The sequence below is a fragment of the Gymnoscopelus braueri genome (assembly GCF_963280865.1).
Source record: "Gymnoscopelus braueri genome assembly, chromosome: 3".
NCBI classification, from domain to species: domain Eukaryota; kingdom Metazoa; phylum Chordata; class Actinopteri; order Myctophiformes; family Myctophidae; genus Gymnoscopelus; species Gymnoscopelus braueri.
The window spans coordinates 44,897,419-44,967,418 of record NC_137612.1 but is presented as its reverse complement, the minus strand read 5'-3'; the positions used below and the strand labels follow the sequence as shown (position 1 = coordinate 44,967,418).

General features: G+C 42.3%; 3 protein-coding genes across 7 annotated transcripts in view; 1 reads left to right on the top strand and 2 right to left on the bottom strand.

Moving 5' to 3' along the window:
- Positions 1–6,533, bottom strand: part of LOC308083013 (nuclear GTPase SLIP-GC-like) — a 69,243-nt gene extending 62,710 nt beyond the window's left edge. Inside the window, exons 1-7 of one of the 2 annotated variants that reach the window (XM_080425106.1) lie at positions 6,475–6,514; positions 6,253–6,306; positions 5,948–6,032; positions 4,997–5,213; positions 4,668–4,880; positions 3,288–3,491; positions 2,923–3,098 (exon numbers count right to left, since the gene is read on the bottom strand). In XM_080425106.1, coding sequence (XP_080281232.1) covers positions 2,923–3,098; positions 3,288–3,491; positions 4,668–4,880; positions 4,997–5,213; positions 5,948–6,032; positions 6,253–6,306; positions 6,475–6,490 — 965 coding nt within the window. In that variant the 5' untranslated portion in view covers positions 6,491–6,514. Of the gene's footprint in view, positions 1–2,922; positions 3,099–3,287; positions 3,492–4,667; positions 4,881–4,996; positions 5,214–5,947; positions 6,033–6,252; positions 6,307–6,474 lie in introns of both variants that reach the window. The other variant, XM_080425107.1, reaches the window with a different exon arrangement.
- A 15,244-nt stretch (positions 6,534–21,777) lies between these two features.
- On the top strand, positions 21,778–42,353 carry LOC308082706 (brain aromatase-like). Of its 3 annotated transcripts, none has more exons than XM_080424670.1 (8): positions 21,778–21,908; positions 33,377–33,527; positions 34,815–34,972; positions 37,314–37,422; positions 37,716–37,884; positions 37,965–38,101; positions 39,230–39,334; positions 39,862–42,353. In XM_080424670.1, exons 5-8 carry the CDS (start codon positions 37,764–37,766, stop codon positions 40,123–40,125), a joined length of 627 nt encoding a protein of 208 aa, XP_080280796.1. In that variant the 5' UTR covers positions 21,778–21,908; positions 33,377–33,527; positions 34,815–34,972; positions 37,314–37,422; positions 37,716–37,763; the 3' UTR covers positions 40,126–42,353. The 3 variants fall into 3 exon arrangements, with proteins under 3 accessions (XP_080280796.1, XP_080280794.1, XP_080280795.1); XM_080424668.1 differs by having other exon boundaries at positions 37,962–38,101; XM_080424669.1 differs by lacking the exons at positions 21,778–21,908; positions 33,377–33,527 and having other exon boundaries at positions 34,374–34,972; positions 37,962–38,101.
- Positions 42,354–62,222: 19,869 nt separating this feature from the next.
- Positions 62,223–66,234, bottom strand: LOC308082497 (piggyBac transposable element-derived protein 4-like). Of its 2 annotated transcripts, XM_080424259.1 has the most exons (4): positions 66,135–66,234; positions 64,435–64,503; positions 63,975–64,058; positions 62,223–63,478 (listed from the first exon to the last, which is right to left on the bottom strand). In XM_080424259.1, the coding sequence occupies exons 3-4, from the start codon at positions 63,997–63,999 to the stop codon at positions 62,847–62,849; spliced, it is 657 nt and encodes a 218-aa protein (XP_080280385.1). In that variant the 5' UTR covers positions 64,000–64,058; positions 64,435–64,503; positions 66,135–66,234; the 3' UTR covers positions 62,223–62,846. The 2 variants fall into 2 exon arrangements, with proteins under 2 accessions (XP_080280385.1, XP_080280386.1); XM_080424260.1 differs by lacking the exon at positions 66,135–66,234 and having other exon boundaries at positions 63,975–64,607.
- Positions 66,235–70,000: the final 3,766 nt, after the last annotated feature.

The window sequence follows — 70,000 nt, the reverse complement described above, 5'->3', positions numbered from 1 at the left end:
TGTGTGTGTGTGTGTGTGTGTGTGTGTGTGTGTGTGTGTGTGTGTGTGTGTGTGTGTGTGTGTGTGTGCGTGCGTGTGTGTCTTGTACTGTACATCTTTTACTTCAAACTGAGCTGTAATTTTACCTCTGTCTTCAGAAATGTCATTTGCAATGCAAAGTTGTGCTTGTCACTGAAGCTGACTGTATCAAGAGTGAATTTATTGATGGCCTCTTTGATGGGTCCAGGTCTTCCTTCATTCCTGAAATATATGATCTGAGTTAAAGAAGCCCTTTTAGACATGTCCTCCCTCTCCCCGTTCATTTCAATATGCTGGAAGAAATTATTTGATGTCTGCTGACAGTAGGTACCAGAGATGGGGACTCGAGTTAGGGACTCGGACTCGAGTCGCACTCGAGTGGCCAAAAACGAGACTCTCGACTCGACTCTGACTCGCCCCTCAAAGACTTGAGACTTGACTCGACTCGAGCCTCAAAGACTTGAGACTTGACTCGGACTCGACTCGACTCAACCCTCAAAGACTTGAGACTCGACTCGACTCGAGCCTCAAAGACCCGAGACTTGACTCGGACTCGACTCGACTCAACCCTCAAAGACTTGAGACTTGACTCGACTCGAGCCTCAAAGACTTGAGACTTGACTCGGACTCGAGCTCAGAGACTCGTGGACATCTCTGGTAGGTACTCACGGGAAGGTCTTGCTGAACTCTTGATCAATAGATTCTCTCATGTGTTTAGATAATCTCTCATTGAGATTCACTTCAGTCTTTTCTTTTTTTTCTTTTTTTTTGTAAATGCCATTGTTCTGAACAAAAGACTTCAAACTTTTTGGATGATTGGCCATTTTTTCATTCTGAGAAAATTGATTTTACAAGGCAGTCATATTTAGGTACAGATATTATTCACATATGGTTATTTTCATAACATGAGTCTCCCTGTCACTCCAGAGAGCTCTGTCGTAAACAGAAAATAAAGTTTCATGGCGGGATATCAATTTGATCCTATCAAGAGAGAGAACTCACACAGGATAAACAAGTGAAATTGAAAGTAACGACGACACAAAGAAAGGAGCAGACACAATTTGAATTGGAACTCCATACATTTTAAACTGATAAATGCACTCTCTCCTGATTGGCTGAAATTGGCAACCCACCTTTAAATGTATTTTCTGTTTATTAAAGAGCTGGAGAGACGGGGAGACCCCTGTTACTCAACAAACACTTTTCAGGTTATGGAAGGTCCTGGGTTAAGGTATCTGCATACTGAATATACCTAACGAATGCAGAAACAATGCAGAATGCAGCCAAACTATATTCGGGTAGTTATAACATCTCGGAGCCGAATTTAGTTCTGCTCCCATCCACCCGAACCTCAGAATGACGTCATATTGTAGTCTGGACTGAGCCGAACCGAACTTTTTTCGGCAGTCCTAGTCAGTGGAGGTATGCATTGGGCTTTACCCTTCTTAGTCGAAAATACAGCCAATACTGTACTCACCATGACATCCGTCAAGATGCTCTCACATGATTCCTGTGACCGTTGAACCCCTTTATGAAGGCAACTTTCAAAAGCCTCTTTACACTTCATCATGGTTTGATCGACATCATCAATGCATTGCTGAAGTCTTGTTTTCAGGACTTTGCACACGTCTTCTTTGTGCGAACCCTGAAATAAAAATGTAGCACACAATTACCAAAATGTAGTACAATATCACCTATACAGTGTGTGTGTGTGTGTGTGTGTGTGTGTGTGTGTGTGTGTGTGTGTGTGTGTGTGTGTGTGCGTGTGCGTGCGTGTGTACTGTACTTCCAGGTTATGGAAGGTTCTGGGTTTATTTATTTTACCCTTCGTAGAAAATTGCACGGTAAAATGGAATTCATAATATTGCCGTCCTACAATGTTGATGTCCTCACAAGTATATTAATACAAGCGGATGCGTGTGCGTGTCTGCGCATGTACGCGTGTGATGTGTGTGTTCATATGTTCATACCGTTTCTGGTGTATTCGCTGCTTTCATCAGAGAAAGTATTCCAAAGGCCCCAGAGACATAATTGTTGGTCTTTGATTGATGATCATTGAGATTTTTCAGGAATTTCTGAAGTTGGGGTATTTCTGGAAAGAGATTTGTGAGATGTTTTGTATTTTTATTAACATGTATTCTGCAGTCAAATCTAGAGTACAAAATTCATGTTTTGCTTATAATATGACTCAATATTGATAACAATTTGTAATCCATACTAAGCATATTTGTAAAGCGTAAAGTCCTGTCCTACCAGTGTCATCTTCTTGCAGATACTTTAACCTGTTGAACTCTTTAGAGGTAACTGTGAACACTTCGAAAAAGCCCCTGTCGCAACTGAAATGTTCCTGAAAAGGAATGAAATAATAATTAAGTAGTAATTAGTGTACCTCTCCTCCCACACCGGCATACGCCGAGTCCCCAAAATACCAAACACATGCAGGGGAAAACATGCCAATTCCTCTACAGAAATTGTCATTTCACATGTTTCTCGCAAACATGCACACCTGCCTGAAAAAATTATCCTTAATGACTGTAAAACATACCTTGATGACCCCCTTTTCTTCGAATGTCATAATAACGTTTTCCTTGACTATTTTGTTTTTTTTCAAAACACGACAACGTCTATCCTCTTTTGACCTGGAAGAAAATGTACAATCCTACTGTAATAATTAATTTTCATCTAGAACCTTTAGCACTGAAAACACATTAAAACATCTCCACCCTGAAAAACGTTCTCAACTTTCCAGAATCAACTTCCCTCTTCAGCGATGAGATAAAAACTTCTATCATGAGGAAAATCTGCTGCAGCATCATAAGAAACTTTAACAATGAATCCGCTATCACCGTTATTAACTAAATATGTTTGTCATGTCCTGTCGTATCATTTTAAAATGTATCTTACTTCTTGTATTTGTCATCAATAACATCACATTTGGTGCAGATGAAACTGATGCTTCGACACTCTCCACCATTTCCAATGAGACTGATGGTCTGGTCTAAGATCTCCCATGGTTCCTTGTCTGAATCTGCTCGAATTGTATCACTCACAATCCACACAGCAGAACAATCTCCTACAAACTAGAAGAAAGTAATTGCATGCTTTTACACAGATATACAGTAATAGATATTATATTTTAATTGAATGCATTATCATCGTATATCATCTTATGGCTTCTTGGATACTGTAGAAAAGAACAACTGTAACCTCTACATTTTAATTTATAAGGTCTCAGAAGTTTTTTTTTTTAGCTACTGTAAATAACTTACCCTTTTCCACATTTCATCTCTGCTCTTGTTACGGTCTCCAGTTCCAGGAAGATCTACAAGTGCAACATGCTGAAGAAGTTTGCTGGCATTTGGTATTTCAATGGTAACACACTTCACTAGTGGCCAATACCGTTTTCCTGTGTTGGTCTCTTCCTCACTGTCTCGTCTTGTATACTTTGCAATTTTGTTAGAGAGATCTGAGGACTGGAACGTATACATTCAGGTGAATTAACTCTTATTTTTATTTTCTTAACTTTTACAATGAACAAATGTACAGTACCTATCTACAACATAACACTGCTTCATAGCTAATCTTCCACAGTGGTATTGAGATCAGACATCAAGGGCCACTAGGTAGATATTAATCAGATACAATGCAATGATATATTTGCCCGCTGTGGTGCCTCCCTCTCAATGAGTCGATACCGGATTGTTCCCTTTTTGAGAGGCCTAGGAAATTGTATCTTTAGATCATTGCTCAAGCTGCACATCGACCTTTACCATTAACTCCCACTTGTGTGTACGACGTGACTGGTGAGCTACTGATGAGCCGTGGTGAAACTGGAGCTACGCTAACCACAGGCCTTTTGTACTTTCCATTGAGCCTAAAAGCGAGAACCGAAACCATACACACGCTTGGTTACCAAAAACACATGCATCTTATCTAACGACATGCCTGTTTAACGAGCATTTGTGTATGTACCACCCAATGTGACACTCTTTTTGTGAACACATGCATCTGTAACCTATGTGTGACTTCCAAGAATAAATCAGAGTAAACTTAAACTTGAACACTTGTTGTCTGTTCTCTGGTGCAACTCTATATAGACCGCCGAAGTCTGACGTCATTTACACATCCTTTGTTTGTCTACCTGGTTCGCAGTTTTCCACCCCCGTTCTGAATCCCATAGACGTATTTAATATCGCGTCAAATAAGAACTGTGTTCCAAAAATAAACAAATGACCCCGGCGGGTTGACTCTTATGGATATGAAGCATCAACTGACGGTGAGAAAACGCTAATGTTACTTCCGCCGAATTAGTTACATTTTCGCCAGAAACAGACTGTATCAAATATAAGTGACTGACTATGATAAACGATACAGAACCTCCTCCCTGACAATAACGCCGACACGCGGTGTTTATTTTTGGACCACAATGCTTATATGAGACGATTCTAAGATGACCCAATGTTATTCTCCATAGAGAAATTACTTCCGCAAACCTGGGGATGAACGAGTGACGTCAGGACTTCGGTGCTCTATAGCTGCTAACCGACTTCAACCTGGGTCTCTCACACACACAATATTCTTCAGCCTGAGTGACAGATAGTGGAGCTTATACTGAAAAATATCACATCAAAAATGTTGTCTTAACTTACTGTGTTACATTTCAGTGTCTTCTTTTGGGACTTGAGAAATTCTTTAATCTCTTTAAAATTAGCTTTGTCCATGTAGTCATCAACATCTGTAAATTTCGTAGCATCTTCTCCATACAGTGCTGAGATCTTTTTCTTAATATCATCATCGTCAGTATCACAATTTTTCTCCGGATCACGATTCTTCAAATAATCCCACAATTCATCTTTCCATTCCTAAACAATTTAATCAAATCTCATTAATAGCACATGATAACATAACTTTTGCATAATCTTCAACAAGATGTCATGTTCCATTAGCTTTACGTATAGGAAGAACATATTAATTGTACCTCTTCTGGGATGAACTCGATCTCTGCTATGTATTTGGAGTCTATCATATTTGCCTTCACTTGAATCATGACTGAGGTACAAGCACTGATATCTCCAGAAGGCAAGAGATCCTCCTCCCCAATAATGGCATTTATCAAGGAGCTTTTCCCAGCTCCTGTTCTACCAAAGACACCCACCAGCTCCATTTTGCTCTTTTCTAAATCATTAATCTTTCCCCTGTTGTGATAAAACAACAACAACAACAACAGCAACTTTAAAACATGGTTACGTGTGTGTGGGTATAATAGCAATAGATCCTTATATCAAAATTGCCATGACAGCGGACAGTGGATGGTTGTCATCACAATTAAAGATAGAAAGATAAAGAAGTATGTGCAGCATAACATGCCCATACTGTATATGGAGACTATTCTGGTGCACAGGCAGTTATATAAACCTGGTATTACGGGTAAACTGATGATGTCAAACTTTAACTGATATCACAAGCTTAGCTCACAGAGGTTACCATGTATAGAGATTATTCTGGCATGGGGACAGTTTGGCGTGCATTATCGCAGAGAACCCAAGGGAGTATAGGACTGGGAAGTTGAAGGCAGTGTGAATTGCATCACACTGCCTGACGTTGTGAGCTTATACAGTAGATCTGCTATTTTAAAATATTCAAAGCATAAAATAGAGCTAAGGATTTGAACCCCGTCCCCAGCACCCCGATTATTGGGGGAACATTTGCCAAAAATAGCAGATCTACAAGTGCATTGTGATGCTGTGTATGCAAACTTGCATACAGAAGAATATAATCCAAGTACATTCATACAATTTTAAAATTGGCTACTAGACAAGTAAAATGAACAACATGGGTGCTATATGTAATAATACTTGTTAGCATAAGAATTAAGTTGGACACTGGCCTTTTGTTTAACAAAAAGTCATTTTAGTTGGAGGCTACTCACTTTAGAAATGTGTTGAGCTCTGTCTCCTGACTGATTTTATCATGAACATCTTTCATGATATTCTTCACCTTAGAAAATTCAGCTTCTGTAAGAGTAGAAAATGAACTAAATTCAACCTGAATCAGCAGTACATGGATAGCTACAGAGCCATTTTATACAGTATCAGACATATTATTGAACTTGAAAGACTGATTGCATGATATTGTCTAATGTGCTTGAAATTACTTGCAGCTATTATAACATTTTATCATTGGATGTTGAGGAAAAGCTGTTAAACTTGTAAGAGAGCATCTGTGTAGGTATACCGTCAATTGTTGCATTGCCATGGTGTTGTTTTTGTTGCATTGCATTCTGCTCTTCTGAAAACGGATGCATTTAAACAATAAGTATAGCAAAAAAAAGAAACATCAAACATGACAATTAATAACATACACAATGATCATTTTAATCTGTAGCAGGAAAATCCTTCAATCAATACTGCATTTTTTTAATATTAGGCTATATTCAAATGTTAATGGGGTCTTTACCTTGCATCGGCTGCATATCAATATTACTGGTAGAGGCCCCAATCTGAAGGTAAATACACATGTTAAGTGAGCATTTCATGAATGCATGGTTCAAGGCCAAAATGTAAAGAGATCTGGTATAGCGCCACCATGAGACCGATTTGAAATGTTTGGGGTGGAGTTTTGACACGTATAGTGAGATTAGCTGTTTAGAGACCAAGAGCCCAGCTTATTGACTCGAATTTACCCTTGCTGGTGTCAGAAAGAATTTATCTCAATGCAAGCGGATGGGTTTTTGACGAACTTTAGACTTGATTTTCTTACCTTAATAAACATTGTCATAAATATTATATGCGATCCAGTCGCTAGTTTAAAGTCTCCTTTCAATCATCATGATATGCGTTTTGGTAAATTATGGTCCCATTAATTTTTTTAAATTGACGATAAAGTAGGCTATGCTCTAGGAGGGGCGGGATGATATGATTGACAAGCAACACAAACAATAGCATTCATTCCCCGCCCCCGCTCTTGATTGACAAGCTACTCAACCAATACTGGTCTGGTTGCATTCTGCAGGATGACGCGATATGACGCGATATTGAAAGATTTGTAATTCCTGAACAATCGGCTTCATTTACGGTCTGTAGAAACCAATGGCGTCGTTTTGTCCATTCTTCTATGGCAGAAACACACAAGTAACACAGCAGAAACACACAATCATATACGCACACACACACACACACACACACACACACACACACACACACACACACACACACACACACACACACACACACACACACACACACACACCTATTTGTCACAATACAGAGTCACAATTAAAGTAACATAGTATTGTATTAATATAGGTGTGGGTAGATTCCACCGTGTGAAACTATGTGTGCCACTTTCATCAGTTTTTTTTTTTTAAGGACACATTCCTGAGTGTCTAATGAGTGTGATTAATGATTAACTAGAGAAAGTGCTCCTCGGAGCACAGGTCTCCGCCAGGTCAGGTAAGTTATTGTGGCCTCCTGGTGGCGCTATAATAGGCCAATGTGAAAAGGGTGGCATTTCTTCCTCGGCCTAGTGGGAATATGCGTGCAAATTTTCACGGAAATCGCACGCCGCGTTCATGATTTCAGACATTTTGTTCAAAACGGACCAATCCTGCAAACTTTGGAAGTCAACCTTAGTCAATGAGGATGGAATATGAAATATCGGACAGATGCGTCGTGATCACATGACTATAGAGATACTGTGTACCGATTTGTGTGATGTTTGGATAAAATCTGAAGGATTAATATCCAAAAATGTATTTGACATAAGTCGGCCTCCTGGTGGCGCTGTAAAAAGCAGATGTGAAAAATGCAGTGCAGATGTTTGTCCTTGGCCTCTAGGGAGTAGGCGTGCAAAGTTTCACGCAGATCGGTGCAGTTATAGTTAAAAATGCAAATCGGCCTGTTATAGCGCCACCATGAGGCTGATGTGAAAAGTTTTAAGTGCCATTTCTTCCTCGGGAATGTGCGTGTGCAATTCTATGCAAATGGCAAGCTGCGTTCATGATTTGAGGCAGTTTGTTCAAAACGGACCAATCCTGCAAACTTTGGATGGTAACCTTAGCCAATGAGGATGGAATATGGGAAATCAGACAGATGAGGGTTGATCACATGACTATAGAGATACTGTGTACCGATTTGCATGAGGTTTGGTTAAAAACTGTAGGAGTAATGGGAAAAAATGGGTTTTGCACAAATCGGCCTCCTGGTGGCGCTATAACAGGCCCATGTGAAAAATTTGAGGCAGAGGTTCTGAATTGGCATCCAGGGAGTGTGTGTGCACAGTTTCGCAGCGACCGGGCCAACGGTGCCAGAGATTTGGTGCTAACACACAGACAGGACACACACACACACGGACGGACGGACGGACAGGGGCGAAAACATACTCTCTCGCCATGCCTTTCGGCCTGGCGGAGACAATGAGTGTCTAATATATATAAACCATGACTGAGAACTCTAACCTGGTGGAGCAGTAAATGATTGGCGATGCAAAACAATCCATCAAGCAGGAGTCAAAAGGCGTCAGTATGGATATTCAAAAGAGCCATTCATCTTAAAATCAGTTGCAGCATTATTTATATAATAATGCTATTATCTCCAGTTCAGAATTTGGCTATTATTGATAATCGTGTGCACCAGTTGTACATTGCAGCTTATCTACATGGGTGCCATTATCTCCTGTTTATGGGTGTTACTGACATCATTCATAACTATTGTCTTGTCTACACTGTTACTGTATGTCACTTTCATATTCTTTCTTGCAGATGCACCTCTGTCTGTGAACATCCATGAAACATCCAAACATGGGTTCGAATGTGTGTCTGACTCCAGTCCAAAAGCTACGTACACCTGGAGCAGGTAGTTTCAACAAACCAGTTCAAATGCAAATGTTAAGTCTCGGCACACATATTTACATTATATTTACATTATATTTTTACATGTGTTAAACCTGAATGCTCACACACACACTCGAAAGTTGAAATGGCCACGCTGTCTAATGATTTCTTGTTAAGTTTATTTTGTATCCATGTACACAAATGTACCAATGTACACTCAACCTCAGCGAGACTGACACCATATAGGTATTTAGAAATACCATCAACACTGAATGTCATTGGACCAAAATACTTAATTTCATATTAATATGCATGCATTATGTCGAGGTGACAAAGTTTGGTAGTATTTTGTAAATTTACAATATACATTTACAATGTATGACTTGCAGTGGCACAATAGGCTGTTATATTAAAAAAAACAAAAACATTTTGGGGTCCTTGACACTAAAAAGTTTGAGAACTACTGTAATAAGGCTGTTATATCAAATAGAGAATCTAACCCCACCTAAAGAAGGCTTATTATACTTATCGATGTTGAGACTGAATGACAGGAACAATAATGAATAAGGCTTTGTATTAATGAAACTGGGTAGGATGAACGCATAGTTCTTTTTCCATTTTTATTTTAATGCTCTGTCAGCTTTTAGACTTTTGAATAAAACCCTTCTCTTGTGAAAGAAAACTGTGTTCCACATGCCGTAAAGTTTTAGACAGTATACTGTTTCTCTCTCTTCTGCATCTAAGAAGAGACCTTGAATTATGTAAGAGCCCGGCCTGTTCTATGAAAGAGCTCTTGTTCTTCTCTGTTTGGGTTATGACCCTTGTCTCCCTCCAGACAAAAAGTTCCTTTTCCCTTTTTAATTAACTAAATTTCCTCTTGGTCTTGCCATACAATGGCTTAGGAAACAATTGGCCTACGGTCAGCATGCAAGAAAAATACGGACCAGCATGCAAGCTGCTTTATGATTATTTTAATGGTGGAGACACCTCCTGCTTCCATGTGTACCTGTGATTCATTAACAAATGTATCACTGGTCACCTGACCTTAATGGTTTATGGCATTCCACTCCACTCTCGCTCAAACTCACTCCCCTCCCTACCTTCCAATGCTGCAATGCTTTGTTTTGTTGTTGTTCTTTTGTTAAATGGAGTTGGTACAATGTATGTTCAGGAGGAAGACTACGCCTTCAAACAATGAGATTGTCACTAACCTTGCCCCTCACACTACTCCCATGATCTATTTCCATTCCTAGTTCACTCCCTAGGTCACAAGCTTGATCGATCACCATGGTAACCGAGTCAACTCCTCCCTCGACTTATCTGCCATGGTAACAGATCAAAGCTCCACCTTTGCCAGTGGCACCGATGCCATGGTAACTAATCGCTCTCCACCCTGAACTCCACCCCTTCTTTTTTTTTTTATAACTTTGTTTTTATTGAGGATATTTTCAAAACAGTTACATATATCACTTCATAAAATAAAACAATACAAAACATAAAAGTCAGACAATTATACGTACTTAAAGACAAACAAAAAATAAATTAAAATACAATAAATAAAGTAAATTAAATAATTATAACCTTTGTGAGGGTGCGCATGTACTGTACCTTGTTTTCCTACAGTTTCATATCTCTCCTTTTTGGAGTATATATATTAACCATTTTCCCCATCTTTTTTCATAGAGATCTTCCCTTATTCTCAGTTTGAATGTTAACTTTTCCATGTCCTGAATATTGTCCACTATGTTTCTCCACTGTTTATAGTCCGGTGTATCAGTCTTAAGCCAGTTCCTGGTGATAGCCTTTTTCCCCGCCGTCAGGAGGATTTTGGCTAGATAACAGTCTCCTGGATGTACAGTTCCTTCCATTTGACCCAAATACAATACAAGACAAGAGTATGGAATTTCGTAACCTAGAACTTCACATATGGTTGAGAACTCCACCCCTTCTACCATAAGTGTGGAGTATTTAAACCTGCCAGGTCCGCACGTCACTTGTGCATTGTTCTTCGTACCCCTCTCTCCCTTCCCTTTCTTCAGTGCTCTCTGATCTGTCCTAGTTTTACAGGTTCCAGATGGGGGTCTCAGAGCGGTAGTGTGTCCACAGATGTCCACAGATGACGCCTAGATGGATGCCTATCTCCTCAGACCCCAAGCCAAATACTCAGGGTCTCCACCCCCCCTTGGAGCCACATGGTTATGCCTCCCCCTCAGGGCTTCACACGCCCTTCCTCCCCCCTCATCCCCTCCCCCCAGGGCTTCGCCCTTCATCCCTCCCCCAGGGCCGCGCCCTCACAGGGCCCCGTCCTTCATCCCTCCTCAGGGCTACGCCCTTCGTCCCACTCACTCATTTACGCCCCCGTTTATCTAGGCTTCGCCACCATCATCCTCACTCCTCCCCATCCTCACTCCCTTCAGCTCACCTCACCCTAGTCATCCACACACCATCCTCACACCTTACATCCTTCACTTACCCTCCTCACTTAATAATTTGTGCCCCTCGTCATCACTCCCTCATCCTCACCCCTTTCATCATCACCTGCCTGTCTACACGTCATCACCCCCTTCATCTTCACTACCACATCCTCACCCCTACCTCCCTTCCTCCCTACCCTCCTTCCCTCCCCTCCTTCCCTCCATCATCTAATCCATGCATAACAAATCCCTTTTCCTGACCGGTCCATCTCTTTCTTTTCTAAATAAAGAACGTTAAACGATGTTTGGTTTGAAGGCGTGGTCTGTACTAGTGAATTGTGGTTCAACTTACTCAAGTATATCATAGCCTATATTTTTGTAAACAAAATGGTCAGGAATATGAAAATTGGAAAATAGATTTCTGTCAACTTAAGGTGCGTTCACACAGGAGGCGAATATATGTTTACGTTGCTTCGTCATTCACGTGATTTTGGTTGCGTGTTTAATGCGTGTTCGCCTATTCGTGCATGCTGTCAATCACTGTACACATACTATGGAAACAGTACATACTTTTTATAAAGATTTAAACTACCAATTTTCTGTGTTAATTTAACTTAAACCCTACTTTGTTGTCAGTCAAATAGCAAAATTAGCAGATCTGCTATTTTTGCAAATCGATGGCCAAAATGCAAAACCTCCTATGTGCAAATTTCATGATTTTCGGATTTCACTGTGGATAAGGACTATAGGCTATGCTGCACATGCTCAGTCTGTCTGCAAGATAGTCCCGCCCCTCATTTTGTCAGAAAAAGTGATTTGACTAAAACCTCCTATCTTGTTCAGTGCCAATTAGTGCTAAAATGTTGAAGCGCAAAACCTCTTATCTGCACCAGAACTAGTTGAGCAGCAGACAGAGCTGAAACTTGGGAATGCTATGTTATGTAGACCGTCTAAATGTCTTTCAGTTTGTAGTCATCTATTATTTTCAAAATAAAAAAGTGTCTTCCCCCCTTACTAGTTAAGTATTTGTTAGTAACTCTGTCAAGTTAATTGCATTGCCTTGTTGATTGCTAATGATTAGTGTCAGGTGGTGACACTTTTATCACACCAAGAGTGTGAGTTGATAAAAAAATGTAATGGTAATACTTGATACAGTACTGTAGAATGTCTTGATCTCAAAATTAGCATAAAAAAGCATTATTTAACCAAAATAATGTTTGTTTGTAAGCCTAACTATTTCTAGGTAAAAACCTCCTATGTGCATCTATGTAGATAGGAGGTCATTTTTAGGTGTAGATAGGAGGTTTTGGCATTGAACATTTTGAACTTGTGATTAGAGGTTGTCATTGCTGCTTAAATGTGAACGTCATTGTCGTGATTTTTTATTAATTGCAGATCAAAATCACACGTGAACACCGTGGCAGCCAACAACCCTGTGAAAATATTGTGGTGTGTCGGTTGGGGGGTATGAGGGTATGGGGGTGGGATGGGGTGTGGAGTTATAGGGTGTGGGAGGTGTGGGTGGTGGTTGGGGGGGGTATGGGGTGGGGGGTGCATGAGGGTTTGGGTGGGTGGAGTTTGGGGGTTGTGGTGTGCTGGTTGGGGGGAATGGGGGTTGTGGGAGTGGGGGGGTATTTCAGGTGGTGGAGTTGAGGGTATGGGGGGGATTATGTTGAGGGGGGCATAGGCCAGTTAGGCCGGATCATACAGGATAGGGTCTTTGTGATGCGAAAGTGTGGTCTAGCCAACACCAACTCAGGACTCCTGAAGTGGGATGGGGTTTTGAGTTAGGGAGGTGGAGAGGTGTGGGCTGGCAGTTGGGGGGGGGGGGGGGTTGTGGGAGTGGGGGAGTATTGCAGGTGGTGGAGTTGGGGGGGTAGAGGGTATGGGGGGGATTACGTTGAGGGGGACATAGGCCAGTTAGGCCGGATCATACAGGATAGGGTCTTTGTGATGCGAAAGTGTGGTCTAGCCAACACCAACTCAGGACTCCTGAAGTGGGATGGGGTTTTGAGTTAGGGAGGTGGAGAGGTGTGGGCTGGCAGTTGGGGGGGGGGGGTTGTGCATGTGGGGGAGTATTGCAGTATGTGGAGTTTGGGGGTATAGGGTATGGGGGGGATTATGTTATGGGGGGTATAGGCCAGATAGGCCGGATCACACAGGATAGGGTCTTTGCGATGCGAGAGTGTGGTCTAGCCAACACCAACTCGGGACCCCTGAAGTGGGATGGGGTTTTGAGTTATGGAGGTGGAGAGGTGTGGGCTCGCAGTTGGGGGGGGGGGGGGTTGTAGGAGTGGGGGAGTATTGCAGGTGGTGGAGTTGGGGGTAGAGGGTATGGGGGGGATTATGTTGGGGGGGGCATGGGTCAGTTAGGCCGGATCATATAGAATAGGGTCTTTGCGATGTGTGAGTGTGGTCTAGCCAACACCAACTTGGGACTCCTGAATCGCTGCCCTCCACACTCTCCTATCTAGCATCAGGGTCTTGAGCTCTACAGTATTGTTGGCTAAGCTGTTACGCCGAAGTGCATCTACGTAGGTGGTGCACTTCTTGTCTCTCCTGGCTTTGCCCTGGGTTGGCTCTCATAGTGTTAGTTTGCTTGCCACTAGTTATGGGTCCCTGACGCAGTGCCCTGCCTCATCCTTCTCTCTCTGACTTTGTCTTTGACCCATAGATGGGTTTCCTGTTAGTAAACATGAGAGGATGATGCGCGCGCAGTGGCGGGATGAGCCTGTAGAGGGCGCTATTACCCGCAGCAGCTCTGGCCAATGTACATTCAGAAAATAAATGGTCTTCACCAGGTTTAATGAAAGTAGATTAAATGATGCAGTTTGTAATATCTTCTTTACTCAATAAAAATGATTTGTCGAAAGTTGGATCTGTTTGTATATAATAGCAGCATTATGCCTATTATGCCTATAATAGCAGCATTATGCCTATCTAAATCCCGAAAATAACGAGAGAGTGAATGGCGCTTCCGGTTCGTTCTCCCCCGCGCATGCGCAGATTGGGCACTCTGCTCTGTGATGACGTCGCGCGGAAACCCATCTATAGTAGGTTCCTGTAGAGGACCACATTTCTGATGTGGTCCGTCCATGTGACTCCTAGTGCCATTCATAGCATTCTTGTGTAGACTCCATCCAAGGCCCTTTCCTGTTGTGCTGTGACGTTCCATGTCTCAGCCCCATACAGCAGTACTGACTCCACTGTAGCTATACGAACAGCCGCCTCTTGAGGTCTTCTCCCATGTCTGATTTCCACACTCTCCTCATCCCATGCAAGGCATTCCAGTCAAGTGCCCCCCGGACCTTCAGGTCCTGTTCCATTGAAGCAGTCCAGGCCCAGGTTATTAGAAGTCCTGGACTGCCTCGAGTAGCTTGTCTCCATCATCTGAACCATCTTCTCAGGAACTCCATAGGCCCGGAGAATGTTCATCAGATTCCCCCGGTAGATGGTGCCAAAAGCCTTTTGGAAGTCATGAAGGTGATCACCACTGAAAGATTCCGCTCCCTACTCCTTCCAGTATCCTCCTCAGCACCAGTATCTGCCCGAGTTTCTCATTACAGGGTCTAAGATGGGTCTAAGACGGTTGAGGATCTTCCTGTTAGCCGTCTTGGCAACTTGTGAGCTCAGGCTAATGCCTTGGTGAGTTCGCCTGACTTTGGTACTGGATCGATGATCATTTTGCTCCACAGCTTCGGCAGCTTGCTAGACGTGTGTGCTTGATAAAATCCAACACCACCTCGTCTATGGGCACATACATCAGAACCTCTGCTGTCACTCCATCTTCCCCGCAGCTCTTGCCTCACTTGATAGTAGCCTTGGCCCTCTGGTACTCATCCATGGTGAACCGTCTGGTTTGGGAAGGTCATGGAAGACAGGAGCATCGGATCATCCTCTTCTTCGGTTGAAGGAGGATTTCCTAGGAGTGTTTTGAAGTGCTGGTACCATGTTTCAACTCGTTCCTCTGCGCTTTCTCCCCAGATCTTGGAAGTCTGAGAAGAGCTTCTGCCAGAAATGTCATTGATGAGCTTCCAGCTCTTGCCATGTTTCTGGTTAACATGCACCTCTTTAATGTCCCTGATCTTTTGGGTCAGCTCCCGTTGTTCCAGTTGCATACACTTGATATAGCTCCTCCTTCCTCCGCTTATATTCCTCCCTCAGACCCTCTCCTTTTTGGTCAGTGACAAAGTCCCTGTGTGCTGCTCTCATCTCCTCCCTAGCTGTGGTGATTCTAGGGTCAAGGCATCCGTCTTTCCTCCTTGCTTATAGGCTCTTTAAGACATTCAATGATCTTACATACTATTCCACTATCCACACCGGACACAAGGTTGGTGATCCAGTTGTATGAGTTAGGGGAGTTGGAGGGCATGAGGGTTTGGGTGGGTGGGGTTTGGGGGGTGTGTTGTGCTGGTTGGGGGGAATGGGGGTTGTGGGAGTGGGGGGGTATTTCAGGTGGTGGAGTTGAGGGTAGGGGGGATTATGTCGAGGGGTGCCTGGGCCAGTTGTTTTGTTTCCTTATACCCTTCGTCCAAGATTCATTACCCACTTCAGCCTTATACGTTTCAGCCATTTGAAAATAGCAGATCTACAAGCTCGCACACCTCAGAGCCGAAGGAGGCGTCTACCTTTATATGTCTATGGTAAGCTCTGCCCTTAGATCTTCTGCCATTTTGAGCAGTTTGAAAGACACTGTTGTATATTTCATAACATAACATACAAATCTAAAGTCATATGTTCACTTCACAAGTAGGCTACAGACAGGAGAGTGGATTCAGACAGAGAGGTGACTGTTTGCGCTGACCTGGGTGGGGGGTACAATTAGCATTCTCTTTGTTTTACCTGGGAGACAGAAGGTCTAGGCCTGTGTATCTTAACCTTTCCCTTTGTGGGAATAATCACCCTGGCTCCCCAGAGCACACAGCCGTCTCTCACACTCAGCTCCATCTCTCTCTGGTGAAATGGCTGGAATTGAGCATCTGTTTTTTTAGGCCACCCTTTCAATACATATTCATGGACTTGTGATAAGATTACATCTCTTGCTGTCCAGCGCTTCAGCTGTTGGGTGTCGACCAGTGAGTCATCCAGTAAATCCATCATTAAAACTTGTTCTGTTGCCACTTTGTCACTCCCTGTTTCAGGCAGGGGCAGCCTGCTTAAGGCGTCAGCATTTGCATGTTTTGTCCCTTCTTTGTACGCAAAAAACTAATCCAGGATCTCGCAATACTACCCCCACGGGGTGCACCCCTCCATTCCTAAACCCCCCCACTCCTACACCCCCCCATTCCGAAACCCCCCCCCCCCCACTCCTACACCCCCATTCCGAATTTTTTTTTCGGAATGGGGGGGTGTAGGAGTGGGGGGGTTTTGAAAACTTGGAATAAACCCTGCCATTCCGAAAAATAGATATAAATCCTATCTTTTTTTTTTTGGGGGGGGGGGGGGGGGTGCATATGGGGCAAAAAAAATAAAAAAAAAAAAGTTAAAAAAATAGTTTTTTTAAAGTTTTTTTTTTATTACAAAATAATTTGTGGACTGAAGTTGGTTTGCTTCCACAAACCATAATGATGCAGAGATATAAATCTTATCTATCTAACTTTTTTTTTTGCGGGGGGGTGCATATGGGGCACCCCCCCCCCCCCCACCCGCAAAAAATTAATAAAAATAAAATAAAGTTACATTTTTTTATTTTTTAAGTTTTTTTTATTTTTATTTTTTATTCAAAAATAATTTGTGGACTGAAGTTGGTTTGCTTCCACAATCCATAATGATGCATTTTCGAACTAAATTAATTAGGCTATCTGCACTTCCACCATGGACAGACAGCTAAAACAACTCACTCACATGATTCACTTGAGCTGAGCCCTGATTCAATCAGATCTACATCCTCTTCTTGCATGAAATTCTTGGACGTCGGCCAGCCAGAGGCGGGCCCCGGACTGGGATGCAAGTCAAAAAATATTTAAAAAAAAAACAAATAATAATAATATATAGTTTTTTTTATTCAAAAAAATTGTTTTTCACCGTTTCAATTGAAACGGGTGAAACATAGGAAAGGCCGCCACTCTATCTATCAGTCATGAATTAATTTTCTCCCCCATACCGACCCGCCGACGTAGTCGATCCTTCATGGCACCAACGTCAATTTCCGATCCATCGACCATATCTGCAGTCTTCTGGCGCGGCTGTTCTAAATCTATCTAGATATCTATCTATCTTTCTATCAAACTATCTATCTCCAGCAATGTACCGCTCAGCAACATAATAGCAAATAGCAGATCTACAAGCTCACAACAACTGTTATTGTGAGCTTGTAGATCTGCTATTTTCAAATAATGTATGCGTTTGTATAAAATATGTCTGAATTGGTTAGTGATTCATATATATCTGCGATCTGTAGGATTATTATAATTATTATTATCATATTACAATTAAAGTAAGCGCATCGGGAGTGTGATTGAGTGCGCTTCCACGGCCTGGGTCTGTCTGTCTGTCTGTCTGTCTGTCTGTCTGTCTGTCTGTCTGTCTGTCTGTCTGTCTGTCTGTCTATCTATCTATGTATGTATCTATGTATGTATCTTGTAGATCGATCTGTCTACAAGCTCGGTTATTGTGAGCTTGTAGATCTACTATTTTCAAATAGCGTATGCATAAAATAGGTCTGAAGTGGTTAGTGTATGGTTCATAATATAATAATTTATATCAGACAGACAGACACACAGACAGACTGGTTCAGTCCATTAATGTTGTATTCAGAATAATTATTATTACCCTTATTATTATTATTATTATTACCCATATTATTATTATTACTACAACTACTATTACGCTATTATTATTATTATTATTATTATTATTATTATTATTATTATTATTATTATTACTACTACTATTACGCTATTATGATTATTATGATTATTATGATTATTATGATTATGATTATTATGATTATGATTATGATTATGATTATTATGATTATGATTATGATTATTATTAATATTATTAATATTATTATTATTATTATTATTATTATTATTACCCTAATGTTGATGTTCTGTCACAGCTCACTTTTGCGCACACGTTGATTGACGGGTCAGTAATCACGTAGGCCTACTCAGAGACGCTCACATGCTCAGGTTTCTCAGATGTTTTCTCGCTAATTAACCCACTTGTCACATCTCACATGAATAGTATACGCATCAGTGGTGGAAAAATTACTCAAATGTTTTACTAAAGAAAAAGTACCAATACTGCAATGTAGAAATAGGCCTACTCTGTAACATGTAAAAGTCAAGAATTCAAATTTGAGTAAAAGTATCCTACAAAGCCCAAGTATTGGTATCAAAATGTTCTTAAAATACCAAAAGTAAAAGTACTCGTTATGCAGAAGGTCCCATTTCACAAGTTTTCAAATGTATAAAAATCCTTTGAATAGCAGATCTACAAGCTCACACAATACAATTATTTATTTGATTTATTTGACGCAGAGAGAGAGTGAGAGAGAGAGAGAGAGAGAGAGAGAGAGAGAGCGCGAGATTTGTGAAGCTGTTGCATTTGACCAATGAAATGAATGAACCTCTGGATACCTCCGTTTGAAGATCGCGCAAGAATGAACAGCTAAACTGTTGATAAATAGATAGATAGATAGATAGATAGATAGATAGATAGATTGTAGGCTGTGTGGAAATAACTGCAGTGTGTATTTATGTAGTAACGGTAACAGCCAGAATAGGGGGACACCAAAACATTCTGGGCACTAGGGCTAACTGGGCACCTTGGACGAGTGGGCATTAGGGACATGTGGACACTTGGAAGAGTGGGCACTTAGGGTGGATAAGAGTGGGCGGTAGGGAAATCTGGGAACCATGAAGACTGGGCACCGGGGAAAATTGTGTTAATAATCAATGTTAATAAAGAATACAATCTCACAGGCAATGCACATAGTGCCCACTCTCCCTGGTGCCAAGATGTCCCTAGTGCCCACATATGCTGAATCCAATTAATACATCAGCAGAGATGAGAATTACGTATCTTCAGACAGACAGACAGACAGACAGACAGACAGACAGACAGACAGACAGACCCAGGCCTTGCATGGAAGCGCACTCAATCACACTAACCGATGCGCTTACTTTAGTTGTAATATAATAATTATAATAATCCTACACTTCGCAGATATACATTATTATATTATGAATCACTAACCAATTAAGACATATTTTATACATACGCTATTTGAAAATAGCAGATCTACAAGCTCACAATAACAGTTGTTGTGAGCTTGTAGATCTGCTATTTGTTGAACAACATGTTGCTGAGCGGTACATTGCTGGAGATACATAGTTTGATAGATAGATAGATAGATAGATATTTAGATAGATTTATAGATAGACAGACAGACAGACAGACAGACAGACAGACAGACAGACAGACAGACAGACAGACACGCCTTTTTTTTCGGTTTAATTTTTTTCATTTTTCTTTTCTGAAACCGCTCCATTAGAGGCGCTAAGGTGGAGCTTGGAGCTTTGGGGTCCATAGCTAAAACCCCAAAAAATGTCAGCCTACAGTGGGCTGTATATATGTACAGTACACGTTGTGGAAGTGCAGATAGCCTAATTAATTTAGTTCGAAAATGCATCATTATGGATTGTGGAAGCAAACCAACTTCAGTCCACAAATTATTTTTTAATAAAAAAATTAAATACAATTTTTTTTTTTTTTTTATGTTTTTTTATTATTATTTTTTTGCCGGGGGGTGCCCCATATATACCCCCCCGCAAATTTTTCGGAATGGCAGGGTTTATTCCAAGTTTTCAAACCCCCCCCACTCCTACACCCCCCCATTCCGAAAAAAGAAATCGGAATGGGGGGGTGTAGGAGTGGGGGGGGGGGGGTTTCGGAATGGGGGTGTGTAGGAGTGGGGGGGTTTAGGAATGCGGGGGTGTACCCCTTCCCACGTGTGAATGCCCCCTGCTGGACTGGCTGCTTTCCCAAGTTAGCAGTATTAATAGTAACTTCACTATATCACAACAGGTATTGAGAAATTGCTATGGCAATTGACAAATGAGAAGAACAGAGCAGTAATTTCTGATGACTTGAGAGGGGCACAGATGGCCTAGTGCTGTGGTTGGCAACAGGCGGCCCGTAGGCCAGAACTGGCTGGCCAGCGATAATATCTGGCCCGACAAATTATTTTGTAAATCATTTATTAAATAGCTGACTGACAGTCAAGGTTAGGATATGGACAGCAATAGTTTTGAATCCTCTTGAGACTTTTGGATGAAAAACGTCTTTCATGTTTAAAAAACAAGCCAAAGCTGTGTTTCACATGCCTTAAATGATATATTGTTTCTCTCCGTTCTGAGAGCCAGTTGTGTGATTGCCATGGAACATTGAGTTCCATCAGGTCAAGGCACAGTTCACTGGATCAGACTACTACTACTGTGTGCCAGACCAGACCCCTTTATGGAAAAACAAAACAGAATAAATCTCATTCTGTGATCTCCTCATTATTTGTTTATGCACTGCCATCGATAATAATAAGTAATGTGATGAACACTAAACCAAGTGAATAACTCATTAAACCAAGTTAATGTCTGATTCAAGCTTGCAGAATCTTTGTTTTTGCCGAGCAGAGTTCATTCTTTTTTATATTTTGTGTACTGTTTTTTGTATTGTTTTTACATTGAGCTAAATATATTTGTCTAAAGTAGTTAAAAGGGGGGGACTTCCATTACATACCATTTATATGTTGTATGGACTTCATCCACAACGACACCGTCTTCTTCCATTAACCCAAAATTTGTCTGAGACATACCAAAAAGAAGAGAATGGAGAAGAACTGAATACAATATGCCATATGATTTATATTAGGCTGTTTCAAGAACTTTAAATCCTTGATTGATTGATTGAATATTTTATTAGGCAAAAAATGTAAAACAGCACAGTTACATTTAGAATACTTTGTCTAACAGGTCCGTTCATAAAAGTCCTTGCGGACTTGTTTCCAATGAGGGCCTTGGTATTCAATTCATAGGCATGTATAGTGGCACCACAGTTCAAATATCATTACAAAATAAACAGCAAAAAAAATAACACTATGTACAACAAAAAAGAGGGGAACAAAAATATGTACAAGAACAGGGGGGGGAGGGTCTGCTGTCTAACGGGAAAATGGTACTGCTCCTCCTTTGGCCTCCTGAAAGGTGATTTTTTTAAATTGAGATACTCACGAACGAACGAACGAGAGAGAGATGCTTGCTGAAAACTCCTGCAAGAGAGAGAGAGAGAGAGAGAGAGAGAGAGTCTGACTGACTGACTGACTGACTGACTGACTGACTGACTGACTGACTGACTCACGAGAGAGACATTTAGAGAGAGACAGACAGACAGACAGACAGACAGACAGACAGACAGACAGACAGACAGACAGACAGACAGACAGACAGAGGGAGGGAGGGGCAGGCACTTCCCTCTCCCTCCGTGTTATCAAACCAGCCGCTTAATAGTCATGCATCATTTTTGTTCTACTGCTCTACGGTATAGGTCTCTCATAATGGATGCCATATCATTGTGTTTGTTCCTCGCACTGATGACTCTGATCATCATTCTTTTTAATAACCACGCGCAAAGGCATGAATTAGGTAGGTAAACACACACACACACACACACACACACACACACACACACACACACACAGGACCGGTTCTGATTATTTCCAATTTTCGTAGCCTACTTTTACTTCTACTCCACTCCATCTCAGAGGCAAATATTATATTTTTACTCCACTATAATTATTTGAACACTTTAGTTAGTAGGCTAGTTACTTTGTAGATTTGAATTATCCTTACAAAATATACATGAACCACTTCAGCCCTATATTTCGGCCATTTGAAAATAGTAGATCTACAAGCTTACAATGCATGCACCGCATTGTGACCTTGTAGATCTACTATACACACACACACACTGTGAGAGAGAGAGAGAGCGAGAGAGAGAGAGAGAGAGAGAGAGAGAGAGAGAGAGAGCCGAATGTTCAAGGTTAGTAGCAAAATATGTAGCAGCCAGTGATCTGTTCTACCGTGGTACGCTGGCTGTATATGCAGTATGCCCTGTAGATTTTTTTCGTTGCCACCGTCTACATCCAAAAACTGTTCAAAACAGCATATCTGATACGGAGATACGGTCCGATACGCTACTGCCCAGGAGTGGCTGGGGGGCAGCAAGAATGTGGTCTGTCTAGTGTAACTCTGAGTTGATGGCTTATCATGTGTGTAGCTATTGTTCTTGAGGTGATAAGTAATGGCTGCGACAGAATTCACACATTAACTCAATGACGCGAATACTAATGAAGTACTCTAATCAGGCAGACAGAAGCTCTCATCTGCTGACACTACACTCAATAAGGCCAATGCCAAGTTAATACTATTCTGTAATAGATACATGAATGCTTGCTGTTAACACTGCTATTATATCTGATAAGCCTAATCAGCATCTATTAATAACAATCCTTGCGCTCTTACATGGTAATAATCCTTGCTTTGCATTGAAAATGCATCTAAGGCTAAAAGCAGCGCAGAAGTGGTTGAGTTCAGGTGATTAACATCCGAAACACTAGAAAATCAGCATATTGTGTTCGCGCACGTGCAAAATTTGGACTTTTTTTTGTGTGTGTTTTTACATTTAATTAATTATAGACGCGCACATGTGTGCATGCCGTGCGTGTGGGAGGCAGGGAATAATCATAGTATACCCTCCAAAAAAATCTAGAACACACCTCTGGTAGCAGCCTGCCACAAAATTGTCCATTGTGTGACCTGTAGTGTTGGTGTAACGTGTAAGAGCGACATGCGTGTGACGTCTTTAAAACAGCATCCCACCAGAGATTCACCAATGCAACACTGGTAATAGACTAATGTCATTTTGCTTATGGTTTTCTTGTCTTGTAGAGAGACAGACAGACAGAGAGAGACACACACACACAGGCCCGCTGACAGGCGGGGCTAAAGGGGACAGTTGTCCCCCCACCCGGAGGGGGGGGCCTCAGGCGGGGGGGGGGTCCCGCCGGCAGAGACGTCGCAAACTTCTTAACATAAGAATTCATTTAATTTATATTTGTGTGGCGGTGGACTGGTGGAAATGCGCGCTGCGTGCACCGCGACGTGTCTGTGTGACTGTGTGTGTGTGTGTGTGTGTGTGTGTGTGCGCTGCTGCGCATCTGATCAGAGAGAGAGAGACAGAGAGACAGAGAGAGAGAGACAGAGAGAGAGAGAGAGAGGGGGGGGGGGTTGCCAGGTCAAATCTATGAAGAAAGCAAAGATTTGCGAAAATTTGTTCTTACAGTATTGATTGATTGATTGAATATTTTATTCGGCAGAAAGTACAGTTAAAACACTTTGTCTAAATGGTCAGTCCAAAAAAGTCCTTGTGGTCTTGTTTCCATTGAGGTCCTTGGTATTCAATTCATAAACATATAATATTCATAGACCGGCTTGCTTATTGCTCTCACAGAATATGGCAACACTAGAAGTTACAAGACAAGTCACGGGGGAGTAAAGTAAACAAAACAAAACATCGTATGGATTTACGATGAGACAGAAAATAGCATGTTTTCAACTAGAAATGATGAATTTAGGAGATGTTTGGACGTTGGAGGGACATCTATTGTGAGTACAGAATGTTTAATGTGCAGAAGTGGCTGCCTCGCCTATGGGTAAAAGTGCAAAAGTATAAAATGGACTCGTAATCTCATATCAAAAGTAAAAGTACTCATTATGCAGAATATCCCATTTCAAGTTTTCAAATGTATAAAAACTTTTTGAAAATAGCAGATCTGAGCTTGTAGATCTCTGTGAGCTGTAGATCTCAGCCCTAGGCTACATTTCGGCCATTTGAAAATAGCCATCTCCCAGCTAGCAACTGAGCGTGACCGCTGACGTCAGGCTGGTAGTTTCAGGGCGTGCGGGGCGTGGGGATAGACCGACAACGCTGGTCTGTCCCCACGCTGAAGGGGTCTCGCTCATTGAAATGCGTGGCGATGTGTCGTGAGCATAGACATATAAAGGTAGACGCCTCATTGGGCTCTGAAGCGTCTGTACCTCGGGCGCGCTTCCTGCTTCCGCAGGGCTGTCGTGTGCGTCACACACGCGGAAGTTCGGTAGGCCAATCAGAGGCAGGTGGGGGCGGGTCATTTTGTAACCCAGCTTTTAACCCTTTAAGAGGCAGCAGCTGTGCGCAGCATCTAGTTAGTTGGAACTTGGCAAACTCCACACTCTATTTGTGAAATACAAATAAGAGACATGGTCGCTTCGTGTGCAGCTTGGGGCTGTACAAAAAGAAGCTTATTTTACTTTGGCTTTGAAAGATCGCCAAACTTAAGTTAAACTACGCCACACTGATTTAATTTGGGGGTAAGGAATTGATGTGTGGTCTATTGAATTGTACAATATGATGTTGTGTACGGGTATGTTTTCCTTTTAAATCTATTTTGATTTAAACTGTTAGGGACTTGTTACTGTAGTCAGTCTGTTGTGTTCTGTCCAGTGCAGTGCATGCATGCATGCATGCATGCATACTTGTAAAAAGACAGTCTCTGTCTCAATGTATGAGTGAGCAGACACAATTGGAACTGGAATGCAATGAAATTGAAGCTTATGAATGGATCCTAGTGGGCTCTGTTGTCCAGAATGGATAACATTGGCATTCCAACCTGAAAATGTATTTTCTTTTTCTAAAGAGCTGGAGAGATGGGAGACCTCTGTTACTGAACAAACAGTAGCAATGATTGCTCTATATTATTGGGCCTTACCTGAAATTCCAGGCCTGGTACTACTATTTTATTATTTCATCTTTATTACCATTATGATATTCTGCTCTGTGACTTTGGAATTATATGCTTTTGGCTGTCTTGGAGTATTTGTGTTATATGTTATGCTTTCAGTGCCATTAAAATATGGAACACAGACATTTCATTTGTAGTTGCTGGTTTTTGTCAGAGAAAATTCACAAGAACAATTATTTCAGACTTTCAAAGTTGATAGCTCTGTTCTGACCTGAATAGCTAACATTAAGGATGTTGGATAAAGGCAATTCTGCAATGTGGCCAGCATATTTCATATAGTCTGTCAGTGAATGGAGACAAAATATTTTGTGACTATTACTTGAAAGTATTTTGGTATGAAAATATGCAATTCAGATGTAACCAAATATAGGCCTGCCTACTGGATCCATAACTCCATGTCTCGCATTTGTGACAAACTTAACCGCTTGAAAATAGGTTGAAAATTCAGGGAGTTGTGATGATTTTAATTGTGGAGAGACCGTCTGCTTCAATGGACGTAAATGCATTGGTTTTCAACCTTTTTCATATCAAGGTGACAAGGTCCATTATTTATTCAGCATTTGAGTCACGGACCACCGTTTGATAAGCTTTAGCCTCTCACACCCAAAACTTAGAATGTTATCATTCGATTAGATGTTGTCAAAATAACAATTATTTACGTTCTCTAATTGTGTACTTGTTTAGTAAGTAATGTAGATGGTTAACAATTTGACTCTTCTTGACAGTGTGAAATGTTATACTCAAGATTTAAAGATCTATATAAGGGTCCATTTGGTTATCAACTCTCCATCATTTAGCTGGGTACCACCTGGAACCCCCTCAAGGACCACTGGTGGTTCCCGGACCACTGGTTGAGAACCATTGCACTGACAAGTCCCGGAAAAGACGCACTGTGATTGGCCAGTAGTCAACGCGCTGTGAGCGCTGTGATTGGCCAGTAGTCACTTTGAGTGGCAGGTGCAGCCGTGCAGGGCGGAAGAGCCGTGTGTATTGCGATACAAGTCGCCCCAATGAACTGCAGAGGCCAATGAGGTATCTAGGTTTCTAATATCTATGGTCGTGAGCGTCTATTGTCACACCAGTGTGACGCTGTCCATGTTGAGGACAAGACTCTCTGTCTCTCTGTCTCTCAGTATTACTATACTTGTGAGGACTCATACTTGTGAGGACATAATAAAGCACGTTTATGGATCCCATTAGATTTCGTTTTGCTATTTTTCACCCTGAACCTAAGCTTGGTGTTACTTGATCAAAACAAAGTAAGGTGACCTTCATTCTTATTGTATTGTATTTACTCATTGCATTGTTAATTCTGTGTATTGGGATTTAATTCCTATTTAAAATACAATTAAATAATTTGCTTGTGTTACCTTTAACTATTATTTAATACTCAAGTGGCATATTGTTAATAACACACATTAATTAATTATGAATATAACTTCTTATGAAGTAGTGAGATTGGAATAGAATTATCAGACAGCCTACAGATATTTTCTGTCTCTGTTTGTCTGTCTGTGGACACACATCTATCAATGCTGATGTGTTGTGAATGTTTGATTTGACCATGAATGTTTGATTTTAGCATCTTAAGTGTCCACTTTGCACATGTGTGGACACACCCTCTTATCTGCCATTAGCATGCAATCTTATTGAAGCTGAGCTTACTCTCACTCACCCTGTCAGAAAATCTGTACTTGTATAAACTATGTGTCACCCTTATATTTAGAATATATAATTATATGACTATTTAGATCTATACTGATCTTTACTGCTTTATCTTCTTAATAAATTATCAACACTTCACCCTGACTTGATATTAATATTTTCCATTATAGACAGAAATATTGTGATATAAATTCCAGCTGTTATTGAGGTAATTTCATAACAATTCATAACCTCTAATGAAGTAGTGAGATTGGATTAGAATTATCATACAGACATACATATATTTTCTGTCTGTGGACATTCCATCTCTCTCTCTCTCTCTCTCTCTCGCGTCGCGTGACGTCACTTACGTAATGACGTCACGAACGTCTTTGCTCTTTCCAAAGTGCAAAATCCGCCATTGTTCTTCACTGCACTTCGCTGCCGGGGACAGAATAGCGTGCCGAAACTGGTAAGTTATTCTTTGGCTTAGAATCATATTTTCTCATTGTGTGTACCTTCTGATTAAATGCGTTTAGTGTTTGGTTGTTGTTGTTGTTTTAGTGTTAGTGTATGCATTTGTAGATTCAGCCATAAGCCAAGGCGACCGACGCTGCTGTTAGCTTAGCAGTTAGCGCGCTAGCGAAGCTAATGCTATCGCCAATCTGCAGACTGTACTATTAAACAACTGGGCTGACGATAAAAAGTGGTCTTTGTCAGTGAATGAGTTGCCAATGTTTCCATGTCGATGGAAATATTTCCATGATGGTCATCATAACCCATTTTCAGTAGTGGTAATAGTAATTTTATGTAACGTCGCCTCACCAGTGTTGCCAGATTTCACGAGGGTAATAAGCAACCAGGTCTAAGAAAACAAGCCCAAAAGAAGCAACTATAGGCCACTTCAAACGTCGGCTATTTCAAAATAGCTGATCTACAAGCTCACAACTGCAATTAACCCGCAACTACCATTATTTACTGGCAACTTAACTTGGAAAAACAAGGCTAACGTGGCTTATAATAAGCAGACCTGGTCACACTGCGTACCACCAGACTATCTGATTTTAAGAGTGAAATGGTCTTGATAGAAACAGACTGCCAACTTAGTCAAAGCACAGTTCAATCTGATGAGGCCCTCTCAGAATGTTGAACTGGATGCTCCAGAGTGTAATCCAACTGAGTTTGTTAATGACCCTGGTGAATTGCAATCTCAACTGAGAAACAATTTACCCTTGTGTTTTCTTTTACAGAACAGTGACACCAGTGAATCCGAGTCTTGCGCCACTGTCCCCTGGACAACTCTTTGTGTTGGTAAGATGAGATTTTTCTAATTGTAAACAACCAAGCTGTCCAACACAGTATGCCTCTCTCCTTGTAGATCTGCTATTTTTGCCATTTGCTAAATTGTACTTGTATATTGCAGTAGATTTTGATTATTTATTTATTTTTCGATCACAAGCCCTGGAATGTCCCAGCCATCAAAACGCCAGCTATTGCTGAGCAGTAGCGATCGTTAGTATTTTTGTGACCGCTTCGATTCCCATTTTTGCTTTTCAATCATCAGTGATTTAATTGTATATTTTTAAATGTGTTATAAAGTGTCCATCACCCCATCAAGCCCTGCGATGTCTCACCCCATTAAGCCCTGCGATGTCACAGCCTGGGTGGCACTCACAGCGCGTACGGCCTCAATCACACCACACTCTCTTCGGCAGCACCGAAGACACTGGGCGGCCAATTGGCGATACCTGGTAAGTGAATCCCCTGAAAACTAGGAAGTTGCCTCGCCTAACCTTAAGTAACCCATGAAACTCTGTATTCATTTACCCCCCTCTTTTTTTTGCTTCCCGTAGTTCAACACCTGACGTCCATCAAGGAGGACATCCATCATCTGAAGGCCAGCCTCCTCCTCCCTCCTTCCCCCCCTTGACCAAGCTCTGCAACCTGCTCCACTGACCCACAGCCAGCCTCCGACCAAGCTCTGCACCAAATGAATGCTATTGGTTGGATCGTCAATTTTAAAAGAAATGGGACCATAATTTCACACATCATGGTGATTGAAAGAAGACTTTAAACTAGCGACTGGAAGCATATAGTATTAACCTTAACCTGTTTAAGTACAGTTCAAAACATGCCTTCCCATCTACTTCTCAAGTTGTGAGGAGGATTCAGGGCATGGTCACACATCTAGGTCAGAAGCCTTGTAGTTAACACATGTCAAGGGGTCAGACGCATACTTCCCCATATTGCCTTGTGGGCAGTGCCAGTTCTCTGGTTTGTAGTTTGTTTGACTTGAGCGGTTGGCTCACTGAAAGAAAACTACAAGATCACCAATTCGCTTCAGACACATTGAAAGTGTCGCTGCAAAACACATTAAGCGCATAATCCCTCACAGAACTGAAGTGAACAAGGACGCTGGAGCTTCTGAAGCCTATGTGTGACTATGCCCTTATGTTGCCATGCTTGTTTTATACTACATAGCTAGTTAAGCTAGGCACGTTGTAGAATTATTTCAGAAACACTGGACTGTTTTCAGCGGTTAAATGTTCCATGCATTTATAACAACCCTTTGGAGAAAAATATATTTTTGACCCCAGCAGGGGTAAAACAGCAAACTACAGGCCGTTCAGGCCATTCATATGAACTGTCAACAACTAACAAAGAACAAAGAAACAAAGAAAATAAATTCACCATGTGTGTTTAACTGTAATCTGAAAAGAATGGTTGTATAGAAAAGAGAGTAGCACGCTCGAAAACTTTTTTCTCCACTTTCTCCCATCTTCACTCCTCTGCTTTCTTGTACTTCTCGTCTTGTCTCTCCAGGCAAGACTCCAGAGGAGGTGGTAAAGAAGTATCTACAGAAAGTCAAAAGTCCACCAGAGAAGGTATGACTCATAATTCTCTCTGTAATCAAACGGTAGCAGTGAGTTGAAGTTCCCCTTTGTTCTGTTGACTCTGAGATCTCCGAAATAAATTGCAAAAGGGAAAAGAAAAAAAAGTTTAGACTTAGATGATGATAAATTAATTGATGTGACCCCTCTCTCTCCCTGACCAGATGAGCACCCGAACCCAGGCAAGCCCTACACAGCCAGAGGCTTTCCTCGACACTGCTACCTCCCCGACAGCGAGAAAGGCCGCAAGGTACCCACTATCCACCCTCCAAATGCATCAACTAGGACTGTACGAGTCAGCATCATATTATATTGATGTCAGAATTATATTTTCTGATTTTAGTTTAGTCTGCAATGAAGTTTACCAAGTCTAGAGGGTTTAAGTGGTCAATATAACATGTTTTCTCTGTTTCAGCTGCTGTCTTATTGGTGTGGTGTTGCTGTTCTGACCGTCTGAATGACCCGGACCCTCGCTTTCTACCCTGTTGAAGGAAATCTACTCATCACTCCCAAAGACCATCTTGTTACGGTAATGTTTAATTGAGGATGTGTTGTTAAAATGTTTCACATTTAGTCAAGAAAAGACTGGGACCCCTGCGTCATTTCCAGGGGGTGTACTTGTTCATCAAGCTGCCTCACGCTACAGAAATAGGAGATGGCCTATGGCTAAAGTGGTTAATATGTGTTTTCTCTGCTTTTCAGCTGTTGGTGTCTAATGGTTGCTGTTCCGGACCATCTGATGTCTACACACTCCTTGCTGCCTACTGAATGAAAGCTGCTCTGCTCATCACTTCACTCCAAGGACTTTCTTGTTTTGGATCAAATCGAAGAGTCCAAAACTCAATTAATGGACCAAATGTTTTATCAGCAAAGTATAATGTTCAATATAATGATGTTTAGGTCTTAATTTAGTTTTAGGAAATACTTCTAAAAGCAATTGTCTGTGGTACCAGGCTACATTGCCTTGTAACATACAGACCCTTAACAAACCAAACTGAGTTCTCTTATAGTGGACCAACATCAAACGATACTCTTTCTGGTCAATGTCGGCTCTGATGGTGCCTCAGTCCTCTTTCTGTTTACTATAATACATTTTTAGGGTTAGCAGCATTTTTAGGGCAATCTGTCTACAGCAAGACTAAATACGTATAACTGTCAATGATGGTATTTACAATGTCATAGATACACATGTATGTAGTTGCACTGTTTTATCTCTTTTCTAATGCTGGTATGGTATTGTGGGGTTTATTTTACTGCTTGTTTGACATATTGAGAAAATGCATATCCTCACTGTGGTAAGACCAGAATTCAAACATTTCTTGTGTAAAAAGTAATACTCATTATGCAGACTGTCCTAATGGTCTAAAATGTATATAAATCTTCTGAAAATAGCAGATCTACAAGCTCACAATGTGTTACATAGCAACCCATTGTGAGATTGTAGATCAGCTATTTTCAAATGGCTGACACGTATATAGGGCTGAAGTGGGTAATGTATGTTTTGTAATCAAAATCTACAAAGTAACTAAAGTTGTAAAAAAATATAGTAAGTACAATGTTTGTCTGAGATGTAGTGGAGTAAAAGTACTGAAAATTGGAAATACTCTAGTAAGTAAAAAATACCTCAAAATGGTACTTAAATGCAGTACTTGAGTAAATGTACTTAGTTACTTTACACCAGTCCTTCTCAAACTTTTTTCATGCCAAGGACCCCCTAATTGACACTTATGACCCCCATTTGAAAAGATAAGGCAGGGACCCCAATATACACTGTAAAACCAATGTTAATCAAACTCTGAGAGTGTACAAATGGACCCATTTGGTTCCATTTGTACACTCAGAGTGGCAGACCCACAAGGGTCCATTTGGTTCCTATCAATCATTTGACTGGGGACCCCCTGGAACCCCCCCAAGGACCCCTGGGGGTCCCCGGACCCCACTTTGAGAACCAATGCTTTACACCACTGACTATTGTTACAGACAAGAGAAGCCCAACAGCCCCACATCATCCTGCCTTGTACAATTGTGATAGCTTTATGCATTTGTAACTTTCTTTTACTATTTTAATAAAACGAAAAAAAACAAAGTTCACATCTGGGCTCCTTTATTACATGTGTTTATATATAAATATGTGGGAGGGAGGGGGGGGTCATATACGAGGGGGTGTTCGCAATATATGGGGGGGAAGGGTCATATACGACAGCGCCACACTACTCGGCCGCTCGCGGGTCCACCCGGCCCGCCAGCGCTACGCCTGGTGTGCGCTCGGCGCAGCGCACGGTACACGCTGATCAAGGACGTCACGTGGAGACGTCGGGTCGCGACGAGCGGACGCTCCGGTCGGCGGGGCGTGGAGACGTCGTCACACTAGAAATCTGACATGATTTGCTACCTGGGTACGTTGCATCGCGATGTAAATTGTGAGTAAAAGTACTCAAGGACTGGAGCACTTTTACTTTTGGTACTCAAAGTAAATTTTTATACCAATACTTTTGTACCTTTACTGAAATACATTTTTAATTGACTTTTACTTGTAAGGGAGTATTTCTACATTGCATTATTCATACTTTTACTTAAGGGGTATTTCACTTTCAAAAAAACTTTTGGTCATTCTATCGTCTACTCAGGCTTTTGTGAGCCCCCAGACCGTTTTTAAGTTGCTTGATTCAGTATTTAAATATTTGATATTCATTTTATCAGACACGCCCCCTTCCTATACAAACCCATTATAACTTCAAACTCCATTTTTAACATGTTAGATTCATCAAAAACACCGTCCTTGGTTCTGGTGACTCACCCTGCCCTCCTAATACGCGAGGGGGCCGTGTTTTTTCGATTACTTTTTTCATGTATTTTGAATATTTTTTTTGGAAAATGAAAAAAAAAAAATACAATAAAAAAAAAAAAAAAAAAAAATGAAAAAAGTAATCGAAAAAACACGCCCCCCTCACGTATTAGGAGGGCAGGGTGAGTCAGCAGAAGCAAGGACGGGTGTTTTTGATGAATCTAACAGGTTAAAAATGTAAAAGTTTGAAGTTCTAATGGGTTTGTATAGGAAGGGGGCGTGTCTGATAAAATGATTATCAAATATCTAAATACTAAATCAAGCAACTTAAAAACGGTCAGGGGGGCTCACAAAAGCCTGAGTAGACGATAAAATGACCCAAAGTTTTTTTGAAAGTGAAATATCCCTTTAAGTAAAACATGTGAATACTTTTTCCACCACTGGTTATGAACAGAACTGACTATATATTGGCTTGAGGTGGCTAAAGTGGCCAACGTGAAATCGCGCAGACACCCGACTTAATGTTTTGAGGTCAAAAATAATAATAAATTAATTCAAAAACCGAGAAAAAAACCGAAAATAATAATAAGAAATTAATAAATAACCGAACACACACACACACACACACACACACACACACACACACACACACACACACACACACACACACACACACACACACACACACACACACACACACACACACACACACACACACGAGCAGAGAGAGAGAGAGAGAGAGAGAGAGAGAGTTTCTACATTTGAAAACTGTGTTTGTTCCGTTTGCCTGTATTGCCTTGCTCTGTTTGTTCCTTTTAATTTGTGTAGCACTTTTCTCAACTACATTTGTTTTTAAATGTGCTATATAAATAAAGTTTGATTGATTGATTGACTCTTGATAAGAGCATCTGATAAAGGTCTAAACTGTACGTTCTAAATGGATCCTTATAGGGCCTGGATATTATTTAGGGATTGGCCCGATCCTGTCCTACGCCAGATTCCTGTGGACTGGGATGGGAGAATCTACAAACTACTACAGCCGCACATTTGGCAGCGTTTGTCGGGCGTGGATTAATTGGCATCAAACCCTCATCTTCGCCATGTGAGTTAGTCCTGGTAACATACTCTAGAGCAGTGTCTATCAACCTTTTTTGTGCCAAGGCACACCTGGCATAGCCAAAAAATCCCAGGGCACACCTAGATATACGGTATATATATATATATATAGAAAAAAAGCAAATGCAAACAAATATTTCTGTTTTTGCATTATTTAGACATGCAAACTTGTAGCTTTTCAGCTTCCACTAGCCGTTTTTAATCCAAATAGGGCAATAGTGTGACACCTGACCCGAAAAAAACAGCATGTTGTCACCCTTTTCACCTCGGGCTGTTTGCATGCCTGATTATTATTATTGTTTAAAAAAAAAAAAAAAAGTTTTTTTTTTTTTTTTTTTTTTTCTTCAAAATTATATTTTTTCGAACCTTCTTCAAACGGCGCGGCACACCTCAGCAGTAGCCCCGGCCCAAAATTGGGACGTTTGCCAGGGTTGATATACACTGCTCTAGAGGACAAAGTACAGCAACTTGCGATGGGCCTGGTTTACAAGATACTGAAGGGACCAGTGTCTACCTGTCAGACTGCTTCACTACACCACAGGCACAACACTGCTTCACTACACCACTAGCCTGAGGCTACGAGCTCAATCCATGGTCTTGAAGGGCGGACCCAAACACAGCCGCCCGGATTTGTGCGTGGCTTCCTATTGCTTCACCAATCTATGTCCCCGCCTCCCCTCCCCCCCCTCGGCCTGTGCACGGAGCACGCTGACGTCACCAAATTTAGAGCGACGCCCCTCTGCACTCTGATTGGTTAGGAGATAACAAGGTCCAAGACCATCGTTCCTGCATGGCTCCCCCAGGCTTTTTTTCTTTTGTAACAAAAAAAAAAGCCTGGGTTTCCGAGGCTACTACACCACAGGCACAACACTGATCTCATTCCCCCCAAATTTGGCAAAAACATGGGGATGAATGCATTCTACAATTGTGCCACCAAAATGTGGAACGCCCGACCACCAGCCATCAAAAAGTGCGACTCCCTACCCTCCTTCAAAACCGCCATGAAAGAGCACCTGTCTGCAATATTTAACTGGACCTAGTCAAGTCTTCTAGCATGACACCAGAAATGACCCCCCCCCCCCACACTCCCAAAATGTATTACACAGTACTAACGTAAATTGTCCTCGTACCTCAGAATATTTCAACTGTTTACTTCCGTAAATTAACACCTACTTCATGTGTCACACAAAAGTAGTGAAAATAGCAGATCTTGCTTGTAGATTGGCCATTGTCACTCTTTTAAAATGTTTTAAAAATTATAATAACCTTACAGGTATGCTGATATTTTTCACATCCAGATGGGGAAGAGTAGGAAGGAGTACGTGGCCCGGTTTGGCAGTAAAGCTGCTCTCTCGCTTCTTTGTTTGGATAAAGGAGTTATACAATCCGATGGTCCTCATTGGTTGAAGACTCGAGGATTTTTTGAAACAGGTGGGAAACCATTATCCTCCTACTGTGTATGGAAATAATTGAATAGAGAGACTTAACCACTTAAAGGAGCGCTTTTCAACGTATGTTCATATAATTGTTCCTCACTAATGCTCATTAGTGTGGTTGCCCTAACAGGGCAACCAGACTATAGTAATCCTCCGGCTTTATTATTTTCCTAGATAAACAATACTTTGAACAGCATCTCCTCCCACAGTTCCCCCAATGTCGTGCCATATGTCAAAATGACCGTCTTGAGCGGGAATCGTGTGCTTGTATTTTGCTAAGAGATTGGTTAAATAGTTTAATTGATATTGATTTATAAGTGCATTAAATTTCCCCATCCGCTTTAATGGAAAAGTGAAAAAACTCAAATTCAAGTATTTTTTTCTCAGAAACCGTAAGAGCTAGAGTTACCATATTTGTAGGGGAGGTTCATAATTTAGTCCGAAATTATTACAAAAATTATCACACCATTCGGCCACATGGTGGCGCTATAACAGCCCCCTTTACGTTTTGGCCTATAACTCTTGAACCGTAGGTCGTAAAATCAAAATTTCTTTTCACCTGGATTCCCTGGGTCACGACGCATCTCCCCATATAGGCCACGCCCATTTGCGTCAGGATAGATTTTCCGCCATTTTGAATTTTCTTCAAAACACACTTTTAGCTCCTCCTCCCATATATTTTGTCCAAATTTAACAAAAATCGGTACACATGATCTCTGGGCCCATGCGATAAACATATCCAAACGGCATTTTGATAGTCCTTACCGTTCGTCCGTAAATGGCTTCCAAAGTTAGTGGGAGGGGCCCGTTTTACCAAAAATGCTACAAATCACGAACGAAACGTCCGGTCAATCCCAAATTTGAATCACATGTCGAGGGTGGTTTACTCAACGAATCCCCAAAATAATTTCCACTTTGACCCATAGAGGGCGCCACAAATGCCCAAAACGTAACCGTTTTATGAAAAAACATGATTTTTGGGGGATCAATCCTCTCAAAATGAAAAGCAAGTGATCTCAGGAGTGACGTGACACTCTATTACTCGGGTCCCGGCGGCACCGACCCGCGAATCGCGTCGGCGCAACCACACTTTGCAATTGCCCTGAATTGCGACGCGTCTAGTTATAATATGTCACTCTGTGTCTCAGAGGAGGGATGTTGACAGTTCAGAAACCTGCCTACCAGTAACATAGTCGGCAGGTCATCCCTATGTTCCCAGGGTTCTATGTTCTCTGCTTATACCCCAAAACGTTTCTATGGTTAGGGTTAGGGGCTGTAAGACTTCAGGCTAGGGTTGCCAACATTCAGAAATGGAAAACCAGATTTTTTTTGCGGTTTTGGGCGGATTATGGTACTTTTCTTTTTGTTTTTTGGTACTTTATTTTGGTTTTAGGGTTAGGTTAGGGTTGTGTTATTTAATTATTTTGGGGGAGCCAGCCCCCCAAACTCCTGAAATGCATAGAAATCTATGACATTTATATTAAAAAAGCCAGCCCCCCAAACTCCTGAAATGCATAGAAATCTATGAAATTTATATTAAAAAAGCCAGCCCCCCAACCCCCTAAAATACATAGAAATCTATGAAATTTATATTAAAAAAGTCAGCCCCCCAAACTCCTGAAATGCATAGAAATTTATGAAATGTATATTAAAAAAGCCAGCCCCCCAAACCCCTAAAATACATAGAAATCTATGAAATTTATATTAAAAAAGCCAGCCCCCAAACTAACAGTAACAGTTCAATACGGAACACGTCTTTTAGTTTCCAAATAAGGAACGATTCCGTATTTTACGGGACGGTTGGTAACCCTACTTCAGGCCCTACTTTGCGCGTCTTAAGTACCAGGTCTTATGACTTAACTTAAGACCTGGAGGTGTGGCCAATGCTGTTTGGCCACTCAAAATAGCAAAATAGCAGTGGCCACGCCTTCAGGTCAGAAGTTAAGTCATAAGACCCAGTTCTTAAGACACGCAAAATAGGGACCCCGGTGTCTTGAAGCAAAGGTGCTCTTGGGGATAGGAAGTAAATAGTCCATCATAAGAACCGTTTATTGAGGATGTCCAGGGATGGTATTTTTGAGTATTTTTTGTGCATGTGTGATGTATGTGTGTGTACACAATTTACAGATTTGTGTTTAAATATATGATATTGTTTGGACTGATGCTAGGTTCTTAGTTTACCAGTGATCCTAGATTACTGAGGCACTACACTGTCTCTCTGCATTCTACTGTATGTGTTTAACTTGTCACTCTGGATAAAGTGTGTCTGCTAAAGGCCCAAATTCTATATTTGACATTAAAGCCAGCATGTTCTGCGTGTGTGTGTGTTCGTTCAGCCTACAGCTCCATGACGCTATTGACAGCCTAGTCGAGAAGAAACGAGAAATTATCCAATCCGAGTTAACTGAATTCGATGACTTCACATCCAAACTGATCAAAGAGCAGGTAGCGTGTACTTGTACATCATGTCCAGGGGGTTTACTTGTACATCAAGCTGCCTCACGCTACAGAAACAGGAGATGGGCTCCTGACCTATGGGCCTCATAGCTCTGGAATCGTTGGTTCCCAAGGCTACTTACAGAGACAGTACTTACATTTTGGTTTATAACTAGAACCGTAGATCCTTTTTCAAGTGTTCCCCTTGGATCATGATGCAACTCACCACATGCAAAATGTAGTTCAACTTTAATAATAACCTTTGCAATGAAGCTGATTGTGATTGTGTTGTGTGTGTACAGGAGAAAGGTGAGCTGACTGCGGACGACGTCAGACAGTGTGTGTTAGAGATGTTAATCGCTGCTCCAGACACAGTATCTACCTCTGTCTACTTCATGCTCATGTTGCTAAACGAGCACCCTGAGGTCGAACAGCGAGTCCTGGCGGAGATTGATGAGATGGAGCAGAACGGTGACTTGACATGATTACAACCTCTTATTGTTCACACACAATATCCAACTATCTCATGTTGGACTTCTTGTGGTCAGCAGGTGACCAGACGGCAGCAGAAAAAATTAAGAAATTCCAGGTTCTGGAGAATTTCATCAAGGAGGCCCTGAGATTCCGCCCCACGGTTGGCTTCATCATGCGGAGGGCTTTGAAACATGATAACGTTAATGGGACGGTGGTATGTAGCATATGCTTAGAGTGGGCAAAGCATAAATGTTATAGGACCAGTTAACTGCAGACAGAGGTAGGTGAAAAGTGGAGGAATAAATTATATTGATGGCAACATTAAATTAAACAGACAAGAGACATGATTGAAGCAAAATATACTGTGTATTTGACCAAAAAAGGAAAACAAAACATACAACAGTTCAGTAGCTTTCAGCAAAGTATATTCGTCAAGGTATCCAAGTTCAGAGTTCTTAAGCAGGTAGGTAATTGTCAATGGTCAGAGGGTAATGGCAGTGTGAGGGCAGTGTAGTGTGTAGTGTTACTTGGGGGGAAATGTGTGTGAGGCTGCTGCTCTGTTTGGCCTACCCGTCCTGGTAGGACAAACTTCATTCAGTTTGGGTTCAGCTTAGTTGGCTCGCCATCATGATCCTTGTTCTATTATGTGGAAAAGAAACCTGGCCTGGATACATACAAAGGCCAAATTAATATCAAACAAAATAAAAACAGCAGATCTACAAGATCACAGATTAACTAAAAAACAGCTCATCTACAAGCATTGCATAACTTTCAATATAATTACATTAGAACAAACATTTCAAATAAAACAAAACAAACATTTGAACCAACTGGGTTCAAATGGGAAACAAACATTTCACTCACCAATTCAATCAGATTCATATAGTCATAGCTAGCAGGTTGTGCCAGCAGCCAGTTTGCGATCAGTGTGGGTGGAAGTCTAAACGCCACAATAAGTGATTTTAGTCAATTGATCAAATGTAACAAGTTGAAAAATGTGAGTAGTGTTTGGAAATGAGTACAGCCCTGCAGCAGCCTCAGAGTGGTGTGCACCTCACTCTGCTTCCGCAGACTGCCTCTGCTTTATAGGGTGTGGCTGTGATTGCAATTGCAAGCACTGGTGTGACTGACTGATTGACTGACTGATTGAGTGAGACTGAGTGTGTGTGTGTGTGTGTGTGTGTGTGTGTGTGTGTGTGTGTGTGTGTGTGTGTGTGTGTGTGTGTGTGTGTGTGTGTGTGTGTGTGTGTGTGTGTGACTGTGTGTGTGTGTGTCTCTGTCAGTGACACACAGACAGCAGTGACACAAATCTTTTGAAAACCTTTTGAAACCTGGGTTACAGGTAGCCGAAGGAACCAACGTCATTCTGAACATCGACCTGATGATGAAGACCGATCCCTGCTTCCCCAAACCTCACGAATTCTCCTTGGACAACTTTGACCAAAATGTACGTCTGTCTGTTCAATGTTGTCATGCTAGACCAGTGGTTCTCAAACTTTTCAGGCCACGACCCCTAAAAATACTCATACTTGAACTGGGGACCCCCCAAAATACTCAAAAATACTCATATTTGAACTGGGGACCCCCCAAAATACTCATATTTGAACTGGGGAACTCCCAAAATAATCATATTTGATCTGGGGGGCCAAAATACTCATATTTTAACTGGGGACCTCCCAAAATATTCATATTTGAACCGGGGACCCCCCACCCTGACAAGCACTTGGAATTGTAGTTTAGGCTTTACATTTGGTTTGACTCTGTTCCACAGATAAATATTGTGAAAATAGCAGATCTACAATGCTTTTGTAGATCTGCTATTTTCACATTTATTTTGCCTTTCTTATGTAATATGTATTCTCTCTCTCTCTCTCTCTCTCTCTCTCTCTCTCTCTCTCTCTCTCTCTCTCTCTCTCTCTCTATATATATATATATATATATATATATATATATATATATATAATCTCTATCTAGAACCCAAAAGACCCAGAAGCCTTCCTGCCGTTTGGTGAGGGCCCCCGCAAATGTCCAGGAAGCTCGATTGGATTTGAAATGGTGAAATATATTCTTCTCACCCTTTTGTCCCGCTACACGATGGCGCCCCCTGCTGGTTGCACGCTGAACAACATCGGTCTAACGTACAACCTGGTCAATCAGCCCCCACAGGGGGCCATGACCATGATGACCTTTTACCCCAGGTCAAAGTCAAAGGTCAACACTCAACGCACCAAGGAGTAAAACGAATTAACCCATTAAGACCTGAGGTCGTTTCTATAAAATCCAGTGGTGGAAAGTAACTAAGTACATGTACTCATTCAAATACTGTACTTAAGTACATTTTTGAGGTATTTACTTTAGTATTTCCAATTTTCAATACTTCTCTACTTCTACCCCACTACACCTCAGAGGAAAATGTTGTACTTTTTACTCTACTACAATTATTTGACAGCTTTAGTTAGTAGTTACTTTGTAGATTTTGATTTTGAATACAAAACATACATTAACCACTTCAGCCGAATATATACTTCAACTATTTGACACTAGCAGATCTACAAGTTCACAATGTGTCACGATGCGACGCATTGTGAGCTTGTAGATCTGTAATTTTATACAGGACTTACTTGCAACAGAGTATTTATACACTGTAGTATTGATGCTTTTACTTCCACCTCTGTCAACACTTTCAAGATTTTTCAAAAATGTTCCAAACAGCGTGTCACTTCGTGCCACACTGCGAGCTTGTACATCTGCTATTTCTTTAATAGCTAACACTAAAATTTGAAACCACACAAATGCTTTCCGGGTTTTAAATAAGCACGTTTACTCAATGTGTCCATTTTACTAAATTCATACGTGGGAGCTGCAGTGTGCCTTTGTAGAGAAATTATATGATAGGGTGCTGATAGGGAATTTTCCAGTTATTACCATTTGCAGTCCATGTGCACTGCGCACACGCACGTGCCCGCACACACATAGATTCAAGACATTGGCCCCGATTCATAACGAGGGTCGTAAATATGGGGTAAATAAAGTTCGTAAATGGAGGTCGTATTTTGGTAGTCACAAACGGACGTGCAATTCCCAAAGGGGTTCGTATATCCCACAGACGTGCGTATGACCAGGTGTAGGAGCTGATTAATCTCGAAGTCTGTATCCAACAGCATCGAACTTTAACGTCACTTTACGGCACAGTGTTGCGCTTATTTTTCTGTAAAGTTGCTTGTCTGTCTGTCATGTCTATATTATGCATAGGCTACAAGCAATACATCGTTTGACATTTATTTTTCATTTTTTATATATATGTGTTGACAAATGTTGGGCACATATATATTTTATTTGAGGTTTGCCACTGTTGTAATTGATTTTGGCATGAAGAATAAAGCATTCTAAAGACATACGCACATTTCAGCCCTGGTAAGACAGCCTCTGGGCTGACCTGAGAACGTGCGCACCTGAAGCACAAAACACAGACCAAAAAACGTTTATGAATCCGACTGCAGGTGTAGGATTTGTCCTAAATGCCGGTACGTACAAAATATGGTCGTAAATCCCTTTATGAATCGGGGCCAATGTGTCTCCATTAGAACATTACAACCAGTCAACAAAGTAATGCATGTGCCAGGTACGAGTTACAAATACAGCCATGATTTGCAGATAATGACAGTTTGAGCCAGTAAGTGCCTGGGACTGGTCCGGGTAGCTTGTAACCTATGACCTTTAAGACCGTAGCTCTGTGAGGCCCTAGTTACTCCCTTTTTCCTATCTCACACTTTGGTTTCACAGACAGAGAACCTTTGTTTGTCCACATTCTTGTATTAAAGGTTTCATGACGTTCAGTTTTACCACACATTAAAAGTCTTTGTCATGGTCCTTCAAACGTGTATAGAAAGTTTTAACAAAAAAATCCATTCCATTGATCCATGGCAGGTGTTTTTCTCTCACATTTCTAAAGCCTTTTCAACTGCAATGAAAAAAGAAATCTTGCCTGCGGGTGTCGCTAGTGAGGGATTTTGCCTGTCAATCATCGCCTCTGCTCCGCCCCCCCCAAAGGAAAGGATAGGGGAGGGGAGGGGCGAGGAGGAGAGTGGGCGGGATTAATCGACTGTGACCTCACTGTCGAAGGGCCAAGCTCAGATTACTTTTCAGCCTAATTATTCAGAAAACCCCAGACCACAGAAAATCCACTGAATGTTCAAAGTTCAGATTTTTTGGGTGTAATTGAGGTCATAAAACCCCCAAAAAAACATAAGAAATAAAAAAAGTGAAAATGAATGTCATAGAACCTTTAAGGTATGATTGTTTATTACTTTTGTATTGCATGTGTTATTTAGTAACAATGAATTCTGACTACAGACTGTTTGTGCCTTCTTCACTGCTATGGCCAAGGCCACCTGATGATTTTTCCCTTTATGTTATCCTGCAATATAGCATCCGTGTACACGTATCAATAAAACTCCGGAAAGACAGTTCTTGCTTATTGTTTATTTCTCAGTACAGTTCTAGTGTCAATACAAAAACGTTGTGGTATTGTATGAGGAAGTCTGGAGTGACGGAGAAGTATGTTAAAGCCAAAACAAATCTCAAGACCATGTCCCAATATGTGATTTGTGAAATGTTGTGAAAGGGGAAACCCCCAACCTTGCATCGGTCTACCCCTGTCCTAGAGTCTAACAGCCCCAATCAATCAGCAAGTAATATTTAGTAGATGTTAGATAGCCATGCCTGAATTGACAGGGTGTGCCAGCACGGGAGAGCTGAGCCGAGCGAAGGGTAAGTGGGGCTATTGATGACTTGTTCATGTATACTTACCCGGAAGGTGTACAGATCACACAGGACTTAAAAGGCACTGGATGAATGATCGGACTAGGTGTAGGTCACCTGAATCTAGTTTTATCTCATACCTGAATGTGTGGTATCAATTTAATTAAGTACTCTTACTTAAACTAGTTTTGTAATGTCAATATGACCAACAGTAGAGTTTTTTTTCTGAGCAAGTGGCATGTCTGTAAGTGGTGCATGTGTTGCACTCCTGTCTCCTGTTTGTGTTTAATTAGTGTAACTGGTTGCATCTTTGTGTTGCACTCAGCTGCAGCTGCGGACATAAAAACACACACGGTCACTTGTTGGAGCGGCTGGCACCGCTCAAAAAAGAAATATATATTTTAAAGGAGACAATGAATAAAGAAATAAATGCTGGGCACATGAACAAACCTTCATACTTTCATAATAGATATTTTAGGCCTTTAACTAAAACTATTGATATCACAATTGGCCCTCATTTATCAACGGAGCGTATAAACCAGCGTATATTTTTCCATATATTCGGCCGTACACCAACGTCGAAGTCACATTTATCAACGCATCCTACACAGCTGATCCGAGCGTACATTTGGTCCCAGCCTTGATAAATGTCACGGCTGAAACCTAGCGTAATTTAAATAACACGCCCTTAAATATTCTCAAAATGCCCCGATTTTACGACATGAAGAAGAACCAGAATACGACCAAAGACATCAAAAGCCAATAAGAAAGAGTTTCCCCCGCCTGCCTCGCCACACAGGCACACGCACACGCCCCTCTCTCTCTCACACACATACACACACACACACACACGCCCACCCAGCTGTGTTTTTCATGTATTGTAATCCGTACCGTAGCGGTACAATCTTTGTCACGTAGGCTTGTAGCCTACATGAATGACATATTTTGATACCAATCACATCACATCGCCATGAATGGAATACGTTTGTATATTAATTTATTTAACCCATACCGAGCAGTGCGCGTTCGAGTTACACTAAAATAAAGCCGTCATGTAGGCTATTCCCATTTCCCAGTGAGACTCGGACCGTCAGACGGGCGAGTCCCTTCCCGCTCCGCATTAATGAGAGATAGCCTGGAGAGAACATTAATGGATGAAGGCTGGTGTGTGTTGGACCATGGGTTAAATGTCTGATCTCCCACCGGTCTAAACTCCCTAGCGCTCGTATATTTTGAAAATAGCAGATCTACAAGCTCACAACGTGTCGCGATGCGAAGCTGCCTTGTGAGCTTGTAGATCTGCTATTTTCAATGCAGCCAGATCTACAATCTTATCTGAATGACTGTTAAAGCAGTTTGTTTTAATTACTTAATAAAATGTTATATTTTAACAGGGATTATTTATTAGTGTAGATATACATTTAGGAGTGGATTATGTGTCCAGATGCCTGTCAGACAGTCAGACAACGCTGATCCGCAGGTCTAGGATGGAATAAATGGGTGCAGCCAATGTCAACAACTGGTCTCTAACAGACGTGAGATTTCAGCGTACGGTAGGATGAAGCCCACGTCAGGATATATTGATAAATGCCGAAAGGTGCGGTGATCTCGCCGTACGCCCATTATTGTCTCCGCCAGGCCGAAAGGCATGGCGAGAGAGTATGTTTTACCCTCCGTCCGTCCGTCCGTCCGTCCGTGTGTCCGTCTGTCACCAGCTAATCTCCGCCACCGTTGGCTTGATCGCAGCGAAACTGTGCACACACACTCCCTGGATACCAATTCCGAACTTCTGCCCCAAATTTTTCACATGGGCCTTTTATAGCGCCACCAGGAGGCCGATTTGTGCAAAACATATTTTTTGACAGTACTCCTACAGATTTTGTCCAAAAATCTCGCAAATCGGTACACAGTATCTCTATAGTCATTAAACAAAAATTCTCTTTCAGATTTTTCATATTCCATCCTGATTGGCTAAAAATGGCTTCCAAAGTTTGCAGGAGTGCTCCATTTTCAACAAAATGCCTCAAATCATGAACACAGCATGCAATTTCGGTGAAATTTTGCACGCGTATTTCCACTATGCCGAGGAAGAAATGCCACTTGAAAATTTTCAAATCAGCCTCATGGTGGCGCTATAACAGGCCGATTCATGTTTTTACCTATAACTGCACCGATCTGTGTAAAACTTTGTATGCACACTCCCTAGAGGTCAAGGAAAAACCTTTGCCCTGCATTTTTCCCATCTGCCTTTTATAGCGCCACCAGGAGGCCGACTTATGTTAAACACATTTCTTTATATTACTCCTTCCGATTTTATCCAAATTTCATGCAAATTGGTACACATGATCTCCATAGTCATGTGATCAAGTCGGATGTGTTTTATTTTTCATATTCCATCCTCATTGGCTAAGATTGACATCTAAAGTTTGCAGTAGTGCCTTGTTTTGAACAAAATTCCGCAAATCATGAACGCACCGTCCGATTGCGGTCAAACTTTGCACGCACATTCACACTATGTTGAGGAACAAATGCCATCCTTTTAACATTGGCCTGTTATAGCACCACCAGCAGGTCTAATTTATCAAAAATAAATGTTGCACAAAATGCCTCAAACCATGAATGCAGTGTCCGATTGCCGTGCAAGGCCTAAGAACAAATGGTACCCTTTAAACATTGGCCTATTATAGCGCCACCAGGAGGCCACAATAACCTACCTGACCTGGCGGAGACCTGTGCTCCGAGGAGCACTTTTTCTAGTTTGGTCTGCACCGCGTTGATAAATGAGGGTGTGTCTTTGGGCAGTTCACAAATTGTCCACCAGGTGGTGCCTTTGTTCATGTTTTAATCACCACATCAGCTAGTTGAACTGCCTTATTACATTTAGGACTAAGGAAACATCATATTTGACAATGTAATGATGACCTGGCAGAATGTTCTGATAATAATGAGAGGACACATGGGGTTGTTAGAATCCAGGAAAGGAACACACTTTGTAAAGATTGTTTTGCAAAATGTTGATTACGTTGGCATTTAACACAATTCTGACGTGATACAGTCAACATGTGTTACATGTATAATAAATAATAATAAACTTTATTTATATAGCACCTTTTTAAACAATGTTACAAAGTGCTTAACAACATAAAATCAAACAGTGAATCAAAGATCATAGACAATTACAACAGTAAAAATAACACATAACAACAGTATCAGTGAGTATAGATGCACCACATTTCTGCTGTTTAGGAGGTTAAGATCTATTGTGTATACACAATAGATGACAATTTTGAAGATACAGCTTATATATAGATTCTAATATGACATAATGCTTCTGATGGTACTCCTTTTTATAATGTGAAGAAAGAGCTGTTGTAATTACATTAAAGTCAGGTAAAATATCAGGTAATTAGAAGAATATATGGTGGACAGATTACATGGAATATTTTAAAACGATATAAGTAGGGCGGTGTTGATAAGCTATGTGTACACTAAAACTAGCAAGTCATTGTGAAACAGGATGAGTGTTGTCAAAGTAAACTCAGGCTTTGTGTAATTTAAATTGCATCCGATTACCGGTTAGCGTTTCATTGGACGCAATATGGCAGATATCAAGGTAATATTGAAGGCAATATGGCAAAGATCGTGTATTAAGGGAATATTGGTCGCAATATGGCAGAGATAAAGGTAATATTAAAGGCAATATGGCAGAGATAAAGAGGATATTAAAGGCAATAGGACAATGTCGCACAACTGGGTGGTGGTGGGTCAGTCCTGGTACAGCAAGTTTAAAGTTATAGAAAAAAAAATACAGCCTACTATTAACATAATTGTGGAATGCTGGAATATTCCTGGGAAACTGGAACTTGTGTTGACCATATAAACCCTATACAGTACTTAGTTGTCCCCCAGGGGTCTATAGCCTACTAGGCAGCCTGTTTACGGTCTAGGCCTACTCTACACACTAAATATCTTCGCCCCCGAATAAGGTCAAGGTCTTATCATTGCTGTTACCGTTACAGACTCATCTTGAACCCCACGGGGTTCCAACAATCAAACACACATAGCAATCCCAGAGTGAGAGAGTTCAATTACCACTTCAGATTTGACCAAACACTAGTCTACAATTACAGTTTGCCTTACTATATACAAAAAGATATATTGGAAATCGCGAAATTCCTCTGCATGACATTTAATCACTATTTCTCTCTGTCATTGCTTTCTCCCTATCTCTCACTCTCTTTGTTGCAGACAGAGATGCGCTTGCAGGACCAACAGTTGGCCAGGCAGCTCATGCGCCTCCGCACTGACATTAACAAGCTGAGGAACGGGACGAGCTGTCAGATCTGCTGTGCGAGTGTCCCGCCACTCCAGACCTCTCCGCCCCACTGCGTCTCGTTGGTGTCACCAAGATGAACATCAACTCCAGACGCTTCTCACTCTGCAAGCAGCGCCAGTCGCTCATCTCTAGACCAGTGGTTTTCAACCTGTGGGCCGGGGGCCATTGGAGGATATTGCAAGTCGGCCCCCCAAATAATAACATAACATTTATATTTTGGATGAGTATGAGGGCAAACTTAAACATGAAATATAATTGTAAAATCCCTATGACTAAAACAATAACTATAATGTAATGTTACTTTAGATGTTAAGCACATTTAAAATTCTGTAGCTGCCTTTGATGTTTAACCACTTTCACTGTGACATCCCTATGTTGGGCATGTTATAGGCATGTTCAAATGTTTTTGAATAGGGCTTAAAGGACGACTTCACCAATTTTCATATAATCTTCATATAATAGGTCCTCACTAATGCTCATGATAAAATGATAAAAAAAATATTCTACTTGGTTTGTGTCTCATACTGTAGGAGGGCTGTGGACAGTCCAGAAACCCGTCTACCAGTGACATTATCGTTAGGCAGGATTTTTTCCCCCAAAAGATTAAAAAAAAATTATTCAGATTTTTATTAAGGCGAGAACAATGGGATCTATTATTGCATTACAACTTTCCAGGAATACAAAGGCTGCAGTTTCTATTAGCTTGGATTCCCCATCGATGATGTCACTGGTAGATGGGTTTCTGAACTGTCTACAGCGCTCCTCTGAGACACAGACTGATTAGAAAAAAAATGTATCATTATATCATGAGCATTAGTGAGGACCTATTATATGAAGATAGGTTGAAATGGGTGAAGTCGTCTTTTAAGTGGTTAATTAAGATAAAAGGCAGCTATTGTAGACTTCTCCGTTTTAAAAGTTGTAGCAGCTCTAAAGAGATCTTTAGGCTACCATGATCTGATATTTTTTAACAAACCATATCTTATTTCTTACTATGTCTATGACTTACTTATTTCTCTCCGGTATATGTTTTTCAGCTCCATATTCATGCCAAGACATTCATCACTTCACACATTTTCATGATTGGCTTGATTTTGTAAACCTTTCCCAATGAGTCCCATGTAACAGGCACAAAGTATTTTTAATGGATTTGTGCTGTATAATGTTCTCTGCATGGAAGCTTAGGTTAAGCTTAATTCTGTAGTTTATTTACATGAAAGTAATGTCTTCATATGTTGTCGTTGTTATTTTGTGTTGTTTTTACATGTAAGAGATGCCTTAATATTAAATCTATAAAGCCATTGTGCATTTTAGCTGACAAGTAGCAAGACGTGTGGGGAATAATAAACATGGTGATAACTCCACTGAATCAGTCTACTCAAATTCTATAATGATTCCAGTCCTGCCTTTTGTAAAAATATGTTTTTGTGATTATGCAAATGTTTTACTTCAATGTCTGTCAATAATGATTAAATCACAGTAATTGTTCAACTCGGTTTCTCCAGTTATACTGGATTCATCCTTCTGGGTGACTTCAACCTCCCGACTGAGAAGCTGCTAGACCCACTCCTTTCGTTCCTCGCCGCCTTCGACCTAGTTCTTTCCCCATCTCCTCCTACTCACGAGGCTGGCAACCAACTGGACCTGATCTTCACCAGATGCTGCTCTACTGCTAACTTGTCCGTCACTCCTTTTTCTAGTGAAAAGGGTAATACATTATCTGATCACTATTTCATGTCCTACTCTCTCTCTCTCTCTCTCTCTCTCTCTCTCTCCTCTCGCCCTCACATTCCCTCCCTACCCACATGGTTTCCTCGTGTCGCAATCTTCGCTCACTTTCCCCCACTGATCTTTCCTCTTCTGTTCTCTCTGCTCTCCCTGCCCCTGAATCCTTCGCTCTTCTATCCCCTGATACCATCACAGATCTTCTTTTCTCTACTCTATCCTGTTCTCTCGACCATCTCTGTCCCCTCACCACCAGGCCTGCACGCCAAACTCCACCTGCTGTGCCCAATGGTCTCCTGTACACCTAGGATTATTGCCAATATGTTTTACTGGACCAATTATTAATAATAAAATATTGAATTATGACAGAATCCCATCCATTTCAATGTAAATTCTGAATATTGTTTATTGTTTATTGTTCATTGTCCCATTAGTCTAGACCATAGCGGAGACCAAACTTAGAGAACAACATTTACATTAACAGTAAATTAAGAATTACAAATAAAACACCAATAATAACAACAACATAATCTAATCTATTTACCTTTCTGATTATTGCTTCCTTAAGTTTATTTTTGTAACCAATTGGTAACACTCTACTTACACTTGTAACGCATAATGCACTTATAAAGCATTATAACACTTGTTATAGATGTTTATAATTATACATAACAACTTATAACAAGGGTTATGAAGTATTATAACTTATAATAATAAAATGTATAAGTGCTGGTCATAATGCATTGTAAACTCAGTGGAACAGCACATCATCCCTACCAGGTACCACATTACTTAAAGGTCTTGTCTAATGTATTATAATCACATAATGCATTATAATGCACTTATAACACCTCATCCGCACTGCCAGCGAGCGAGCGTTCTGACGGCGACGTCGCGCGAAAAACTGTCCTCATTTGGGGCGATATGGAGCATCGGCCATCGCGTTGCGACGTAGCATTAACCAATCATATTAATGGTGGGAAAAGTACTATATTTTTGGACTTAAGTAAAAGTATCAATACTGCGATGTAGAAATACTCTGTTACAAGCAAAAGTCCGGAATACAAAATGTACTTGAGTAAAAGTACAAAAGTATTGGTATCAAAATGTAGGTTAAAGTAGGCTACCAAAAGTAGAAAGTAGCTACTCATGGTGCAGAATGTCCCATTTCAGTTTACAAATGTATAAAAATCTTATACTAAATCTATACATCTATAAACAATAGCAGATCTACAAGCTCACAATGCCTTGCATCACTTGTAGATCTGCTATTTTCAAATGGCTGAAATGTATATAGGGCTGAAGTGGTTAATGTATGTTTTGTAATGATAATCAAAATCTACAAAGTAACTAGTAACTAAAGTTTTCAAATAATTGTAGTGGCGCAAAAGTAGGCTACAATATTTGCCTCTGAGATGTAGTGGAGTAGAAGTAAAAGTATTGGAAATTGTAAATACTCAAGTAAAGTACAAATACCTCATAATTGTACTTGAGTAGGCTACATGTTACTTTCCACCACTGCTATTAAATGAATAAATAATAGGAGCGGACTTGTGGAAAGGAATAAGCTACAGTGCGGCTCACACACACACACACACACACACACACACACACACACACACACACACACACACACACACACACACACACACACACACACACACACACACACACACACACACACACACAGTCTCCTTCAGATATTCTTTTCTCCATATGCTGCACATGATAGCCTAGCCTACGCATCATGCACACACACAACACTTAAATTCTTCTTAAACAACCTCTATGGCATATGTTTGCCTGTTTGACTGAAATAAACGTGGCCTAAATGAAGTGAGGGTCTCACTCACTGTATGAAAAGATACATAGTGCACGCATATGATCCACTCAAGTCCCGCACCCGCAGGTGCAGGACAAAAAAACAGTTAATCAAATAGAAAAAATAAGTGCACACTGGTAGAAAAAGCTCCGCTATTTATGTATTGCTGTCAACTTTTCGATCAGTTAGAAGTTCAATAGGAATTTTACATTTTCATTAGGAAACATAGCATGTATCCCAAATTTTCAGGACAATTCCCGAAGAAGCAATAAATAAATAAATAGCGGCTGTGGTGGAAGTGGAAAGTAACTAGTACATGTACTCAAGTACTGTAGGCCTACTTAAATACAATTTTGAGTTATTTTTCACTTTACTGGAGTATTTCCAAATTTCAATACTTTTACTTCTCCACTACATCTCAGAGGCAAATATTCCTACTTTTACTCCACTACACAATAATTTGAAAACTTTAGTTAGTTACTTTGCAGATATACATTATTGTCTCCGCCAGGCCGAAAGGCATGGCGAGAGAGTATGTTTTCGCCCCTGTCCGTCCGTCCGTCCGTGTGTCCGTGTGTCCGTCCGTCCGTCCGTCCGTCCGTACGTACGTCCGTCCGTCCGTGTGTCCTGTCTGTGTGTTAGCACCAAATCTCCGGCACCGTTGGCCCGGTCGCTGCGAAACTGTGCACACACACTCCCTGGATGCCAATTCAGAACCTCTGCCTCAAATTTTTCATATGGGCCTGTTATAGCGCCAGCAGGAGGCCGATTTGTGCAAAACCCATTTTTTCCCATTACTCCTACAGTTTTTAACCAAACCTCATGCAAATCGGTACACAGTATCTCTATAGTCATGTGATCAACCCTGATCTGTCCGATTTCCCATATTCCATCCGCATTGGCTAAGGTTACCATCCAAAGTTTGCAGGATTGGTCCGTTTTGAACAAACTGCCTCAAATCATGAACGCAGCTTGCAATTTCCATAAAATTGCACACGCACATTCCCACTAGGCCGAGGAAGAAATGGCACTTACAACTTTTCACATCAGCCTCATGGTGGCGCTATAACAGGCCGATTTGCATTTTTAACTATAACTGCACCGATCTGCGTGAAACTTTGCACGCCTACTCCCTAGAGGCCAAGGAAAAACATCTGCACTGCATTTTTCACATCTGCTTTTTACAGCGCCACCAGGAGGCCGACTTATGTCAAATACATTTTTGGATATTAATCCTTCAGATTTTATCCAAACATCACGCAAATCGGTACACAGTATCTCTATAGTCATGTGATCAAGACGCATCTGTCTGATATTTCATATTCCATCCTGATTGACTAAGGTTGACTTCCAAAGTTTGCAGGATTGGTCCGTTTTGAACAAAATGTCTGAAATCATGAACGCGGCGTGCGATTTCCGTGAAAATTTGCACGCACATTCCCACTAGGCCGAGGAAGAAATGCCACCCTTTTCACATTGGCCTATTATAGCGCCACCAGGAGGCCACAATAACTTACCTGACCTGGCGGAGACCTGTGCTCCGAGGAGCACTTTTTCTAGTTAAATTATAAAACATAGCCGATCTACAAGCTCACAATGCATCACCATGCCTTGTGAGCTTGTAGATCTGCTACCTATTTTCAAACCTTTTAGTACTTTTACTTTAGGTAGGCTACTTTAAGTATATTTTGATGCCAATACTTTTGTACTTTTACTTGTTGTAACAGAGTAGCCTATTTCTTCACATTATTTGCTACTTTTACTTAAGTAAAATATGATATCTGACTACTTCTTCCACCACTGAATAGCGGAGCTTTTTTCACTCACTGTAGCCTACTGTTTGATGGTGGTCGTTTGAACTTTATAGGCTATAAATAAAATATGAAGTAATGAGGGTCTCACTATAGGCCTAGCCTACTGTGTTTAGAACAATCCTCAAATATGAAGAACAAAGTGATGTGCAGTAGCTGATGTGTTGTCCGTCCACTATAATAAGTTCCTCCACTCTTTATAAAACGTCTGACAATACAAAATAATAGCCTATAGATGTATATCGAACAGGCACAAAGCACTATTTGTTTTCACTCTATGACAAAGCAGTGTGCAGAGCAGATCTCAACCAGGTCCACAATGGAAACAAGTTCGTTTTTTTTGTGTTATCCTTTTAACAACCATTGTAAAATCCTACCCTCTGTACTGTTTACAAATCTGTTAATAAAGTATTTAATCAATCAATAAAAAACAATAAAAAGTGTTTGGGGGCGGGGCACAGCCGCGAAACCTCGCTCAAATAGAGACCCTGCGAGCGAAAATAGGAGGGGTGGACGACGTCGCTGCACGGTTCGTTGTCGCTCGCGGTAGGTCAGGACGGTCTCATTGAAAAACATGTATTTTAATGAGATTTCATCGCCCGCTCGCGTCGCGTCGCGTCGCGTCGCATTGCTGGCAGTGCGGATGGGGTGTGATGCTTCATAACACTCGTTATAAATGTTTATAGTTATGCATATGTCACCTGTGGACATGAACTTGACAATGAATAGATATAAACGGACAATGTACAGTATGGACTGAGTTATGATGGAGGGAAGGGTGTTATACTGGCGAGTGCCTGTGTTGGTTCTGTTTCCCCTTCCCCGCTGCAGGTATAATGAGAGGGCGTTGAAACAGGCGGCAGTGATACCTGACGCGCCGTTATTGGATGGCAGCAGTATAAAGGAGGCATCATTCGGCAGCGCGAGTCAGAGACACACGCCGCTGACTACACCAGACGCCCGACACTACGCTGCACGCCACCACGACCACGCTGTTCGCCCGACAACACCGACCCCCCTGCTGATATGCCAGTTAACCCTGCTTGAAAAGGGACGTTATCCACGAGAGACGAGACCCAGCTTTGTGTGAGTGTGGCGCTATATTGTAAACCCGACCGTTACTTACGAGCCTTCTCCTCCTTCCCAGTTTCCACTCCTGGACGCCGCAGACAGTCTATGGGTGCCCTGGAAGGCGCATATTATCGTCGAGGGCGGACATGGACGACACATAGTGCCTTCCTGGGGTTCTGACCAAAAGGCAATATGTGCCTTCTTCGGAGTGAGACTGTGTTGGCCAGATAATCCCCACACCAAGAGAGTAAAAAAATAAAAAACGTTTCAGTCATGCAGTCCGACTTCACTGTAGCCTCTATGGCAGTGGTTCTCAACCTTTACAGGCCGCGACCCCCAAAATAATCGTATTTGAACTGGGGACCCCCCATTTCGATTGACTCCGTTCCACAGATAGCTATTGTGAAAAATAGCAGATCTACAAGCTCACAACGCCTTGTGAGCTTGTAGATCGGCTATCATGTCTCTTTCTTATATTATTTGACAATTTGGGCAATGTTTTATACTTTATTGATTACTTTTGTTGTTGCTTTTTTTAGGTATTAAAAAGGTCTTAAAAGTCCTTAAATTGTCACTTCACTATCATCTGGGGACCCCCCCACATGATTTCATGTGGGGGGGGGGAAAAAAAATATCACGACCCACAGGTTGAGAACCACTGGCCTATGGTAGCCTTTTCATAAATTATATTTGTACTTAGGCTGTCGTGAAAGTTTATAATATTTAGAGAAATGTAAAGTTTCAAATACAAAAGTAGTAGTAGTATAGTTGTGAATTAGCAAACTGGACATTTACACTGAATGTTTCCTTTATCCTCATCTTGCTATTTTTGTTGTTTCTCATAAGCGTGCATCCATTGTCCGTCAACAACACAGCCGTCTGTGTTGTTGACACTCGCCAGGCTCCCTCCCCCCGAGTACTGACACACACTGTTGGAGGCAGTGTGAGGCAGTAAACGCAGACACGCACTGAACTTACGCATTCACAAAATTAAATCATCAGTAACTTATGTCTGGTGACAGCTTAAAAAGAGACTAGTTATTCACTTAAGTTTGTTCTGTAATTGTAGACTAGCCCAGTAGCCCTGTACCCTTAGATTATGTATTCATTCATACACAGAGACAAACATATCTCTGCTGTCCGGAAAAAAACAGCTAACTCCAAAATGTTCATTTTTCAGGAAATGAAAATAAGTGGAGTTAGGAGGTTTTGTTCATCATTGATAAGAACAGCTGAATGGACCTCCAAGCTCACAATGAGGTTTGGACGTCAAAAGGGGGTGGAGCCTGGAGTCAGCCAAACCAGCTAACTCTGGTGGACTTCGCTGGTTTAGCAGAAAGTTTGAGGAGCCAATGGAGTTAGCTGGTTTTGTCAGAAGCGCTTTTTAATGCTTTTCATTGGTTCAATCTTTTTTTTACCAACACACAGACGTAAAGGGTGTTCAATGGCCCTGATTTATGGAAAAAAATGCAAAACCGTCAAAATGGAGTTAGCTGGTTTCTGCCGGACAGCAATGACAGACATGAATCCTCCCACATACAGAGACAGACATATATTTCAACAAGCAACTGATCTTGGAGTGTAATACTCCCAGTATTCAAAATCATATCGCGATACATCAATAATTGTTATGCCAGCCGCCTGAGGCTGCTACTGTGTTACTGTGGGGGCGCCATCTGACCCCATGGGACCTGAGTCAACTGGCCGCACTCCCGGACCAAATGTCCGAACTGTTGACAGTTGAAACAGGGACCCATGAGTCCACCACGCCCCCCTGTATTGTTGTTTCGCGACCTCTGCTGGCCGCCAGGCAGTTGCAGTCTCCTGCGCCAGGTCTCAACGTGGTATACAACATGGGCTACATAAACAGATATAGTCATACTGCCAAGTCCCTTTTCCCAGGAATATTAGAATCACGGATCTGTCACAAATCATGGATTAACATGGATTTGTCACGCAATCATATATAACATCCCCGCCTGACACATCGATAAATCGATAGCCAGGATTCTGCTTTTATCAACACTGTGCACTTGATCTAGGTTTGGTTAGAGCGATTGTCGCGTACTCTAACCGATTTGATGGGCGCTGTTCGTCCCCGTGTAAAATCTTCACTATTTAGTTCCTCCGTTGTGTCACAGTGTTAACGAAAACCACTGAAAAATATATATTAAACATAAAGTCAGGGGACAACCAGACAGTGATTGCTTAATCTCATGCGTGACGTCTTATAAGAGGGGCACCAACTCATGCGTTTCGTCTTATAGAGATGCGCTACTGCTGTATCTGTGTCCTAATATGTTCAATATCAATGTTTTACTTTTAGGTGGGTTAAGGCAATTGACTAGATCCTTACCAGATTTTCTAAGCAATAAGTGTGAGTGTGTGTGTGTGTGTGTGTGTGTGTGTGTGTGTGTGTGTGTGTGTGTGTGTGTGTGTGTGTGTGTGTGTGTGTGTGTGTGTGTGTGTGTGTGTGTGTGTAGGAGTGTGTGCGTGGGTATGTATGTGTATGTGTGTGTGTGTGTGTGTGTGTGTATGTATATGTGTTTGAGAGATATGGGTGTAAGTGCGTGTATTGTGTGTGTGTGTGTGTGTGTGTGTGTGTGTGTGTGTGTGTGTGTGTGTGTGTGTGTGTGTGTGTGTGTGTGTGTGTGTGTGTGTGTGTGTGTGTGTATGTGTGTGTGTGTGTGTGTGTGTGTGTGTGTGTGTGTGCGTATGTGTTGTGGGAGTGTGTGGTGGGTGTGGGTGTGTGAGTGTGAGTGTGTGTGCGTGTATATGTGCTAACAGATATGGTATTGTGTGTGTGTGTCTATGTATGTGTGTGTGTGTGTGTGTGTGTGTGTGTGTGTGTGTGTGTGTGTGTGTGTGTGTGTGTGTGTGTGTGTGTGTGTGTGTGTGCGCATGTGTGTGTGAGGGGCCTTGTGTGTATGTGTGTGTGTGTGTGTGTGTGTGTGTGTGTGTGTGTGCATGTGTATGTTTGTGTATGTGTACTTATCTGTGTGACTATGTTGTATACATGTGTTCTCAGATACGACACATGCAGGCACGCGCACACTGTCACACACACACACACACACACACACACACACACACACACACACACACACACACACACACACACACACACACACACACACACACACACACACACACACACACACACACACACACACACACGGCCATGAAATTCCTGCTCGTATCTCTCATCACATATAAAACTGTCATACATAAATCTTCAAAGTAGTGTGTGTTCTTGGTGTTTTTATATCAATGTGTCACGTTCTTGGCCTGTCCTCTCCTCTGCTCCCTATTTAAGCCTGTGTATGTTGTGTGCTGTTTGTGTGTCCCTGTGTCCGCATTCTGCATATTGGTTCCGTGTCTGTGTGTCAGAGTCAGTACGAAAAGGCCAGATATGGACCAAGCGGAGTTTGGCGCGGGGGCGGGATCCCCCGAGAGAGAAGCGGGAGCCCCCGAGATCAGCCAGCTTTGTTTGGACGTTATGCTGGACTCCATGGACCGTCTCGAGGCCCGGATGGTCCGCCAGGGGACGACCCTGGCCGGGGGCCAGGCGTCCATTCTGTTCTGGATGCAATCTATGTTCGAGAGGATACTGCAAGCTGAGGGAGCGGTCCACCGAGTCCCGTCATCGGATGCGGCGGTCCAGACGGACACCGTGGAGGTGGGAGCTGTTTGGGCGGTGGGCGCCGGTGCTTCTGGAGCCTCCGACTCGGGGGCTAGTGTCGTTCCTGGGAGCACGTCCACCTCTTCTACGGGTCTTAGGGATTGGGCTCGTTCCTGTCCTCCTCTCCGTGGGAGGGTGTGGCGCACAAGGTCGTCATCCAGTGAACGCCGTCCTCCCCCCCACGAGAGAGAGCGTCGCACATCCAGCGAACACCGTCCTCCCCTCTGCGAGAGAGAGCGTCGCCCGAGATCGTCATCCAGCGAACGCCGTCCCCTCCCCCTTGTGAGGGTGCACCGGGTGTGGTCTCTGCCTGCGGTGGAGGTACCTCGTCAGGCCCAGGTGAGAGAGGGCCGCCGGCTGCCCTCGGCCGGGGCGAGAGCTCATCACCCATCCCCGTCTCCAGCGAGGGAGGATTTTATCAATAAACACATATAACTTACTCACCGAACAAGATCCAAACCACAGCTGAATGTGAATAACGGCACTTGTTAGAATGTATTGTTAACTGATAGTATATTTGATTGCAACTATATAGTTTGAGGCCTTTTTCCTTCTCTACGATGTATAATGACCAGGAACAGATGTTCCTGAAACCATGTCTATAGTATACGTGGCCCATTGTCCAGCTAATTTCATGGAATGCTTATTTGACTTAGACCGGAGTAAAGGTCAATCTAAAAGGTCAATGGTAGCTAGAATGGTCAAGAGTGACAAGCATGTACATGTACACTGTAATGATCTATCTGTGTTCTCTTCTGCAATGGATACCAGATGTGTAGGAAGGAGGAGCTTGTGGAGGCTTAACACTTTTACTAACCCAGACAGGCCTGTCGTAATAAACCCAAAGCTAAGAATGATTGCTGACTCCTCTCCAGTTACTATCAGAACCTGACCACTAAAGTTACGTAGTAACAGTACTGCTGGGCGCTCTCAACCTTGACAAATTCATCAACAACATAGCAATGTGTTCATAACAATGCTAACTGATAAGCATTAAGGCACTCTCTCTCTCAAGTGAGCGTCGAGGCAAAACGGTTGGTCCTTTTGACTCAGACAATACGGCTAACCGTTGCAATTCGTCTTTAACTTTTTCTTGGCCACAGACTCAATATCAGAATGGTAAACAGCTCTGCTTTGAGCTGTGCTCTGGCAGTGATCCCAGAACTAGATGTTGATACTGAGGACGTGTGTGTGTGTGCATATTTTAACTTTTTGTGTTTTTTCTTAAATTAACGCCATACTTGATCATACCACAGCGTCACACAAAAGCATCCCGTTTGGAGCTTGTAGATCTGCTACTTTTGTTGTTTTTGAATTTGAATCCTGAAAAGTAACAGTTTTGGACTGATGAGGTTTCCACCTGACAGAGACAAGCCAACTTTCACACTCTTTGACATTTTCATTTTCACATCACCAGGTTATATTAACACATTTTGCTGGGGACCCCCTGGTACCCCCTCAAGGTCCCCGGACCCCACTTTGAGAACCAATGACATAAAGTACATACTGATATAGAGACAAACCTGGTTCTATGGCTTGGTACTAGTACAGGCACTCTAGTGCCTGTACTAGTACTACTCTAGTGCAGTGGTTCTCAAACTTTCTTCGAGACAATGACCCCCAAATTGATATCTGAAAAGGTTGTGTGCCAGGGACCCCCAGAACAGAAGATTTATGTAAAAAGAAATCAAAATGATCCGCAGACCGCTAAAATGAATATTAAAGTTACATACTACTACATACTGTCATTAAATGAATGATTAACACATTGGGTGCCAGAGGTTTTCTAAAATAATGTACAGTCAGTGCCAGCATTTTTAAGCTTTCTGACTCATCTTTCAAGGACCAAATATCCCAAAAGAAAGATTGGAATCTCTACTTTAACCAGGAAAAAAAGTTGATAGCATGTTCTGTTTTTGAGATATTGGCTGTTGAATACAGCTTGATTTCACCAAAAACAGCACCTTTTCTTTAGAATCAGAGTTATGGCCATTTTAGTAAAAAAAAACTTTTTCCCTTTTTTTTTTTTTTTGAATAATTTGACATTTATTTTTGCCTTCAGTGACAGTAGTCATCTCAATAGTAGTTGCTTTAGAGAAAAGGAAAAAAAACGCTTTAGGAAATACTTTTGTGGTTCGTTTTCACTCCTATGGGTAATAACAATTAGTAGGGGGTACTAAGCACAAAAAATGGCCAAATCGTTACGCGGCGGATAAAAGCACCAAATTTGGTACACGCACTCTTTAGGATGTATCTCATCATCTCAGAAGGGGTGCCCAAAAATTTGGACCCATTAAAGGGTTTTTTAAAGGAAAAATCAAAAATGGCCGCCAGAAATGACCCATGATTCCTAAAAGTTGATATAATTCTGACATTTTGGCTGATTGTGCTAAATATAACTTTTACATTTATAGTAAATAGACTGATATTAAAGGATTTGGCAAAAATAACCCATGAAAAATGTCTTAAATATTTTTTAAACAACTCTAAATGCCCAAAATTGTCTTAAAAACCACTCTGAATAAGATGACCTTCCACATTAATCCTTTTCTAAGTGATATATTGTCAATGCCAAATATACTTAATTGTTTTCTAAAACTTTTAAAAGACCCTATGAATGATTACCAATACATAATATATTGTACAAATCTTCATATGACCAGAGATCAAGCCCTATATTGGGGCACAACTCCATAGCGTTTTAATGCCCCAAAAATGTAGGAGAGTGTGGGAGCAGACAGGTTCTCGTGCTTGGAGTGTGGGAGCAGACAGGTTCTCGTGCTTGAAATTAAACAAAGTTGCAACCTTGTGCGGGAAAGCAGAAGATCAAAGACACACACACCAGCACCCCCCCCCCCCCTTAAAAACGGTCTGGGGGGCTCACAAAAGCCTGAGTAGACGATAAAATGACCCAAAGTTTTTTTGAAAGTGAAATATCCCTTTAACATGTTGTCCCTGCTACCTGCATGTCACACAGTTAACATGTTGTCCCTGCTACCTGCATGTCACACAACAGTTAAGATGTTGTCCCTGTTACCTGTATGTCACACAACAGTTAACATGTTGTCCCTGCTACCTGCATGTCACACAACAGTTAAGATGTTGTCCCTGCTACCTGCATGTCACACAACAGTTAAGATGTTGTCCCTGCTACCTGCATGTCACACAACAGTTAAGATGTTGTCCCTGCTACCTGTATGTCACACAACAGTTAAGATGTTGTCCCTGCTACCTGTATGTCACACAACAGTTAAGATGTTGTCCCTGCTACCTGTATGTCACACAACAGTTAAGATGTTGTCCCTGCTACCTGCATGTCACACAACAGTTAACATGTTGTCCCTGCTACCTGTATGTCACACAACAGTTAAGATGTTGTCCCTGCTACCACTAAGTGACTGTCACTTCCTGTTTCAGATTTGTTTGGGCACCCCTTCTAGGATGTCTTAGGATGACCCAAGGGACATGTGTGCCAAATTTTATGCTTTTTGGAGATTCTTTTGGTGTCTTTTGAGTCAACGGTCAACAGTTTAGGTGGCCATTTTGGATTTTGTCCATAACTCACTTCCTGTTTAAGATTTTTTTGGGCACCCCTTCTAGGATGTTTTAGGATGACCCAAGGGACATGTGTGACACATTTTATACTTTTTGGAGATTCTTTAGTTGTCTTTTGAGTCAATCGACAACACTAGGCGGCCATTTTCAATTTGGTCAATAACTCACTTCCTGTTTCAGATTTTTTTGGGCTCCCCTTCTAGGATGTCTTAGGATGACCCAAAGGACATGTGTGCCACATTTTATGCTTTTTGGAGATTATTTTGGTGTCTTTTGAGTCAACGGTCAACAGTTTAGGTGGCCATTTTGGATTTTGTCCATAACTCACTTCCTGTTTAAGATTTTTTTGGGCACCCCTTCTAGGATGTTTTAGGATGACCCAAGGGACATCTGTATCAAATTTCATGCTTTTATCCGCCGCGTAACGATTTTTCACTTAGTACCCCCTACTAAATAGAATAATGATAGGAAACATAAAGGCTCGTTGTCACTCCAATCTCTTTGAAGTGCATCTTAGTTTAGCTTATTTCAAACTCAATTTCAAAGTTCTCAAATAATAAATAATACATCAACCTTGGTTTCATACAAGACAGCAGCAGCATAGTAATAATAGAATAATTACAGAAAACATAAGAGGTTCGTTTTCACTCCAATGTATTTCAAGTGCATCTAGTTCAGCTAATTTCAATTTCAAAGTTATCAAATAACAATAAATACTACAATAACAATAAATCAAATTTCAAAGGTTCAAGGTTGTACTTTATTGTTCTTTCTTGTGTACAGGTTGGATTCCAACCAGACAGCAGCAGCAGCATATGTAATAACAATATAATGATTGAAAACAAAATAGAGGTTCAAGTACTTCACAGTATAATACAGCCCACTTCACACTATATACAGCAGATAGTTTAGTGGAAAGTAATAGTGCAAAGTATTACAAAAATAGAGGTTCGAGGTTGTACTTCACAGTATAATACAGCACACTTCACACTATATACAGCAGATAGTTTAGTGAGCTTCATATGAAAAGTAAAACAATTAGGCATTAGGCCACACTATATACACAGCAGATAGTTTAGTGAGCTTCATATGATTAGTAGAAAAAATTATGCATTAGGCTAATCAATACAAAATAATAAGCAAAAATATGCATTAGGCAACAAAAAAAAAGGGCATTCTGTGATTCTACCATTTAGTGAGGTCCTTTTTCGAGTGGTACAATGTTGTACATTCAACATGCAAGGGGACTTTACAGCCTTTACACTTGTGTCTCTTCTTTTCTTTATTTTTCGGATGCAAATCCTGCATCCCCTCTGAGGTCTTTTTTTGCCTTTGGTTGGAGGGTATTTGACCAGTTCATGGTCGGTCACGATCCTGTTCAGCCTGCTCTCGGGGTCTTCTTTTGGTGCCCTCCACCGCGGGTCGTGTACAGGTGCAGGTCCCCCCCCCTCCTCCTCCTCCTCCTCTCCCCCCCCCCCCCTCCTCCCCAAGGTATCCGAGGGAGGTCCAGGATTTGATCACGTTGTAGATGAAGGACTTCAGGTTTGTACAGCTGGCAGTACCGAAAGGATGTTTTGCCTTGAACAGGACAAAGGCATTGAACATGCTAATCTGAAATAGATAATTGACAAAAAAAATTGGCCACTTGCATGTCTTCCTGACAAATAGATAGTATGCTAGATTTTGGTCCAACTTGTCGACACCATTCATGTACTTGTTGTACTCGACGATGCATGTTGGCTTCTGTATTTGGACCTGCTGGCTGGGGGCCCTTTGTTGGCCCTTCTTCTTTTTCTCCCTCCTCCACTGGGAAGCAGTGGTCGTCTCATGCTGGTGGAGTGTGGTGATCATCTTCACGATCCGTTTGTCGTGCCATGCCACCACCATCACGTCGTCGGTGTGACGCATCAGGGTTGACCCAATGGGAAGCTTGGAAATGGTCAGGTCCCTGATGGCTGGTGGTTCCCCTCTGTTTGTGCGTAGGGTCCCGCACACATGGGTCTGAAGACCAAGGAGGTGTTGACACAGCTTCACGGAATTATAATAATTGTCCATGAACAAATGGAAACCGTAACCTTTTAGGTCACCAAGGAGGAAAGTGATGGTGGCTTCCAGGGGCACCTTCTCCCCACAGAACGGCTTCATGTTGTACATGTACCCAGTGGCCGAATCGCACATTATGTAGGATTTAATGCCTTATTTGATGGGCTTAGCTGGGTTGTAAACCCTCCAAGAAAGCCACCCACGCCAACACAGCATTCCCTCGTCTATACTAATGTTCTGGCCTGGCAGGAACATCTCTTGGAAGTTAGACAGCAAGGTGTCCAAGACTGTGCGGACTTTGCACAGCGGGTCCTCAGTGTGCATGGTCTCATTGTCATCAAAATGGAGGTTACTCAGGATGAGTTGGAACCGGTTCCTGGACATGGTTTTGTGGAAGAAGGGAGTGGTTCGGATCTCATCAGTGAGCCAATAGTCTGCAATCTTTGGCTTCCCTATCAGTTCGGTGAGGAACATCAGTGCCAGGAACTGCTTCAGCTCCCCAGCAGTCAGCTCCTTCTCTTTCCATGCGTGCATTCTGGAACATGGCTGGTCGCTTGGTACACAGCGTTTTGCATACAGATTTGTCTGCTTCACGATATGATAAAGCAGCTCATCTGTGATGAGCAGCTGCAGGAAGTCAATGGGGTCTTCAGACTGCAGGTCAGCGGCCCTGCTCCGAGGACCTGGAGTCCCAGCACTGAAAGGGATGTCCTTCGGCTGCCAAGAGTCCGCTGACTCAGACCACACAAGCTCAGGAACTGCACCGCTACGAGGCCTGCCACCACCTAGAAATTAGAAATGCATAAGTTACCATAACATCAGGTGTCATCGCCATGCTGGCTTGTGGTGGACATTTTTGACAAAATTCTATTTTTGCCATGGACATACAATATAGACAAACACATAAAGAGCTAGCCCTAAATGACCATTACAGGTCTGTAACTCTGAGTGTGTACAAATGGAACCAAATGGACCCGTAACTCGAGTTATGGGGGTCCTTGAAAATAAAATGTTCAATACATGGTGTCATAGTAAATCAGTGTCATACATATTCTGAAGAAAACCTGGAGACTGACATTCAGTAATTGGGTGTTATGATCAAAATAAGAACACTATAAAATGGTGTGTAAAAACGAAAAACATTTGGCACAGACAAGGCAAAGTCTTGCCACGGACACATGTGTCCGTGTACGGACATATTGATGACCCCTGCGTAAAATACATATTTTGTCATTTGTGTGGTAAAAGAGAGCTCAGTGTGACAACAGAAAAAGTTCTTACCTCGTTTACGGCTGACAGGTGGCATTACAGGTGTGTCCTCCTCGTCCTTCTCCTCCTCCTCCTCCTCCCCCCTCGACTGTGTGTCTGTAATCACAGTAAAATATGAAATCGTTTGGTAAATATGATTTACACAAAATGAAATCAACTAATTTCACCCCTGTGGACGATGGAGGATTGTACAACCCTTCTGCCAAGAGCACAAGTAATCAGAACATGGCTATACTGTCATGTTACAAGGACAAGCTGTACTATAAACAATAGCCATCAGGCCTAGGAGAGACATCTTGGCTCTACAACATGTAAACTAAAATGTATCATAGAGCAGAAAAATTAATAGAATAAGATAAACAACATAATGTACTGACAACAAGGTAACATAAGCAATCATGATAACATAATCTGATTTCGTCCACACCTTAGAATGAATCATTTTTATTCCTGTTGTAATGTCTTTACTTACCACACTGATGATACACAGACGCCCCAGCAGCAACAGCATCAACCTCCAGCTCCTCCTCCGTGTCGGAGCCTAAGATAAAATATACTTGGTCAATATAAGTACATCAAATCCATTTAGGCATAAACAATCTTACTATGAGATGCCTGACAGAACATATGCATTTTATTAGCTAACTAATTGTGCTTATTGGAAGTCCCTCTGGATAAGAGTGTTTATGGCTACATAGATTTGATGTACTACACTGTCTCTGTATTCTATGATCCTATAGTTTACTGAGACACTACACTGTCTCTCTGTACAGAGAGACAGTGTAGTGTCTCAGTAAACTATAGGATCATAGAATACAGAGACAGTGTAGTTTCTCAGTAAACTATAGGATCATAGAATACAGAGAGACAGTGTAGTGTCTCAGTATGGATCATAGAATACAGTACATCAAATATATTCAGGCATACTCTTATCCAGAGGGATGAGAGATGCATATGTTCTTAGGTCAGGCACCCCATAGTAAGATTACATCAAAGGAAGAAGAGCATCAAAGCTGTATTGTTTTTTTGTTTAGATAATTTGACCTTCTAGCTCTTTGAAGCTGGTTAGAAGGGGGGCTCGCTCACCCCCCAAAAAAATGCAGAATAGGACATTTTGTTTACATGAACTTGTGACAGGAGAACAGGTGCAAAGGTGTTGTTGTGTTTTGTTTATATGACATGACATTATCTCTTTGAAGCTGTCTTAGAGGGGGGTCACCCCCCCCAAAAAAAGCAGAATATAGGACATTTTGTTGATATGAACTCATGACAGGAGAACAGGATCAAAGGTGTTGTTGCGTTTTGTTTATATGACCTGACATTATCTCTTTGAGGGAGCTTTGCACCTGCTAAAAAAAAAGCAGATCTACAAGCTCACAACTAGATTCTGGTAGTTACTAGTAGATCTGCTATTTTTTATGATGGCCCCACACAATACATAGTTTAGCCTACTGCATCTGTCATTCTGTCATTGTACATAGGCTAAATTGTCAAAATTGTCATAATCACAGATCAGAAGCATATGTATACAGAATACATCATTTTCATTTCATCAGTAGCAGGTAAATGAACCTATAACTTAGAGTTAGAGTGGGAGGGTCTATAGTACACAGTGAGCAGTGCAGTGGAATGTGCCCTGTTTATTTTGGTTGCCAGATCTTGGGATAGGAATAAGCAACCAGGTCTATGAAAACAAGCCCAAAAGAAGCGACTATGTGCCAAAAAAAGAACAGAATATATACTATTGTCACGGCTATGTTCAACTAGGTTTCAAGTGCTCATCTGGCCCATAGTCATTTGGCCACATGAGCACTTCAAAACTGGACAATAGCCGTGAAAATCACATTCAAAATAATACAATTCAAGCTGTAGATCGTCGCACATTTCCCGACGTTCTCTTTCTAAGCTCCAACCATGGATTGCCTTTCAATAAAACCATATTTGATAGACGTTTCACCTACATTGTAACAACAAGCTCACGATCGCAAGTTAGCTACCATCATGATTGACTACAAGCAGCTTTACAGAAAAACAAGTCCAGAGTGGCTTACAATAAACAGACCTGGCAACATCAACCTAGCCTGACGAGAGCTTCTGATAAGTTTTCGCCGTAATATCAACTAGATAACAATCAAATACGACACAAACACGATAAAATGTATGTATTCTTACCACTGGCTATTGGTTCCCACTCATCAGAGCCGTCATCTGACAGAGAAGAGTAGAGGACGATTCGTCTGCATCGCTACCTGAAGCAGCAGGTAGCTGCGACGAAGCAGTGTTCCGTCAGCAAATATAACGGAGCAAATATAAGACTTCCGGTGGACGATCTCTTCAGAATAAGAGTACACTCTAGAGCAAAAAGGAGCCATTGAAAAACGGTTAATTTGCACATTAAAACTATAAATTAAGCATTTAAACGACATATTATGTTTCTACACAACACATATTATGTTTCTGTGTAACAAAAACGGTTTTTTAAACATTAATAATTTATCTAAATGGATAAATGGTCAGAAAAGGGCCGTTTTCAGACAATAGTGTCTACAAATTGGACACTGGACAGGAGACGGTGCTTGGCGCCGGAACTTCGGAGGTACGCACGCGTTCGGGGAGAGCCCCTCTACACTGCCACACTCTCCGCTAAGCGGGAGAGCTGTATTTGGAAAAGTGGCGGGCCGTCCAGTGAGGTCAGGGGTCAGAAAAGGTCCCTTTTCAGACAATAGTGTATACAAATTGGACACTGGACAGGAGACGGTGCTTGGCGCCGGAACTTCGGAGGTACGCACGCGTTCGGGGAGAGCCCCTCTACACCGCCACACTCTCCGCTAAGCGGGAGAGCTGTATTTGGAAAAGTGGCGGGCCGTCCAGTGAGGTCAGGGGTCAGAAAAGGTCCGTTTTCAGACAATAGTGTCTACAAATTGGACACTGGACAGGAGACGGTGCTTGGCGCCGGAACTTCGGAGGTACGCACGCGTTCGGGGAGAGCCCCTCTACACTGCCACACTCTCCGCTAAGCGGGAGAGCTGTATTTGGAAAAGTGGCGGGCCGTCCAGTGAGGTCAGGGGTCAGAAAAGGTCCCTTTTCAGACAATAGTGTATACAAATTGGACACTGGACAGGAGACGGTGCTTGGCGCCGGAACTTCGGAGGTACGCACGCGTTCGGGGAGAGCCCCTCTACACCGCCACACTCTCCGCTAAGCGGGAGAGCTGTATTTGGAAAAGTGGCGGGCCGTCCAGTGAGGTCAGGGGTCAGAAAAGGTCCGTTTTCAGACAATAGTGTATACAAATTGGACACTGGACAGGAGACGGTGCTTGGCGCCGGAACTTCGGAGGTACGCACGCGTTCGGGGAGAGCCCCTCTACACCGCCACACTCTCCGCTAAGCGGGAGAGCTGTATTTGGAAAAGTGGCGGGCCGTCCAGTGAGGTCAGGGGTCAGAAAAGGTCCGTTTTCAGACAATAGTGTATACAAATTGGACACTGGACAGGAGACGGTGCTTGGCGCCGGAACTTCGGAGGTACGCACGCGTTCGGGGAGAGCCCCTCTACACCGCCACACTCTCCGCTAAGCGGGAGAGCTGTATTTGGAAAAGTGGCGGGCCGTCCAGTGAGGTCAGGGGTCAGAAAAGGTCCGTTTTCAGACAATAGTGTATACAAATTGGACACTGGACACTGGACAGGAGACGGTGCTTGGCGCCGGAACTTCGGAGGTACGCACGCGTTCGGGGAGAGCCCCTCTACACTGCCACACTCTCCGCTAAGCGGGAGAGCTGTATTTGGAAAAGTGGCGGGCCGTCCAGTGAGGTCAGGGGTCAGAAAAGGTCCCTTTTCAGACAATAGTGTATACAAATTGGACACTGGACAGGAGACGGTGCTTGGCGCCGGAACTTCGGAGGTACGCACGTGTTCGGGGAGAGCCCCTCTACACCGCCACACTCTCCGCTAAGCGGGAGAGCTGTATTTGGAAAAGTGGCGGGCCGTCCAGTGAGGTCAGGGGTCAGAAAAGGTCAGTTTTCAGACAATAGTGTATACAAATTGGACACTGGACAGGAGACGGTGCTTGGCGCCGGAACTTCGGAGGTACGCACGCGTTCGGGGAGAGCCCCTCTACACCGCCACACTCTCCGCTAAGCGGGAGAGCTGTATTTGGAAAAGTGGCGGGCCGTCCAGTGAGGTCAGGGGTCAGAAAGGGTCCGTTTTCAGACAATAGTGTATACAAATTGGACACTGGACACTGGACAGGAGACGGTGCTTGGCGCCGGAACTTCGGAGGTACGCACGCGTTCGGGGAGAGCCCCTCTACACTGCCACACTCTCCGCTAAGCGGGAGAGCTGTATTTGGAAAAGTGGCGGGCCGTCCAGTGAGGTCAGGGGTCAGAAAAGGTCCCTTTTCAGACAATAGTGTATACAAATTGGACACTGGACAGGAGACGGTGCTTGGCGCCGGAACTTCGGAGGTACGCACGCGTTCGGGGAGAGCCCCTCTACACCGCCACACTCTCCGCTAAGCGGGAGAGCTGTATTTGGAAAAGTGGCGGGCCGTCCAGTGAGGTCAGGGGTCAGAAAAGGTCCGTTTTCAGACAATAGTGTATACAAATTGGACACTGGACAGGAGACGGTGCTTGGCGCCGGAACTTCGGAGGTACGCACGCGTTCGGGGAGAGCCCCTCTACACCGCCACACTCTCCGCTAAGCGGGAGAGCTGTATTTGGAAAAGTGGCGGGCCGTCCAGTGAGGTCAGGGGTCAGAAAAGGTCCGTTTTCAGACAATAGTGTATACAAATTGGACACTGGACAGGAGACGGTGCTTGGCGCCGGAACTTCGGAGGTACGCACGCGTTCGGGGAGAGCCCCTCTACACCGCCACACTCTCCGCTAAGCGGCACTAAGGTGTAGAAAAAAGTGGCGGGCCGTCCAGTGAGGTCAGGGGTCAGAAAAGGGCCGTTTTCAGTGCATAGCCTATACAAATTGGACACTGGACAGGAGACGGTGCTTAGTGCCGGAACTTCTGAGGTACGCACGCGTTCGGGGAGACCCCCTCTACACCGCCACACTCTCCGCTAAGCGGCACTAAGGTGTAGAAAAAAGTGGCGGGCCGTCCAGTGAGGTCAGGGGTCAGAAAAGGGCCGTTTTCAGTGCATAGCCTATACAAATTGGACACTGGACAGGAGACGGTGCTTAGTGCCGGAACTTCTGAGGTACGCACGCGTTCGGGGAGACCCCCTCTACACCGCCACACTCTCCGCTAAGCGGCACTAAGGTGTAGAAAAAAGTGGCGGGCCGTCCAGTGAGGTCAGGGGTCAGAAAAGGGCCGTTTTCAGTGCATAGCCTATACAAATTGGACACTGGACAGGAGACGGTGCTTAGTGCCGGAACTTCTGAGGTACGCACACGTTCGGGGAGACCCCCTCTACACAGCCACACTCTCCGCTAAGCGGCACTAAGGTGTAGAAAAAAGTGGCGGGCCGTCCAGTGAGGTCAGGGGTCAGAAAAGGGCCGTTTTCAGTGCATAGCCTATACAAATTGGACACTGGACAGGAGACGGTGCTTAGTGCCGGAACTTCTGAGGTACGCACGCGTTCGGGGAGACCCCCTCTACACAGCCACACTCTCCGCTAAGCGGCACTAAGGTGTAGAAAAAAGTGGCGGGCCGTCCAGTGAGGTCAGGGGTCAGAAAAGGGCCCTTTTCAGACAATAGTGTATACAAGTGGCCATACCCTAACCCAATAGTGTATACAAGTGGCCACACAACCCCACACCATAAAAGAATACAGACACAACAGAGCCTTTTAGGTAGTTTGTCCAAGATACAGTAAATCACAGTACATGCTTTAACTTTGTACTCAGATAAATATCTTTTTGCCTGACAACTCATGCATAACACAATCTCGCTTTTCACGGTGGCTTTTGAAAGTGTTGAGGCTCACATCAAACAGAACAGCTTTGGAAAACAAACAAGTGAAAATACCACAGCTGCTGCCGTCAGTTTGTTCTATGAAATTGGGACACATACCCATACCTCTACCATACAATGCA

Excerpts from the sequence above, each read along its gene's own strand:
- LOC308082706 (XM_080424668.1), top strand. The coding sequence starts at position 37,764 with ATGTTAATCGCTGCTCCAGACACAGTATCTACCTCTGTCTACTTCATG. Across the intron at positions 38,102-39,229 it reads ATAACGTTAATGGGACGGTG|GTAGCCGAAGGAACCAACGT; the intron begins GTATGTAGCATA and ends CCTGGGTTACAG. Across the intron at positions 39,335-39,861 it reads TGGACAACTTTGACCAAAAT|AACCCAAAAGACCCAGAAGC; the intron begins GTACGTCTGTCT and ends ATCTCTATCTAG.
- LOC308082497 (XM_080424259.1), bottom strand. The coding sequence starts at position 63,999 with ATGCCACCTGTCAGCCGTAAACGAG. Across the intron at positions 63,479-63,974 it reads ACCTGTCAGCCGTAAACGAG|GTGGTGGCAGGCCTCGTAGC; the intron begins GTAAGAACTTTT and ends TCTAATTTCTAG.